This window comes from Coffea arabica, chromosome 8c (genome assembly GCF_036785885.1).
Source record: "Coffea arabica cultivar ET-39 chromosome 8c, Coffea Arabica ET-39 HiFi, whole genome shotgun sequence".
In the NCBI taxonomy this organism is placed as follows: Eukaryota; Viridiplantae; Streptophyta; class Magnoliopsida; order Gentianales; family Rubiaceae; genus Coffea; species Coffea arabica.
The window spans coordinates 17546381-17618469 of NC_092325.1; the positions used below are offsets into that span (position 1 = coordinate 17546381).

Here is a 72089-nt window from a genome sequence, read left to right on the forward strand (position 1 = left end):
GCTTTCTAACGCCCTTGGAATTTCATGAATCGGATTTATAAAACCTGAGATATAGCCGAGCAAACAAGGCTTGCCCGTGAAAATGACCATTTTCTGGTCAGATCTGTTTTGGTCCTGATGACCAATTTCCGTTCTGGATTTGGATTGCTGACCTTCATGAAAGTTGTTCCATTTGGAATGAACCATCTAACTGCCAATTTTCAGCTCTTTTGACCATGTGTAGCATAGAAAACAGTTTGCACTCAAAACTGACCATTTGTGCATTGGCCAGATTTCTTAAGTGATTGTGATTGGTTCATTTGGGACTGAAACCTCCAGTTTCAGTTCTGGATGTCTTCATAACAGTTGTTGTTCATCCTTTAAGCTTCGATATGGCATCTCATACGCCTTAATCCGATATTCGTAGCTCAACTTATGAGTAAACTAGAAATGAGTGTCAAATCTGCCGTTTCTGCTAACGGCCGTTCCGTTTCCGTTCGTCATATTTACGTGCGCGCGTATCGTTTTACCGTTTTGCTTGTTTTAGGCACGATAGTAGCCGTTTGCGATATTATGTGACACAATCTTCTATTTCAGACGGTGGTGAGATGGGCAGAACTGGTGGGGCCCACTACTAGCTGTTCATTTCGATCCGACTTCGTACTTTTGCTATTCCAGTTTCCGAGTAAGTATTCAGGCCAGTTTGGTGTGTTTTCTTTGTTATGTGTTTGAGATATGTGAAAAGGGTACTTAGGCGAGGGTGTACTTTATCGCACTCGACCTAAACCCTAATTTGAATGTATAATTGTACTTGGCATATGTATATGAACCTTTTGGAACCAAAACCCTTGAGCTTGTGGCTCGGGGCGACTTTCGAGTAAAGTTTGTGAAATTTGCAAAGTTTGTGAGTTCGTGGGCCCGATCTAAGACCTGTTTGGACTATTCGAACCGGTTAGGGTTTGGTCGAAATCAGTCCAACTTAGTCTGAGGTCACCAAGTTTGTAGGTTCATGTTATGAACCAATTTTGTGAATCCGGTTCACCGAGAAGGTGACCAAGTTTGTGACCCGAGCTTGTGCCTCAAGCTCAAGTTTGTGATTTCGTTCGCCCGGGCAAGTTTGTGAGGTGACTGGCCAGTGAGGGTGATAAGGTGTCGGTGGGTGTACAAGTGAAGTTCTACGGACTATTATTTGCGGTCGACGGAGTGTCGGCAGGAGATCATACATGGCACATGAATTAGCTTTGGAGCCACCCGTATCCTTATTATATGATGTTGTTCTTTTCTGCTTTTGCTTTACTCTTATTGTGTAATTGTTGCTACGTGAATTTATGCTTTCGCCCCTGTTTACTTACTAAGCATTTAGCTTACCCCTTTTCTTTTGTTTTCCTTAGCAGGGGCCGACGCGGGGATTTTGGCACTTACACTAGTGTAGTTAAGTTTGTTTGTAATAGTTGGACAGTTAGGATGTTTGTTTTTGTTTTGGTGGTTTGTATAAGGACCCTTCTTAGGGTCTATCTTCTGCTGGTTGTGGTTGTAGTATATTAGAGTGGTTTGACTCGAGACTTTTGAAGATGTAAATATAACTTTTGGATTGTATATATTGTATTTAGTGCTCTTTCGAACTTTAAGTTTTGAGTCCTGGCGCGAGCTAGGCAGGCGGCCCGCCGATACCCTTGGGTCCGCCCTTGGGAGAAGTGGGGTCGTCACATCCTTGTTGCTTCGTGACTACCAATTCCATTCGGTGTTGTGTTTGATTCTGTCCACTAGTTGCTTAGTTTTGTCGTATAGTAATCTGGCCCAGTGGTGTTGTTCTCTTGTGGAATTCTGCCCACACCTTTGTGTCTCTAGTTGCGCCAAAGTTTCTGCCCATCAGAGTCTCATTGGGTTCCTAAATCTGTCCGCAAAGTGTTGTTGTCATTGAGTTGTTGGCTGGCTACAATATCTGTCCGTGTCTTTGTCGTTTATTGAGCCACTGTTCTGCCCACAACTTGGTCCTTGTTGTTGAGTTGCTAGTTGATTGCAATCTGCTCGTGTGTATCTTCTAGTTGTTCAAGCATAATCTGTCTGTGTGTGTGTTCAGCTTGTTGTCCTAAAATTCAGGCCGTCGTTGTGTCTCCATGTGTCACAAATCTGTCCGCGGCTTGGCTCCTCCTTGGCGTCAATTTTTGGCCGTGTTTGTGTGTTGAAATTTCTGGTCGTGTCTTGGTGTCTTGTATCCGTAGTCACTACCCAAAGTAGTTGTGCCGTGACCAGCAAGAAAATAAAAAAAAAAACTTTGCGGCAGCTAGGGTTCCTTTCCCTCCTTGTCGCATCTTGTGTTTGTAGCAATCTATCTAGATTTCTCCTTCGTTAATTGCTGATTCGTATGTGTCCAGATAGTGGGTCCATTCTGGTTGGTTATTGTGTTGTTGGGGCCATGTAAACAACCCAGCAAAAGTCACAAAAAAAAAAGAAAAAGAAAAGGAGAGAAAGTCGCATACCTGGTTGTTGGCCCTTGAAGTCATTGCTGGAATTTGGTTATTGGGGCTGCCGAACCTGTTTGCTCTAGTTTCTTGAACCTTTGTGTTGTTTTCTTGCAAAACTTGAATACCAAAACATGCTTGGGTGAGTTCTTGAACTTGTTGAACGAATTTCTTGAAGATCTTGGCCTACCCAAGAATGATTTGGGAAGTTCTCGAAACCAAAATCGTGGGGTCTTGATACTTGAAACAAACTTCAGACTTGTCTTGGGCAATCTTGGATATTGAACCGAATTCAAGGAAATTTTGGGACTGGAATTGCATCTTGAAGAAGTCTGGTTGAGCCAAAAAAAAAAAAGAAAGAAAGAAAACAAAGATATTGGCTCTAGTTTCCTAATTGTGAACTAAGTCCCGCCTTGACCCACAACTACTCCTAGCCCCTTTGGAATTGGAGGCTGCTAAGAATCCATTCGGCCGAAACCCCAGGTCATTCCCACCACCCTTAACCGACTCAACAGTCCACTTAATACACAATCCAGCCTTTCCATCCACCGATCTCCACCACCCACATATAACCAATTCAATAAACAATTCAGTTTCCCAAATTCTGACTCACATTCGGCCACCACACCAAAATCATTTCCCAAATGTCTTGACCGACCACCACCGCCCATATATTCACCAATTCAGTTTGCCAAATTTAGTTTCCCATTCGGCCAAACCCCAAACCATTCCCTAAAGCCTTGTTTCCTGAAAAGAAACAGCCGCCATCTCTACACAATCTTGTGTCCAAGGTCGGTTGCAACTACAAGTGCCAACCGAATTGGTTAAGTTGGTAGGGGTGAGTATCGCACCAATTGAGCACCCTAAGACCACCTCCCAAGGAAAAAAAAAAACCTTAACCACCTTAACCAACATAAGCCAGCCCACTCAATACACAATCCAGACTCCCACACCCACAAGCCGACCGCCACACCTTGACAAGCCAAACCAGCCGCATTCTTGAATTAGTGGAACATCACTTTGTGATCGGATTGGGCTAAGGTTTAAGGGCTGACTCCTTCACCAAAACAGCACCAACAATACCTCCAAAACCCTGACCAAAAGGGCATGAAAGCAGCAACCCAACAAATTCCAAAAATTGGTTCGGGTAGAGTTCTTTCTAGGAATTCCAAAATTTCAGCTTTTGAGTTTTGTGTCTTATCTATTGTCGATCATCTTGGGCTGCTCACCTACATTATTTAGGTCATAAAACAGTATCTCAAGTGTGTCCAAAGTATCTTTGCTCATTGGTTACTCTTGTGCGAAGCTTGGTGAACAATTCTTGGACCTTGTGCGACATTGCTCAAGTTACTCAATCCGGCAACGTAAGCGTAATGGTAAGACCATTAGAGTGTCATTAGCTTGAGTGATACACGAGAGTAGAGTGTACAAATGTGAGCTTGTGTGTGGGAGGAAACTTCCTTTTCTCTACTAACCGTTTTGCAAGTCACATAGTCATGCCCACTGGAGTTGCATCTTGCTCATACAATCAAGACCTCGTGGAGGCCGAACCTTTCAAGAGGAGAGGTCCCAAGCGAAGTACCTCCAAGTACTCTAGTTCCATGCAATCCAGTTCACAACATGGGTATCATTCACTCCGGGAGGAGATGCCACGCCATCATGCTTTGTGTGTATATGAAAGGTATAAACAAGATTGTGATGAGTATGAGAAGGAGCAAAGCAGTTTGCGTAGAGCATCTAAATCGAGGTCAACTTCAAGCAAACGAGGTTCATCTAAGAAGTGTCTTGACAATCAAGACGAGGAGTTTGAGAATTCTTGAATTGAGTCAAAGCTTCATGAAGCAAAGAATGAATTCTGAAGTCGGACTAAAGCATTAATTGATTCTATGATGGAAAGACTTAGCCAAGTGTTGGATTCCCACTTGGAGCAACTTAATCATGTGTTAACCGGTGGTAATAAAGGGAAAATTCATCCTAGTCCCTCGTTGATGGAAGAGCCAAATATGAATGAGTTACAATTGAGCCATGAACATGAGCTAGACAATGAAAATCAAACCTCATGTACAATGAGTGAGCAATGGTCCGAGAAGAATGGAGTGGGAAAAGACAAGAATAATTTGGCCTTAGTGAAAAGTAAAAAGGAGGAGTTGGCTGTGTTTATTAGGGCTGGAAGTGTGAACATTTTGTTTGCTAACCGGCTAACATGTATTTTGTTTAGTACCTCTACTTTTGTGCAGGTTAAACAAAGTCAAGTAAAGTTGGTCATGGCATGTTCCATCCTGAAGTCACTTGGACACTTTGTGAGTTTCCATGGAGTTTGTCTTCTAGGAACTAAATCTCATTGGATGGAACAATGTCCATTCAAATCTGTCTGCGCCATTGGAGGATTCATTCGAGCTCATCTTAAAAGGGAAATTCCAGATTCTACTTCTTGTTCTTTACCTATGGTTCATTCATCACCTTTGCCTTATTTTGAGCATGTTACTAGCACTAACTCTTGTTGCTCTTATGAAGGTGTTGATGAGAAGTGTAAAGGGCTAGCACTGGAATCTCAAGTTGAATCAATTGGTGGAAGGAATATTGAAGTGTCAAAGGGAGTTTTCTCATTTAAATCTTGTTCTACACCTTCTTACCATTTAGTTAATAATGTCCCATTCTTTCTTTATCTGATTTCTGAATTGTTTCAAGTTGAAGGTTATTTTGTGTTTATAGGTTGTAAAGCTGTCCAAAATTTTCCAACTATGACTAAAGAGTTGCAACCTGATTTCCTGCTTGTTCTAGCTGCATGTTGCACGAATGCATGTGATTCGTATGGAGTCAACTTCACTTCGTTACTGCCGCTTATGTTGGGTGATGCATACAAGTGTGTCAATCAAGATCCGAATGCTATCCTTACCTCACTAGTTCGTGCTTCTAGGGAAGTGCAACCCGATTGGTTCAATGTTCCACTTCCAGATAGGCAAATTGTGTCAAATCAGCGACCACCAGGGAAGAATCATACCACCTTCAACAACTCGATTTGGAATTTCTCTAGCTCCCATGAGCATCATTATGAAGATCCTTATCTTGTGCATGTGCATGGTAAGCTGTTGCACAATTGTATGCCTATGACCACTAACTATGAGATTTATTATGTAGGTGACAATATGACAATCCATAGCCGAAGGCTGATTAGAGAGCTTTGGATTGCTACCTGAAAGTTTCGCAAGCCTTACACAAGCTGTTTCCTATCTTGGTGCATGTCCTTGTTTGAGAGCCTCATGAAGTTAACCAAACGGCATTTAACTTGGCTCATGACCTTTCATTTGTTCCCAATGTGGCTGACCTCCAAACGCACTGTCAATTTGAGTTGTCATACTACTAACCCTTGTTAGTATCTTTTATCCCCATCTAGATTTGAGGACAAATCCTTCTCAAGAGGAGGGGACTGATGTGTGCACGGATGTTGGCCCACGCAATGACCCAGTTCGAATACCATTGGGCCTAGTCACAAGTGCACGGGCTAAGCAATTCAAGGAATCACTCCAAACCCTTGTGCGGAATGTTCAAGACCAACAAGGAGTTCATCGAGACATTGAAGACTTGGAAGGTGATAACTCAGTTGTCTACACGATGATCCAAGCCCGTGAAGAGCCAAGTGGGCCATGGCCGATTAGGCCTTAGTGTTAGGAGTCTTAAGTTTAGATTAGTGCTTTTTGTTAGCCATGGATTCGGCCCACCTTTGTCTAAGGATGGCCGAACCACTAGGCCCTTTTTTATTAAGTCCATGGATCGGGCCACCTTGTCCAAGGAGTGGCCGACCATCTAGCTTTTTGATATTAGGGTTTCAGATATTAGGGTTTCATTAGTTTTGCCTATATAAAGGCTTGCTTTGTAAGCATTAAGATAGACGGTTTATCAATAAAATTTGTTTATTTTCGTTTTTTCTTGTTGAGAGAGAATCGAGCCTTCTACTTGCTTTGGCAAGGGTTATTGAGCAATCTTGCGTCTTGTCCATGATTGTTCTATCGACCTATCCACTTGAGTAACCACCTCAATTGGAGTCATCGTTCTACCGCCTTTAATCAAATCGTGTCATCCGTTTGATTCTAGGTTCCGCAATCCAAGCGTTGGACAACCTCGCTAGATCCTTGGGCAAGCGTGCTACGTGTCTCGAAACAAGTTGATCGAGGACCGTATCAGTAGTAGCTTGGAACGAATCTCTTACGCATCAATGCCTTGAGTTCTCACCAAATTCAGACTCTTGGTTCTCCTATTCTCCTTCTATGGCTCCTTACTTGGTCCCACCAAACCAGGGCGTAGTCGGTGAAGTCAACGGTGGAAACTTTGACCTTTTGTTCCTCACTATAGTCATAACAATCGAAGACCATTTCGATACGGCCTTCCCATTCCAAGTAAGCTTCAAGGTCGCTTTTGCCTTTGAATGTGGGAACTTGAATTTTAAGTCCCTTGAGCTTGTTCTTAGACGTGTCCCTTCTAGGTTTCTCAGGTCGTTCCTCATCCTCACTAGCGGAGTAGTCCTCGCTATTTGCCTCTTTGGTGCCATGGTTACTCCGGTTGTGTGATCTTGAACAAGAGCCCTGTGTGAGACTCTTGGATAGCTCGTCAAACCGAGTGTGCAACTCCTCCATTTGTTGCTCACTAATTCGCTTGAGCTCGTTCTTCATGGCAGTGAACATCAAGGAGTAGTCTGTGGTTGATTATTGTTGTTCCATGTCTCTCTTTATGCCCTGCAAAAGGTTAGTAGCAAAAAAATAATGCAAGTATATCCTCACTTCACTCCCTTAGTATATCCACACTCTCTCTCATGTTTTATCACTCAAAACACTCTTTAAAGATCTCACCCAATGCCTTTACCTGTCGGTTTAGGTAGGTGAGAAATGCCGCTCAAGTCCAAAAAATTGTCGCCAACTTTTTCCACAAGAGTAACCAAGAATGTAAGACACAAATGGAATGCAAATTAAGGTGGAAATGGCGGTTTTGGGAGGACTCTAGTGGTGGACAGCAATGGAAAAAGCGCTAATGTGAACAAAAAGAAAGAAAACCCTAGCTTCCTATAATGAGGAGTGAGTTTCAGAAATTTAGTGGAGAATGTAGGAGAGTGTCCTAAAATATAGGAGAGAATATAGGATAGTGTCCAAGTGAAAACAAAGAGGGTATCCAAGTGTCTTACTTAGTTTCCTAATGTGATTTTGGAAAAACAAGTTTAAGTTTGGGAACTCTTTAGAAAACCCTTTCTTGAATAACTTTAGAAACCCCCAAATTCCTCTACAAGTGGTCTTGCAAAACAGATTTGGTTTCTAACTCCTTCCAACCGAAATTTCAGATTTGGTTTTCCCCTTTCAATCCTCTTTCAAGTCGGCTAAAACACCTATAAGATTCCCTCCACACAAGCCGAGCTCATACACACACAAAACCAGATTTGGCTACCCTTCTACCTTGCGCAACAACCAAGACAGTTTTGACTATGGCTTCGTGGCAAGAAGATGCAAGTGACCTCACGCAAGCTACACCCTCACGGGTTGCTCAAGATTCCTCCAAGAAGTTTACTCCTAGGCCAAGGAAGCCCTTCACCACCGCAAGAGAGTATAGGAAGTTGTTTATTCGAAGGGAGGTTCAAGTTTTCAAGAAACAAGGTCAAGAAATTCAAGAACCTCGAAGGGTGGTTCAAGTTATCAAGGCACAAGGTGATCAAGAATTGCAAGAAGAGGTAGGCCAAAACTTTTGAGTTTCTTTCCTTTTTGTTCGAATTTTCTGTTTGGGGTACAAGCATGATAAGGAGGTCGAGGGAGCTATCCAAGTGGAACAAGTGAAGGTTCCATTAGGGCCTATAACACGAGCTCGCGCGAAGAGGTTAGATGCTGCACTACAAACGTTGGTTCGTGCGGCCCGAGAGTACAGTGGAGAGCCAAAGGCCATTGAGGGCCTCAACGAAATGAGAGATGTTATTCTACTTTCGGCCATCTATGAGGATTAGCTGACCATGACTTGGCTAAGGGCCCATGTCCCATTATCAGTGTAGTAGAGTATAATAAAGAGGTCCAACCAGCTTGTGGTTTGGACCTTCGTCATTGTTAGTCCTCGAGTCAATGGGCTAGGCCATGTGGGCCACGTATTTAGTCCCTACGCTGAGCTGTACGGGGGTCTTAGACACGGCTATAAATAGCCTAAAATCGGATGTTACATTCACCTTTTGATGATTAAAAAAATTACATTGAGAGTTCTCTCAAAAGCTTCTTTGAAGCATCCATTGAATATCTTAGATTCATTCTTAGGCATTCAATCGATTTATCAATCTAGGACCACGCTAGATTGTGGCGTCTTGTACCAAATACCGAGGTTCGTTGACCACGTGATCAACGGGTTTAAGTTAGTCGCTGCGTTCGTCATCTCCAACATGAATCCTACCTTCTAGATCCTTCCTGTCTGTACGGGTTGCATCACACGGTTGGTGCTGTTCGTATCAAAGCACGATGTAAGAGACTGATTTGGCAATAAATTTCAACTCCCTCGCTTGGTTTCGTTTGTTTTCTTTTTTTTTTTTAACTTAAAGAACAACACATATACTCGGCTAAAGTAGTAAAATTCCAGAAATAATGTCAAGCCCTCAACTCGCAATAACGCACAACCCAAGTCCCTCAAGAGCTAGCAAGATACTTTCAAGAATTTCAAGAATTTCTAGGTAGTAACTAAGAACTTCAAGAAACCCTAAAATCTTGTAGATTCTCTTCAAGATTTCACAACACCAACAAGTTTTAACCCAAAATTAGATTAGAAAATTAAGAAAATAGTTTGGATGACTCATGAACCGATGTGGACAGATTTGGAAAATAAAACCCTAGCCGTCACCTACTTGCTTTCTCATAGCTTCGGCTTGGACTATCGACTTGGGCAGAATTTTGGATGCAACAAGGACACAAGAAATGGTCAGATTATCAATGGCAACAACGACACATGCATGGACAGATTTGATGCAAAACAATGAGCAATACTTACGGACAGGTTTAGAAGCAATGATGGAAACACATACGGGTAGAAATTCGAAGCAACAAAGGACTCAATACCACGAAACAATTTGCAGACAAATTGGTCACAACAACTACGGATGAATGGACAGAAATTGGACTCATGAAGACCAAGCAAAATTCCGGACAGATTTGACACAACAAAGAAAGAAAAGGGCGGACAGATTTGTCTACCACACGACGCAAGGACGCATGACCCGAAATTTGTTTTTAGTTTTTTTTTTTTTTTTGTAAAACAAGGCAGCGGAACAAGGAAAGCAAAGACAAAAACTACGGATATAACGGAAGATATCTCCACCAAAGCTCTGAAGCCATCTAATACGGTCCTCGATAAACTCGTTTCGAGACACATAGCACGTTTGCCCAATGATCTAGCGAGGTAGTCCAACGCTTGGATTGAGGGTCCTAAAACTAACACGGACGACACAAGTCAGTTGAAGGTGGTAGAATGACGACTCCAATCGAAGTGGTTACTCAAGTGGATAGGTTGGTAGAACAATCAAGGACAAGATGCAAGATTGCTCAATAACCCTTGCCAAAGCAAGTAAAAGGCTCGAATCTCTCTTAACAAGAAGAATCGAAAATAATCAAACTTTATTGATAAAATGTCTACCTTAAAACCTTACAAAGCAAGCCTTTTTATAGGCTAAGGGTTGCTAAAACCCTAGAGACATAGGGGAGAGAGGGTCGGCCATCTTGATGGGCCGGCCATGCTCTTCTAAATATTAATCTAACCCTAAGCACACACTAAGGCCTAAAGCCCTATTCGACCAACTCACTTGGAGGCCCACTTGTCTCTTCATGGGTTTGGATCATGGTGTAGATGACTTGATTGTCTCCTTCTAAGCCTTCAATATCTCTATGGACTCTATGTTGGTCTTGGACAATTCGGACAAGGCCTTGGAGGGATTCTTTGAAGAGGTTGGCTCGTGCACGTGTGACGGGGCCCAATGGAACCTGGACTGGGTCATTACGTGGGCTCTAATCCGTGCACACATCACATGAGCAGGCTCACCACATTCGTTCAACTTCCACCATCGATAATGAGGCTACACACCTTGTCTTCTCTTTGTAATTGCTCGTCCTCCTTAACTCGGGCGGTAAGCACTCGCCGTGCCACCAAGCAACCGATTTCCACTTGTGTAGGAGTGCATTCTTCCTCAGTCGGGTCATCCTCTAAGCAATCTCCCTTGATCAATCCAGACATCTCCTCACAATCATCATCATCAGATACGATCTCGCCATTGTGAGTGATTAACATGACCATTTGTTTAGACATTGAGACTGAATATGTCCAAACCCTTGGCACTTAAAGCACTTGATATCCCTACTCCTAGTTTTAAGAGTCTCATGTGGTGCCTTAGACGTGGACCTAGTTGCATTGACAACTTTGTTAGGGGTAAAATTGGAATTTCGGTTAGGAGCATTACCTTGAGCTCGGCTAGATGAAGTTGGCGTAGCCGAATTTCCAGCTTTGTGGGTTGCTCTCCGTGGTTGGTTGCCCCTTCATAAAGTTGAGTTGGAAGTTTGGAAGGTACGGGCTCCTCGCCTCAATTTCTTTCCCCTCTTGGCCTTTATAGCGAGTTCAAGAAGATCATGTATGTCCAAATAATGTTGGAGCTCCAAGGCTTCTTGAAGGTTTGCCCTCATCATGGCCATTTCGATCTCCTTGTAGTAGTCCTCCACATTCATGTTACCTTGAGTGAGGGTTTGAAGTTTGGCGTGGAGATCGCGATTGTAGTAGCTTGGAACAAATCTCTTGCGCATCAATGCCTTGAGTTCTCGCCAAGTTCAGACTCGTGGTTCTCCCATTCTCCTTCTATGGGTCCTCACTTAGTCCCACCAAACTAGGGCGTAGTCGGTGAACTCAACAGTGGTAACTTTAACCTTTTGTTCCTCACTATAGTCATAACAGTCGAAGACCATCTCGATACGGCCTTCCCATTCCAAGTAAGCTTCAGGGTCACTTTTGCCTTTGAACGCGGGAACTTGAATTTAAGTCCTTTGAGTTCGTTCTTAGACGTGTCCCTTCTAGGCTTCTCGGGTCGTTCCTCATCCTCACTAGCGGAGTAGTCCTCGCTATTTGCTCCTTTGGTGGCATGGCTGCTCCGGTTGTGTGATCTAGAACGAAAGCCTCGCGTGAGACTCTTGGAGAGTTCATCAAATCGGCTGTGCAACTCCTCCATTTGTTGGTCACTAATGCATTTGAGTTCATGCTTCATGGCGGCGAACAACAATGAATAGTCTGCGGTTGGTGGATTTTGCTCCATGTCCCTCTTTATGTCCTACAAAGGGTTAGTAACAAGAAGAACAATGCAAGTATATCCTTACTTCACTCACTTAGTGTATCACTCACTCTCGTGTGTATCACTCAAAGGCCCTCTAATGGACTTACCAAATACCTTTACCTGTAGGATTAGGTAGTTGAGAAATGTTGCTCAAGTCCAATAATTGTCACCAACTTTTCCCACAAGAGTAAGCAAGAGTGTAAGACACAAATGTGGGTGAAAAAATGAAGTGGAATGGACGGATTTCGAAGGTTACTGATGTGTGCATGGACCTCAGCCCATGTAATGACCCAGTCCGAGTTCCATTGGGTCCAGTCACATGTGCACGAGCCAAGCTCTTCAAAGAATCCCTCCAAGGCCTTGTTCGAATGGTCCAAGACCAAGATGGAGTCCATAGAAAAATTGAAGGCTAGAAGGAGACAAGCAAGTCATCCACACCATGATCTAAGCCCATGAAGAGTCAAGTGGGCCTCCAAGTGAGTTGGCCGAATAGGGCTTTAGGCGTTAGTGTTTACTTAGAGTAGATTAGTAGCTTTAGTAAAGCATAGGCCGGCCCACCTTGACACCAAGATGGCCGAATGCTTCCCTTAGGGTTTTAGTAACCTTTAGCCTATGAAAAGGCTAGCTTTGTAAGGTTTTAGGTAGACGTTTTATCAATAAAATTTGATTATTTTTTATTCTTATTAAGAGAGATTCGAGCCTTTACTTGCTCTTGGCAAGAGTGTTTGAGCAATCTTGCGTCTTGTCCTTGATTGTTCTACCGACCTATCCACTGGAGTAGTCACCTTCCATTGGAGTCATCATTTTACCGCCTTCTACCAATTTGTGTAGTTCGTTTTGGTTTTAGGTCCCGCAATCCAAGCGTTGGACAACCTCGCTAGATCCTTGGACAAACGTGCTACGTGTCTCGAAACGAGTTGATCGAGGACCGTATTAGTTGGTATCAGAGCTTTGGTGGAGGTATCTTCCGTTATATCTGTAGTTTTTGTCTTAGTTTTCCTTGTTTCCGCTGCCTTGTTTTACAAAAAAAAAAAAAAAAAAAAACTCTGTTCGTTATAGTTGTTATTCTTGTTGCGCCGTTTTTCGTTAAAAAAAAAAAATTCTGTCCACGTCTTGTCTTAAGTTCCGTCCAAATTCAGTTTGGGTTAGTCTCTAATTGTTGTCAAGCATAACCTATCTGTTTGTGTCTGCACTCATCAAACAAAAAAAAAAAAGATTTCTATCCGCAACTTGTCTTGTTGTGTGTTGCATTGTTAGTTGTTTGTTGTGTCAAATCTGTCCGGAATTTTGCTTGGTCTTCGTGAGTCCAATTTCTGTCCATTCGTCCGTAGTTGTTGTAACCAATCTGTCCGCAAATTGTTTCGTGGTATTGAGTCCTTTGTTGCATCGAATCTCTGCCCGTATGTGTTTCCAACGTTGCTTCTAAACCTGTCTGTAAGTATTGCTCATTGTTTTGCGTCAAATCTGTCCATGTATGTGTCGTTGTTGCTGTTGATAATCTGACCGTATCTTGTGTCCTTGTTGCATCCAAAATTCTGCCCAAGTCGATAGTCCAAGCCGAAGCTACAAGAAAGCAAGTAGGCGACGGCTAGGGTTTAGGTTTGACGGCTAGGATTTTATTTTTCCAAATCTGTCCACATCGGTTCATGAATTATCCAAACTGTTTTCTTAATTTTCTAATCTGATTTGGGTTAAAACTTGTTGGTGTTGTGGAATCTTGAAGTTCTTGAAGAGAATCTACAAGATTTTAGGGTTTCTTGAAGTTCTTGGTTACTACCTAGAAGTTCTTGAAATTGTTGAAAGTACCTTGCTAGTGCTTGAGGGACTTGGGTTGTGCATTATTACGAGTTGAGGGCCTGACTTTATTTCTGGAATTTTACTACTTCAGCTGAGTATATGTGTTGTTCTTTAAGTTAAAAAAAATATATAGAAACGAAAAGAAAAGAAAGAAGAGCATTCGGGTGGCACAAGAAGAAGCAAAAGGAAGTCGAATTTTATTGCCAAATCAGCCTCTTACATCGTGCTTGTACCCCAAACAGAAAATTCGAACAAGAGGGAAAGAAATTCAAAAGTTTTGGCCTACCTCTTCTTGCAATTCTTGATCACCTTGTGCCTTGATAACTTGACCCACCCTTCGAGGTTCTTGAGTTTCTTGATCACCTTGTTTCTTGAAAACTTGAACCTCCCTTCGAATAAACAATTTCCTATACTCCCTAGCGGTGGTGAAAGGCTTTCTTGGTTTGGGAATAAACTTCTTGGAGGATTCTTGAGCAGCCCGTTGGGGGGAGGCTTGAGTGACATTGCTCCCATCGTCTTGAGACGCCATTTTCTTGCACCAAAGGGGCGAAACTGTTTGTGTGTCGTACAAGGGAGGAAGAGACCAATTGCCTTGCTTCTTGAAGCCGAATCTGAATTGTGTTGGTGGAAGAGAGTGCGGCTGCCTTGGGGGTTTTATAGAAAACCAACCGACTTGGGTGAAAAGGTTTAAGAAGGAGCAGATCTGAAAAAAATTCGGTGGAGGAAGGAGATACCAAATCTGATTTTGCAAGTCAACTTAGCGAAGAAGTTGGGAGTTTCCAAAGGTTGTGCAAGAAAGAGTTTCCAAAACCAACTTGTTTTCCAAATCAGTCTAGGAAACTAAGTAAAACACTTGGATACCCTATTAGTTTTCACTTGGACACTATCCTATATTCTCTCCTATATTTTAGGACACTCTCCTACATTCTCTCCTAAATTTCTGAAACTAACTCCTACATTATAGGAAGCTAGGGTTTTCTTTCTTTTTGTTCACATTAGCGCTTTTCTGTCCGCCACTAGAGTCCTTCCCAAAACTGCCATTTCCACCTTAATTTGCATTCCATTTGTGTCTTACATTCTTGGTTACTCTTGTGGAAAAAGTTGGTGACAATTTTTTGGACTTGAGCGGCATTTCTCACCTACCTAAACCAACAGGTAAAGGTATTGGGTAAGGATCTTTAAAGAGTGTTTTGAGTGATAAAACACGAGAGAGAGGGATACATTAAGGGAGTGAAGTGAGGATATATTTGCATTATTTTCTTGTTACTAACCTTTTGCAGGGCATAAAGAGAGAGACATGGAGCAACAACAATCAACCACAGACTACTCCTTGATGTTCACCGCCATGAAGAATGAGCTCAGGTGAATTAGTGAGCAACAAATGGAGGAGTTGCACACTAGGTTTGACGAGCTATCCAAGAGTCTCACACGAGGCTCGCATTCAAGATCTCACAACCGGAGTAACTGTGAGGCCCCAGTTCGTACTACGTTGATATATTCATTAATTTGGCGGTAACGTTTGGTTTTGGGAGTATTTCGAAAACCCTAAGTAGAAATTAAGATTTAAACCCTAAGTTCCGGTTAAGATTGAAAACCCGTTTTTTTTCTACATTTTCTTTATTAGAAAATTCCCCAGATAATTTTTATGAGTAAATATAGTTTTTAGATGATTTTTCTAGTATTAGTTAGTTTTTGAGAAATTAAGAACGTATATCGGACGTGGGACCCACTAGTGCGAAAAGTTCGGAAAAATTCGGCCAATTAGGTTAAATTCCGGATACTGTGTAAAATTTATCGGGTGTTAAGAGATAAGTAGAGTGTGTGAAATGATTGATGTGAGAGAGAAAAAGAAGTGATAAGATTGCATTAATGGAGTGACAAGTGTCACACAACCATTGGTTAGACTTTGTGGCAACTATTCACACTTTTGACTTTTGACCAAATTGAGTAAATATCTTGAAAAAATTGCTAAAAAATCACCATTTCCTCCTACTCCATGGCCGGCTCTCACTTGGACAAAGAAGAAGAAACTCTTCAACAATTTTAGCTTCCATTTAGCTCAATCTTCCAAAACCATTCACCTAAATTAGTTTCTACTCCATAAAATCCTACCACTTGGTGCTAGTGAGTGCTTTGGTGAAGTTTTTGTGGAGAGCTAAGGTGTTCTACAACTTCCTCTCTCTTGTTTACTTGGTAAGTGGTGTATGAACACCCTCCTATATCTAATGATGTTGAATTTATGCCTAATGGTGGCTATTGTGTTAGAAATTGTGGTTTATTTCATGGTTTGGAATGATTGGTTGAGTTTTTATTTTTATTTTTGGAATTTTCTGGTTTCATATGATCTTGATGGTGTGGTTGTTTTTTATGGTTGGTAATAAGGGGTTTTGGCTCTAGTAGGTGCATTTGATAGGAAATTGCAATCAATTTTGAATTTGGAAGAATTTCTGGAAAATTAGGGTTCTTGGTTGAACATTCTGTCTGAAATTTTAGGTCATAGATAGAGGCCGAATTTGACTTTGCTCAAAACATGAAAGTTGTAGGTATTGATGTGTTTGAGGTGCCTGTAAAATTTCAGGTCATTTGGTTTAGTGTAGAATGAGATATGACGAAATTACTGTAGCTGTTCTGCTTTGGACAGAATGCGAAAACTGTACTGGTAATTGGCCATTTTGATTGGAATTGGTTTGGATTTTGAAGTTGGTGTCTTCTGATGAAATGTAGCTGGATGTCTTAGCTAACATATGCCTTTGGAATTTCGGCATTTGGACTTGTATGGACTGAGATATACCGATTACAGTTTTCTGTGTTTTGCAAACCTGTTTTGGTAATTCTGGTTTCGTATTTTGCATATTTGACCTAGTTGTGCTAGGATTTGGACTGAGTGGCCTTCTACATTGTTGTACCCCTGTTTCTTAGCTTCGAAACGGTGGGTCTTACACCCCCATCCGATAATCGTAGTGAATTTGGTGCCATTACCGCATATTGAGGTCAAATACGGTTTGTGATTCTGGTACGTTTTTGGAAAGTTTATGGCTGGAACTTTGGCTTCACATTTGACTGAGTTACAAGCTGTTTGGGCTTCCGACCAAAACACCAAACTTATAGCCCTATATCAGAGCTTTCTAACGCCCTTGGAATTTCATGAATCGGATTTATAAAACCTGAGATATAGCCGAGCAAACAAGGCCTGCCCGTGAAAATGACCAGAAATCTGTTTTGGTCCTGATGACCAATTTCCGTTCCGAATTTGGATTGCCGACCTTCATGAAAGTTGTTCCATTTGGAATGAACTATCTAACTGCCAATTTTCAGCTCTTTTGACCATGTGTAGCATAGAAAACAGTTTGCGCTCAAAACTGACCATTTGTGCATGGGCCAGATTTCGTAAGTGATTGTGTTTGGTTCATTTGGGACTAAAGCCTCCAGTTTCAGTTCTGGATGTCTTCATAACAGTTGTTGTTCATCCTTTAAGCTTCGATTTTGCATCTCATCCTCCTTAATCCGATATTCGTAGCTCAACTTATGGGTGAACTAGAAATGAGTATCAAATCTGCCGTTTGCCGTTTCCGCACGCGTGCGTGTGCCCTTTCCGTACTTGCGTGTGCCGATGTTGCTGTTTTATTTGTTTTGGGCACGTTAGTGGCCGTTTATGACATCATGTGATGCAATCTTCTATTTCAGATCGTGGTGAGCTAGGCGGAGCTGGTGGGCCCTACTAGCGAACACGCACGAAGTGATTTTCACGTTTGTACTACTTTTGTACTTTGTGTAAGTATTCAGGCCAGTTTGGTGTGTTTTCTTTGCTATGTGTTTGAGATATGTGAAAAGGGCACTTAGGCGAGGGTGTACTTTATCGCACTCGACCTAAACCCTAATTTGAATGTATAATTGTACTTGGCATATGTATATGAACCTTTTGGAACCAAAACCCTTGAGCTTGTGGCTCGGGGCGACTTTCGAATAAAGTTTGTGAAGTTTGCAAAGTTTGTGATTTTGAATAATTTTGTGAAGTTTGTGAGTTTAGGGCGAACTCTTGACCTGGTTGGACTATTCGAGCCGGTTAGGGCTTGGTCGAAGGCAGTCCAACTTAGTCTGAGGTCACCAAGTTTGTAGGTTCATTTTATGAACCAATTTTGTGAATCCGGTTCACCGAGAAGGTGACCAAGTTTGTGACCCGAGCTTGTGACTCAAGCTCAAGTTTGTGATTTCGTTCGCCCGGGCAAGTTTGTGAGGTGACTGGCCAGTGAGGGTGATAAGGTGTCGGTGGGTGTACAAGTGAAGTTCTACGGACTATTATTTGCAGTCGACGGAGTGTCGGCAGGAGATCACGCATGGCACATGAGTTGGCTTTGGAGCCACCTGTATCCTTATTATGTGATGTTACTTTTCTGCTTTTGCTTTACTCTTATTGTGTAACTGTTACGTGAAATTTATGCTTTCGCCCCTGTTTACTTACTAAGCATATAGCTTACCCCATTCCTTTTGTTTTCCTTAGCAGGGGCCGACGCGGGGACTTTTGGCTCGTATACTAGTATAGTTAATTGGCTTGTAATAGTTGAACAGTTAGGATGTTTGTTTTTGTTTTGGTGGTTTGACTCGATACTTTTGGAGAATGTAATTATAACTCTTTTGGGGTTGTATATATTGTTTTTGGTGCTCTTTCGAACTTTATGTTTTGAGTCCTGGCGCGAGCTAGGCAGGCGGCCCGCCGATACCCTTGGGTTCGCCCTTGGGAGAAGTGGGGTCGTCACAGTAACCATGGCACCAAAGAGGCAAATAGCGAGGACTACTCCGCTAGTGCGGATGAGGACGACCCGAGAAGCCTAGAAGGGACAGGTCTAAGAACGAACTCAAGGAACTTAAAATTCAAGTTCCCGCGTTCAAAGGCAAAAGCGACCCTAAAACTTACTTGGAATGGGAAGGCCGTATCGAGATGGTCTTCGACTGTTATGACTATAGTGAGGAACAAAAGGTTAAAGTTGCCACTGCTGAGTTCACAGACTACGCCCTAGTTTGGTGGGACCAAGTGAGGACCCATAAAAGGAGAATGGGAGAACTACGAGTCCGAACTTGGCAAGAACTCAAGGCATTGATGCGTAAGAGATTCGTTCCAAGCTACTACAATCGAGATCTCCATGCCAAACTTCAAGCCCTCACTCAAGGTAACATGAGTGTGGAAGACTACTACAAGGAGATCGAGATGGCCATGATGAGGGCAAACCTTCAAGAAGATAGTGAAGCAACCATAGCCAGGTTTCTTCGAGGTCTCAACCCTGACCTTTAAGAAGCCTTGGAGGTCCAACACTATTTGGACATGCATGACCTGCTTGAACTCGCTATCAAGGCCGAGAGGGGAAAGAAATTGAGGCGAGGAGCCCGTACCTTCCAATCTTCCAACTCAACTTCATGGAGGGGCAACCAACCACGGAAATCGACCCACGAAGCTAGAAATTCGGCCACACCAACTTCTTCTAGCCGAATTCAAGGTAATACCTCTAACTGTAATTCCAATTTTGCCCCTAACAAGGCTGTCGATGCATCCAGGTCCATTTCTAAGGTACCACATGAGACTCCTAAGACTAGGAGTAGGGACATCAAGTGTTTTAAATGCCAAGGGTTTGGACATATTTAGTCTCAGTGTCCCAACCAAAGGGTCATGCTAATCACTCACAATGGCGAGATCGTGTTCGATGACGATGATTGTGAGGAGATACCGGAAGTGATCAAAGATGACTGTCTGGAGGAAGACTCCGCTGAGGAAGATTGCTCTCCTGGAAGTTGGTTACTTAGTAGCACGACAAGTGCTAACTACCCGAGTTAAGGAGGACGAGCAACTACAAAGAGAGAACTTGTTTTACACCCGTTGTAAAGTAGGTGACAAAGTGTGTAGCCTCATCATCGACGGTGGGAGTTGCACGAATGTGGCAAGCTTGCTCATGGTTGAGAGTTTAGGGCTCCCAACTACTAGACATCCACACCTTTATCGCCTCCAATGGCAAAGTGAGGATGGAGAGGTACGTGTTTTCAAATAGATACGCGTTCCCTTTTCCATTGGTACTTACACTGATGAAGTTGTTTGTGACGTCGTGCCTATGCATGCTACACATGTCATCTTAGGGAGACCCTGGCAATTTAACAAACACGTCACATTCGACGGAAGGGCGAATAAGTACACTTTTTTACACGATGGCAAACGTAAGATCCTCACACCACTCACACCTGCACAAGTGTATTAGGACCAACTTAAGTTGCAAAGAGAGTGTGAATAGGACCATTAAAGGAGGCAACAAAAGGTGGCCAACCCTGGCAAAAGCTCCACTTCTACAAGTGAGCAATCGACCAAGGGTCAAGTGAGCACACCTAGTGTTACGCATGACAATTCACCTACTACACCTGCCACTAGGAAGTAAAACATGATCATTAAGGCTAAGGACGTTAGAAAAGTTGTGAATTCTGATCAACCTGTACTTCTCATGATTTGCAAGCATGTGCTCTTGAATGTTGCTGAGCTCGACAAGGCCTTGCCTGCGAGTATGGTTGCTCTTTTGCAGGAATTCAAGGATGTTTTCCCTGACGAGGTCCCTGATGGCTTACCACCCATTCGAGGGATTGAGCACCAAATTGACCTTGTAACAGCCCCACTAGGCACAAATTAAGCTTCATTAAGTGTAGGAGAAAGTTCAAACACCACTCACCTAGTAAACAAGAGAGAAAGAGTTGTTGGACACCTTAGCTTCCTTAAACACTTCCACAAAATCACTTACTAGCACCAAATGGAGGGATTTTATGGAGTAGAAACAAATTTAAGCAATTGGTTTGGATGATTTGCACTAGATGGTAGCTAAAATTTTGAAGAGTTCTCTTCCATCCTTTGCTCAAGAGTGCCGACCAAGAGGGAGAAGAAAAGAGTGAATTTTGGTGATTTTTTTGAGATATTTAATCACTTGGTAAGACAAGTCAAAAAGTGAATAGTTGTCAACAAAGACAACCAATGGCCATGTGACACTTGTCACTCCATAAATGCAAGTCTATCCTTCTTTCTCCCTCTCACATCAATCACTTCACCTCCTCTACTTATCTCTTAACACCCGATAAATTTCAACTAGTATCCGAAACTCAACCTAGTTGCCCGAATTTTTTCGAACTTTTCGCACTAGTGGGTCCCACGTCCGTTATATATCCTTAATTTTTCAAAAACTATCCAATACTAGAAAAATCTTCTAAAAACTATATCTACTCATTAAAAATATCTAGAAAATTTTCCTACTAAAGAAAATGCAGAAAACAAACCATTAAATAAATAAAACCCTAGAAAATGGGAAAAGTACGGGTTCTCACACTCTCTCCCCCTTAAAAGAATTTCGTCCTCGAAATTCCTTATCATTGGTTACTCCGGGATACAAAAATTTTAATACTTCCTTCTCCTGATTAAATTGAGCATCATACTTAGCTAACAGATCTGTACCCCTTCATTGGCCAGGTTCATTAAATTCTTACCTTCCATGAGTTTTACTTGGTCTAGGCAATAATACTAAACCAAAATAAGCACGATGCATGTGAGTAACACTCAAAACTTTTATAATAACACACATTTATACATTCCAAACAAGATCAAAACATATATATACAAGCCGGTCAAAATTAAGCCACACACATATATATAGCCAGTTAAGTCAAGTACAAACATAAACGATCCACCGAGGAATGGCCTTTCTAGTTCACCAAATCCTTTCTAACCTAGGCCCTAATATCTTTCGTATCCGGGCGCAAGAATCCCATCTAAGATAGTTCACAACTCGAGCCGGCCGGTCCCAAGAGTAAACCATCCTTATTAAAGATTCCTACCCGACATACATACCTAGCTTCCTCGAGTCCCATGATAATGATTCGTACACTTATCACATGCCCGGTTCATAACTTATGCTCAAACGAGCACTTAGACATATTCATGAAATTAGGACCACAACGCCATTTGGCCCAGTCTCACTCCGCGCAGAGACCACGCGAAGTGGCTCTGATACCAACTGTAACAGCCCCACTAGGCACAAATTAAGCTTCATTAAGTGTAGGAGAAAGTTCAAACACCACTCACCTAGTAAACAAGAGAGGAAGAGTGTTAGGCCTGGTGCAACCCAAAGAGTACAAACAATTTCACAATGATGCACAAAGATATATCAAATTTAAGCACAATAAAGAAAACTTAATTAAAGAGAAAAGATAAGAAATGCAAACCAAATATCAATCCAATAGCCTCTTCAATAGACGGCGATGCTAACCAAGATGTACTAGTGAAGGCTCACTCCTTCCTCACCCCAAACACACTTTGGTTGAGCCAAGGAGTTTTACAACTATTCTAGTTAACCCTCAACAACCTACACTTGAAAGATCACTCACCCAATTAAGAACTATTTTATACAAATGAGGCAACCTTCACCAAGGTTTTACCACTTCAAGTGATAGGTTCACCTTCACCAAGATTTTACTCCTCCTAGAGAGTAACCTTCACTTGAGCAACCTCACAACCCAACTTTCCCAACCCCTTATACAACCAACAAAGAATCTTTGTACTAAAAAATCTCACTTGTAAGCTTGTATTTTGTGTTGGCAAAAGTCCCTTGTCTTCTTGTTCTTTGGAGTTTTTATAGAAGGTGAGAAATGGCTCCAAAAGGCTCTCCAACGGTCAAATATTAAATGCTGTCAAAACTAGCTGTTGGCCTGTCGAACGTCCGAACCACCTGTCGGACGTCCGAACCACCTGTCGGACGTCCGAACCCTGCGTCCAAACCACCTGTCGGGCGTCCAAACCACCTGTCGGACGTCCGAACCCTGCGTCCGAACGTTGTCAGAGAGTCATCAAATCTTTGCGAAATTTCTCGGACGTCCGATGCGATCGATGTGCGTCCGAGGCGTGCGTCCGATCCTTCCGGACGTCCGATGCTTCCTCACGAGCGTCCGACAGAGTTTCCTTCTTGATGTTCTTCATCCTTTCGGACGTCCGATAGCTTCCTTTCGGACGTCCGACATGAGTGCCCTGTTTTTGCTTCTTCTTTTGTGCCACAAGAATCTATTCTAACAAATTGCTCACATCAAAACATTAGCCCAAATCTACATTTTGGTTTGTTAATCATCAAAACCAAGGATTGATCGACCAAGGTCAACAATCTCCCCCTTTTTGATGATGACAAACAAAATGAAGATTTCTTTTCTCAAATAAATTCAAATAAAGCTCCCCCTTAGAAAGTGCCAACATACAGAGAAATTTCAATAAATCCTACTCCCCCTTTTGGCATCAATAAAAAAAAAACAAACTCCCCCTTTATTTTTCAAATCAAGACCATATTGAATATCAAAATTTTCAAATGTACTTACAACCATTTAGCACTTCTTGGATCAAATCTTCATGATGTACCTAAATATGAGAAATTTCATTTGGTACCCTTTCTTTATAGGGTCCTTGGGAGTTAATACGACTTGATCTAGCAATCCACATGGATTTCATGCCTTTTCTCATATTTTTCTTTACATAGCAATCATTTTGCATATGTCCAAATTTGCAACAAAAGTGACACATGATAGAAGTATTTTGCACATAGGTGGATTTAATGCAACTAATTTTCTTACTTCTTATCATAGCAAACTTATTTGTGCCTTGAAAAGATTTGCTTTCTTTTGTTTGAGAGAACTTTTGTTTTTCATTTTGGAGAAACTCGTTCAAGTCATTAATTCTTTTCTTTAACACATTTTGTTCCTCCAACATTTTTTCATAAAACTTTGTTTTCTCTTCCAACTTCCTTTTCAAATTATTTTTGCAATCAAAAACACTTTTTTGATTTTTTAAATCATCATTTTCCATTCTCAAACATTTGTTTTCTTGAAAAAGTTTGGAGTTTTCTTCCAACAAATCATTTATTTTTGTTTTCAAATCTTTATTTTTAGCATAAGATTTTCTCAAACTTTTATGCATTTTAATCATAAGAATTTTCACATCATCATCTTCATTATCTTCATCACAAGAAGAGTGATAAGAATTTACCTCATCTTCTCCAAAGGCCATTAGTGCCATTTGTGCCAACTCTTCTTTTTCTCTTTTTGAATTGCATTCATCCCATGTAATTTTGCAATCTCCTCTTGAACTTCTCTTGTTGAAGATCTTCTTGAAACTTTTGATGTGAGGAGTTATATCATTGTCCACTTCCATGTTTTCATTACCCATGAAGGATGGGTTATCCCCCACTTGAGATGCTTTAAAAGCTATGCCTCTTTTATACATTCTTGCATTTTCTTCCTCTTGCACTTTGAATTTCAGCTTTAATTCATAAGAGGTTAGGGAATTCACAAGAGATTCAATGGACATAGAATTTAAATCCTTTGCCTCTTCTATAGCATTTATTTTGTTTTCCCATTCTTTTGGCAAGGCATTCAAAATCTTTCTATTTTTCTCACCCAAAGAATATTCTTTTCCAAGCAATTTAAGATCTTCAATAATGTCACAAAATCTACTACACATCTTATCAACATTTTCAAGAGGGATGCATTTTGAAAAATTCATATTGAGAAACAATCAAAGATTTCTTTTGTTCTTCAATATCTTGGTTACCTTCATGAAATACACACAATTTATCCCAAATATCTTTAGCTGATTTACAACCTTTAATCCTACTAGATTCATTTACATCTAATGCATTGTACAATATACACATGGCCTTGGCATTCAAAGAAAGGTATCTCATGTCTTTTTCATTCAATTCTTGTCTAGTCTTTAATCTACTCAAATTGGTGGTAGAGTCAACTATTCTAGCTTCATAAGGACCATCTTCTACCACATACCATAATTCAATATAAACGGATTATAAGAAAATCATTATTCTTTGTTTCCAGATGCTAAAATGAGAACCATTAAACATAGGTGGTCTATCAATAGATTGCCCTTCTAAAAAAGAAACTTTTATGGTTGCCATGATCTTTACTCTAAGCGGTTAAGCTTGATCAAAAGAGACCAAGCTCTGATACCAATTGTTAGGCCTGGTGCAACCCAAAGAGTACAAACAATTTCACAATGATGCACAAAGATATATCAAATTTAAGCACAATAAAAAAACTTAATTAAAGAGAAAAGATAAGAAATGTAAACCAAATATCAATCCAATAGCCTCTTCAATAGATGGCGATGCTAACTAAGATGTACAAGTGAAGGCTCACTCCTTCCTCACCCCAAACACACTTTGGTTGAGCCAAGGAGTTTTACAACTATTCTAGTTAACCCTCAACAACCTACACTTGAAAGATCACTCACCCAATTAAGAACTATTTTATACAAATGAGGCAACCTTCACCAAGGTTTTACCACTTCAAGTGATAGGTTCACCTTCACCAAGATTTTACTCCTCCTAGAGAGTAACCTTCACTTGAGCAACCTCACAACCCAACTTTCCCAACCCCTTATACAACCAACAAAGAATCTTTGTACTCAAAAATCTCACTTGTAAACTTGTATTTTGTGTTGGCAAAAGTCCCTTGTCTTCTTGTGCTTTGGGGTTTTTATAGAAGGTGAGAAATGGCTCCAAAAGGCTCTCCAACGGTCAAATATTAAATGCTGTCAAAACTAGCCGTTGGGCTGTCGGACGTCCGAACCACCTGTCGGACGTCCGAACCCTGCGTCCAAACCACCTGTCGGACGTCCGAACCCTGTGTCCGAACGTCGTCAGAGAGTCATCAAATCTTTGCGAAATTTCTCGGACGTCCGATGCGATCGATGTGCGTCCGAGGCGTGCGTCCGATCCTTCCGGACGTCCGATGCTTCCTCACGAGCGTCCGACAGAGTTTCCTTCTTGATGTTCTTCATCCTTTCGGACGTCCGATAGCTTCCTTTCGGACGTCCGACATGAGTGACCTGTTTTTACTTCTTCTTTTGTGCCACAAGAATCTGTTCTAACAAATTGCTCACATCAAAACATTAGCCCAAATCTACATTTTGGTTTGTTAATCATCAAAACCAAGGATTGATCGACCAAGGTCAACAAAGAGTTGTTGGACACCTTAGCTTCCTTAAACACTTCCACAAAATCACTTACTAGCACCAAATGGAGGGATTTTATGGAGTAGAAACAAATTTAAGCAATTGGTTTGGATGATTTGCACTAGATGGTAGCTAAAATTTTGAAGAGTTCTCTTCCTTCCTTTGCTCAAGAGTGCCGACCAAGAGGGAGAAGAAAAGAGTGAATTTTGGTGATTTTTTTGAGATATTTAATCACTTGGTGAGACAAGTCAAAAAGTGAATAGTTGTCAACAAAGACAACCAATGGCCATGTGACACTTGTCACTCCATAAATGCAAGTCTATCCTTCTTTTTCCCTCTCACATCAATCACTTCACCTCCTCTACTTATCTCTTAACACTCGATAAATTTCAACCAGTATCCGAAACTCAACCTAATTGGCCGAATTTTTTCGAACTTTTCGTACTAGTGGGTCCCACGTCCGTTATATATCCTTAATTTTTCAAAAACTATCCAATACTAGAAAAATCTTCTAAAAACTATATCTACTCATTAAAAATATCTAGAAAATTTTCCTACTAAAGAAAATGCAGAAAACAAACCATTAAATAAATAAAACCCTAGAAAATGGGAAAAGTACGGGTTCTCACACTCTCTCCCCCTTAAAAGAATTTCGTTCTCGAAATTCCTTATCATTGGCTACTCCGGGATACAAAAATTTTAATACTTCCTTCTCCTGAGTAAATTGAGCATCATACTTAGCTAACAGATCTGTACCCCTTCACTGGCCAGGTTCATTAAATTCTTACCTTCCATGAGTTTTACTTGGTCTAGGCAATAATACTAAACCAAAATAAGCACGATGCATGTGAGTAACACTCAAAACTTTTATAATAACACACATTTATACATTCCAAACAAGATCAAAACATATATATACAAGCCGGTCAAAATTAAGCCACACACATATATACAGCCAGTTAAGTCAAGTACAAACATAAACGATCCACCGAGGAATGGCCTTTCTAGTTCACCAAATCCTTTCTAACCTAGGCCCTCATATCTTTCGTATCCGGGCGCAAGAATCCCATCTAAGATAATTCACAACTCGAGCCGGCCGGTCCCAAGAGTAAACCATCCTTATTAAAGATTCCTACCCGACATACATACCTAGCTTCCTCGAGTCCCATGATAATGATTCGTACACTTATCACATGCCCGGTTCATAACTTATGCTCAAACGAGCACTTTGACATATTCATGAAATTAGGACCACAACGCCACTTGGCCCAGTCTCACTCCGCGCAGAGACCACGCGAAGTGGCTCTGATACCAACTGTAACTGCCCCACTAGGCACAAATTAAGCTTCATTAAGTGTAGGAGAAAGTTCAAACACCACTCACCTAGTAAACAAGAGAGGAAGAGTTGTTGGACACCTTAGCTTCCTTAAACACTTCCACAAAATCACTTACTAGCACCAAATGGAGGGATTTTATGGAGTAGAAACTGTGAGAACCCGTAAAACCCTAATATTTTTCCTAGGGTTTATTTCCCCTTAATTGCATGTTTTCTGCATTTTCTGGCTTAGAAATAATTTCCTGGTGAATTTTATGAGCAGTTATAGTTTTTAGATGATTTTTCTAGTATTGGTGAATTTTTAGAAAATTAAGAATACATAATGGACGTGGGACCCACTAGTGCGAAAAGTTCGGAAAAATTCGGCCAATAAGGTTAAGTTTCGGATACTGTGTAAAATTTATCGGGTGTTAGGAGATAAGTAGAGTGGGTGAAATGATTGATGTGAGGGGGAAAAAGAAAGATAAGAATGCATTAATGAGTGTGACAAGTGTCACAATATGATTGGTTGGACTTTAAGAAACACTATTCACTTTCTTGACTTTTTTGACCAAAGGATTAAATATCAAAAAAATTGCACAAAATTCACCATTTTTCTCTCCTTGTGGCCGGTTCTCCTTGAGCAAAGAAGAAAGGAATTCCACCAACTTTCAAGCTTCCATTTGCCTTAATCTCCTACAAACAAAAGCCTAGATTAGATTCTACTCCATATAAACCTTTCTTCTAGTGCTAGTAAGTTATTAGTGAAGTTTGTTTGAAGGTCTAAGGTGGCCAACATCTTCCCCTCTCTTGATTTCTTGGTAAGTGATGCTTGAACACCCTACTACATCTAATGATGCTTATGTTTGGCTTAGAAGTGGCTAAAGTGATGGATTATATGATTTATTTCTTGGTTTGGCTTGATTTGGTGAAGTTTTAATTTTATGATGAATTTTCTGGTTTAATATGAAATGGATGTTGTAGCCATCTTTGATGATTGGCAATGGACTATAATGACTCTAGTAGGTGTGAATTGTGGATAAATGCAACCAATTTTGGATTTGGATGAAAAAATGGAAAGTTAGGGTTCATAAAATCCCAATTCTGTCCGGTTTTGGATCATAGGGTTAGAAGCCGAATTGGACTTTTCTCAAAACATGAAAGTTGTAGGTATTGATGTAGTTAAGGTGCCTGTAAAATTTCAGGGCATTTGGGTTAGTGTAGAGTGAGTTATGACGAAATTACTGTAGCTGTTCTGCTTTGGCCAGAATGCGAAAACTGAGTTTGTATTTGGCTATTTTGACTGGAATTGGTTTGGATTTTGAAGTTGGTGTCTTCTGATGAATTGTATCTGGATGTCTTAGCTAACATATACCTTTGGAATTTCGGCATTTGGACTTGTATGGACTGAGATATGCCGATTACAGTTTTTTACGTTTTGCAAACCTGTTTTGGTGATTCTGGTATAGTATTTTGCATATTTGACCTAGTTGTGTTAGGAACTGGATTGAGTGGTCTTCTACATTGTTGTAGCCCTGTTTCTTGGCTTCGAAACGGTGGGTCTTACACCCCTAACCGATAATTGTAGTGAGAGTTGTGCCATTACCGCATTATGACGTCAAAACCGGTTTTCTTATCAAGGCCTACATTAAAGCTCTTTCTTAATTTCTGGTTTGCTATCATGCTTATTTATGCATATGAGACCCTATTGGGGTTGTGTTCAGTATTGTTTTATGACTCGTTATCGAGTCTCATTGTATTTGCTTGCTTGTTCTAGGAGGAAACGGTGGTGCACGACGTTCGTTTAACGACGGTGCATGAAACATCATTTTCTCACTTGGTGAGTATACTACTCACTTAATTGTTACTATGTGGCTTTGCTAAATGTATATGTGATGCCTTGAAGGCTTACTTGGATATTGGAATTGATTAAGGTGAGGGTGTACTTGACCGCCCTCACCCCTTTTGATAGTATCACTGATTGGCTACCGTTTTACTGCATTACTGAACTTGATATATTGGATGGTGAATTCCATTTCATGGAAACTGCTTTGGTGTCGTTTGGACGAATGTCCAACGGCCTTACTGTATTACTGAGCTCAACCCCGTTTGGTAGTCAATTGGATCGAGCCGGCGAGGGCTTGGTCGTGAAAATTGTCATGCCACGGGGACTGTACTGAGGAACCTTGTAGTAATGAGACTCTTGGTTCCGGTATACTCGAGTATTACCAAAATGACTGAATGGAGTGCGGGCCCGGTTGGGGAATGTTGGGTGGAAGGAATGGAAGTAAAGGGTTGTCTACGGTTGGTTATTTTTTTTACATTGACGGAGGGTCAATGAGGTTGGATCAAGAATATAAGCGAGGAAATGGGCTCTTGAGAGCCGTCCGTATCCTTTCACTGATTTGATTTACTTCTTATTTGCATACTTGAACTGAACGGTTATGCTTATGTGATCTTAGCTGCTATGGTGGTTGTATTCTCACTGGGCATATAGCTCACCCCGTTTCTTTTGTTTTCCTTATAGGAATATGACCCTTTTGGAATGAATTTTGTTAAATGGTTGCCGAAGGAACTAGATGAATGCTTCTTTTGTATTGTATATAAAATGGGACCCTAAATGTATCATTAGGGCCGTTTTCACTTTTGTTTTGGCAACCCACATATGTAGTGACTTTTGTATCACTTTTAAATGCCATTGTGGCTTGTAAATGGTAAATGTTATGTTGTATATGTATTTCGATGTTTGGTTGGGTTTCGGACGGGTCGGTTACTATTCATGGCCGACTCTGGATTTCATTTCTTTTATTTTGGGTTATTTAGCCCTTTTGCCTTGTTTGCGCGCATTATAAGTTTCAGAACGTGATAGATCGCTTTATAATGCACCGTTAGTCCTGGCGAGAGCTGGGCAGGCAGTCCGCTAACCTCTTTGGTTCGCCTTAGGGGAAAGTGGGGCTGTCACAGAAACAAATTTAAGCAATTGGTTTGGATGATTTGCACTAGATGGTAGCTAAAATTTTGAAGAGATCTCTTCCTTCCTTTGCTCAAGAGTGCCGACCAAGAGGGAGAAGAAAAGAGTGAATTTTGGTGATTTTTTTGAGATATTTAATCACTTGGTAAGACAAGTCAAAAAGTGAATAGTTGTCAACAAAGACAACCAATGGCCATGTGACACTTGTCACTCCATAAATGCAAGTCTATCCTTCTTTCTCCCTCTCACATCAATCACTTCACCTCCTCTACTTATCTCTTAACACCCGATAAATTTCAACCATTATCCGAAACTCAACCTAGTTGGCCGAATTTTTTCGAACTTTTCGCACTAGTGGGTCCCACGTCCGTTATATATCCTTAATTTTTCAAAAACTATCCAATACTAGAAAAATCTTCTAAAAACTATATCTACTCATTAAAAATATCTAGAAAATTTTCCTACTAAAGAAAATGCAGAAAACAAACCATTAAATAAATAAAACCCTAGAAAATGGGAAAAGTACGGGTTCTCACAGACCTGATTTCTGGAGCACCACTACCCAACAAACCTGCTTACCGCATAGGCCCTGAGGAGACAAAGGAGCTTCAATGGCAAGTTGATGGCCTATTAGGTAAGGGTTGGGTAAAGGAAAGCCTAAGTCCTTGTGTTATGCCGGTGATACTTGTCCCCAAAAAGGATGGTACTTGGCACATGTGCACTGATTGTAGGGTCGTTAACGCCATTACCGTTAAATATCGACACCCCATTCCTAGATTAGATGACATGCTTGATGAACTCGATGGTGTTATTATATTCACTAAAATTGACCTAAGGAGTGGCTATCATCAAATTAGGATGAAAGAAGGCGATGAATGGAAAACGGCCTTCAAAACCAAACATGGTCTCTATGAGTGGCTAGTCATGCCTTTTGGGTTGACTAACACCCCTAGTACATTCATGCGACTAATGAACCATGTTTTGAGGCATTGCATTGGAAAATTTGTCATTGTTTACTTTGATGATATTCTAATATATAGTCGCAGTGAACAAGAGCACATGGACCATGTGAGATTAGTTCTTCAGACACTTCGGCAGGCGCGTTTATACGCTAACCTTAAGAAGTGCACCTTTTGTACTAACGAGCTTGTGTTCTTAGGATATGTAGTGAACTCACAAGGAATCAAGGTGGACGAGTCCAAGATTGAGGCCATTAAGCAATGGCCACCTCCAACATCCGTCCATGAGGTGTGCAGCTTCCATGGATTGGCAGGATTCTACCGACGATTTGTCAAAGACTTCAGCACCATTGCTGCCCCATTGACTGTCGTGACCAAGAAGAATGGCAAATTCTATTGAGAAGACGCCCAAGATTAAGCATTCCGCACCCTCAAAGACAAACTCACACATGCACCTGTTTTGGCATTACCAAATTTTCACAAGACCTTTGAAATTGAATGTGATGCCTCTGGTGTAGGTATTGGGGCCGTTCTCATGCAAGACAAGAGGCCTTGTGCATTCTTTAGTGAGAAACTAGGAGGTGCTGCCCTGAACTACCCCACGTATGATAAGGAGCTCTACGCACTTGTACGAGCATTGGAGACTTGGCAACACTACCTACGCCCAAGGGAGTTCGTGATACACACTGATCACGAATCCTTGAAATTTCTCAAAGGCCAACCTAAGCTGAGCAAGCGCCATGCCAAATGGGTAAGTTTCATCGACACCTTCTCTTATGTTATTAAGTATAAAACTGGCAAAACGAATGTAGTAGCTGATGCTTTATCACATAGACATTCCTTGCTTGCTGTGCTTGATGCTAAGTTGTTAGGATTTGAAATGCTCAAAGAGATATATGCCCATGACCATGACTTTGGGGAAGTCTATGCATCTTGTCTGAAGAGTCCACATGGAAAGTACTTCTTCCACAATGGATTTCTGTTGTATGTGGATAAATTGTGTGTCCCTAACTCTTCCATTCGTGATCTTTTGATCCGAGAGACACATAGTGGTGGTCTCATGGGACACTTTGGCATTGTTAAGATTCTAACCATGTTACAAGAGCACTTTTACTAGCCTCACATGCATAGGGATGTTGAACGCATGGTAGGTAGATGTGTCACTTGTCATATGGCGAAGTCCAAAACAAATCCATACGGCCTGTATACCCCGTTGCCTATTCCTCACTATCCTTGGATAGACTTGTCCATGGACTCCCTAGATCCCTAAGGGGTAATGATTCCATCTTTGTCGTAGTTGATAGATTCTCTAAGATGACACATTTTATCCCTTGTCACAAAACGGGCGATGCATCTCACATTGCTAATTTGTTCTTCAAAGAAATTGTCCGTCTGCATGGCATGCCTAAGACCGTTGTTAGTGATAAAGATGTAAAGTTCTTGAATTACTTCTGGAAGACTTTGTGGCCTAAACTAGGCACTAGATTGTTATTTTCCACCACCAGTCATCCACAAAGCGATGGACAAACTGAAGTTGCCAATCGCACACTTGGCACTCTACTTCGAGTTTTGATTAAAAAGAATCTTAAAACTTGGGAAGAGTGTTTGTCGACCCCACCTCCCCCTAAGGCGTACCAAAGGGTTCGGCGGACCGCATGCCCAGCTCTCGCCAGGACTCACCCACTCACTCGTAGCACGTGCATACATCCGTGACCCATGAATAACATACACAATTCAAACTTATAATTTACATTGGTACAAATCAAGGTACAAAGTCTCAATATACCCAAACTAGCTTAAAGTGTATACAATCCAAGTACAAAACATTCTATTCAAGGAATAGCGCGAGTACAAGTCAAAAGTCAAAAGTCACAAACAACTAGTCTACGCTAGCCTTTACGTGTCTCACGCCTCGCTCGTACTCCGGTAAGGAAAACAAAACTAACGGGATGAGCCAAAGCTCAGTGAAGTTCCAAATATCAAATTGGTCAACAACCCAAGTGATAGCAGAGTAATAGTAAAATATCGAGCAAACAAGTCAAATCAGAGAAATATTACTTCAGCTAGTCAAGAAATATCAAGTTCACGTTCACATATAAGGATACAGTATCTCATCTCTCGGTTCCATTCCAGCTTGATCGGTTGGTAGTTGACACTCCGTCAACTTTCAAGTAATAACCAGTCCAAAAATAATACCCCTCTTCACGCCAGTCTCCGTCCACCAACCAACCCCTTTTTTCGGGCCCGCACGCCATACGAGACACGGGTGGTAATACTCGAGTATACCGTTCTGCCGAGGAGATACACTCCACTCGACATTACTAGTTACCCAGGGTTCGTTATCTAATCGACCAGGCCGTTGCCGGCTCGACCTGATTAACTAGCCTCAGGGTTTCTGGAATTCCAGACAAGATGAAATTTGTATGCAAGTATAGCATTTCAAGTGAAATCATGGAACAATAGCAATTTTGATTAAGGCAAGTGCGATAAAGTACACTCTTTCCCTAAAATTTCACGTATATAACATGTAATCACATTGGTAACGTATCAAATACAAGTATTAAGTGCAATTCGATATTTGAAAGCACTCACCAAAACAAGTATAGTGTTTTTAGTGGTCTCGTCCAGATGATACTCCTAGCTTGGAGTCCAGATCTGCGATAAAAGTTGGTTAAGAACTTGGAAAATCATGTAAGGTTCGAAACTTAGACGTTTCGTTCAATAATAATTAAGAAATTGAAATTTGTTTGGAAAATATCCGTAGATCACTCACTCGCTTTTCAAATGGTAAACTTTGGTATCAATTATACCTGGAAACAGCTTTTAAGTCGAAAGTGCAAGGAAAACAGATTTATAGTGATTAATACCGCCTTCCCTAGGGGTACAAGTTCGGCTAGATTCTAACGTATAACCCTCGATAACCAAAGTAGCAAAAGTCCTAGATGGTTCAAGTGATAGTCATTTGTCAACCTTGCCCAAGTCGTAAGTGTATCTCTCTAGTCTTCGAACCTGAATTTGGGCAGCATGCCCTTTGTGTTTACCTAATTTTCCAGCCGTTTTGGCTTCATTCTTTTACTCAATCCAACCCAAAGTTATTCATATCTCAAAGTCAGTTCAATAGCCATTCCATAGGCTTAAAACAATACAAGAACAAAGATTAAGTTAATAACAAGTACGGAAATGAAACTTAACAAAAGACAGTTTTGACGGGATTTTGCGGAAATGACACAACTGCTACTATGCTTATCAGATTGAGACATAACTTATACCGTTTCGAAGCTAAGATGTAGGGGTACAATGTTCATGAAGATCACTTAGTCCAATTTCCATCGTAACCTGGTCAAATTCCCAAATTACAGAGCCAACTCCCAACTATACGGCTAATTAACTGCACTGCACTAGAATGGTCATATCTCAGGATACCAAGGTCCGTTTAAGGCGTTCTTAGAGGGTTTTAAAAGCTAAGACAGAGTACTAAAACTTTAATGATTTGGAAAAAGACTAAATCTGAACGGATCATAGTGAATAAACACAACCAAGAAGACTAAACTGTTCACGCGGAACACTGGAATGTAACCTAGAACAGCGAGGTTATTTTCATCTTTTCACAAGCTACGTTGCTCCGATTGAGCTGAAATTTTGTAGGCACTTACAAAACATCATTATCTACAACTTTCATGTTTTAGGCCAAGCCTAATTCGGCCTCTAACTATGAGTATTAAAACATGGCAGAACTGAATTAGGAAATTTCCGGAAATCTGAAATTTTTGGTCTTCAATGAAACTTTCTTAAATTCCTTGTTCCAATCACTACCAAATCCCCTTATATAATCTTATATTCAACATATACTAACTATACAACAAGTTTAGGCAGAAATTTATTAAACCCTAACTTGCATATATCATCCAAAATCATCACAACAACTTGCATATCTTGTAATCAAGCCAAAACATGAACTAGATAACATCTTAAACTAAAATTTAAAAGAACAAGAATCATGATCAGATCTTATACCTCAAAGACAAAGCTTGGAAGAGTGATACTCCACCTCCTTTGGAAATTTTTTAGTTCCTCTAGCTTTCCCACTCACCAACTAACACTTTAATCGGTTTAGTTTCCTTTCTTTCTCACTTGGTTGATCAAACTCAAGATGAAATGGTTGTTTTTCTTGTTTTTCTTGCTCTCCCTTTTCTCTCTCTCTCTCGGCTGTGATGGTGCAGAAATGAAGAGCTTTGGAGTTGGTTTTAGGGATAAATGTGATGTAAATTCATTAGTCAACCAAGGGAAGACTACCACTTGTTGCTTCAAGATTGGTTCTTAATTTTTTTTCTTTTCCTTGTTGTTTTTGGTCAAAAAATTCGGCCAGCTTGCTCAGCTTTATAGCTGATGTTTGGCTCTAATATTAAAGAGATTAAGTATATAAAAAATGATGGTCAAGTGGTGCGTTCAATTGGTAGTGCACGGTACCCATCGGTTCGCACCGTTTTTCTTAAAAACACATGTACTAGGGTTTTTATTTCCTATTCACCAACTCTATATCATTGCTCCTAATCACATATTATTTCTCACTTAAAAGTCACTTTTAATCACCAAATTTGATCCTTGCTCAGTATCAAAAATTCATCTGGCGAAAAATCGCGAAAACCCTAATTTTGCTCCAATCTTGAAACCAAAAGTGAAACCCTACTTTCTAGGTTTATTTACACTTATTGTGGAATAATTGGGTAGTAGGGCTTTAATAAATAATAATTTCCAAATAAAAGGGCATTTTTGAGAAAAAAATATGAGAAATTTGCGAGTCCTCACACTCTCTCCCCCTTAAAAGAATTTCGACCTCGAAATTCATACCTTTCGTCACGAACAGGTCGGGATATTTTTCTTGCATGTCTTTTTCTAGCTCCCAGGTTGCTTCTTCCACTTCATGATGCTTCCATAGAACCTTTACTAAAGGAATCTGCTTGTTTCTCAGGCCTTTCACCTTCCGATCTAATATTTGAATAGGTCATTCTTCATAGGTTAAGGACTCGTCAAGTTCAACATCTTCGGGTGGCAATATGTGAGTCAGATCCGGATGGTATTTCTTAAGCAAAGAAACATGGAAAACGTCATGGATCCTAGACAAACTAGCTGGTAGCTCAAGTCGATAAGCCACCTTTCCTATTTGCTGAAGTACATTGAAAAGTCCTACATATCGTGGTTGCAACTTTTTCCCTTTTCCTGCTCTAATCTTTCCCTTCAATGGGGTAATCCGAAGAAACACTTTATCCCCTACTTCAAACTCCAAATCCTTCCTTCGATGGTCAGCATAACTCTTTTGTCGGCTTTGGGCTGTTTGAAGTCTCTGGCGGATCACATTTACCCTTTCATAGGCCTCCTCAACCCATGGTATTGTGGCCGGATCTATAATTTTCCTCTCTCCTATTTCCTCCCAATGGATTGGGGATCGACATCGTCGTCCATACAAAGCTTCAAATGGGGCCATTTGAATAGAAGAATGATAACTATTATTATATGCAAATTCAACCAAGGTTAGGTATTGACTCCAACTTCCTCCAAAGTCCACAATACAGGCTCTCAGCATATCCTCAAGAGTTTGAATCGTTCTCTCAGATTGTCCATCAGTTTGCAGGTGATACGCTATACTATAATTCAACTTAGTTCCTAGAGCCTCTTGCAATTTCTGCCAGAATCGGGATACAAATCTAGGGTCTCTATCGGATACAATGCTCACAGGTACCCCGTGTAGTCTCACCACTTCATCCATATAAAGTTTAGCAAGTTTCTCCAAAGAATATTTCATATTTACTGGCAGGAAATGCGCGGTCTTGGTTAATCGATCTACTATCACCCAAATTGCATCATACCCCTTTTGTGTTCGTGGCAACCCTGATACAAAATCCATCATTATGTGCTCCTATTTCTATTCAGGGATCTCTAAAGGCTGTAACAGACCTAACGGCTTTTGATGCTCAGCTTTTACTTGTTGGCACGTAAGACACTTTTGCACAAACTGGGCAATCTCCGCCTTCATATTCTCCCACCAATACAGACTTTTAAGATTTTGGTACATCTTATTATTCCCTGGGTGCACCGTATACCTAGAGCGGTGTGATTCCTCCAAAATCTCCCTCTTCAATTCCTCATCCCTAGGTACAACAACACGATTTCGGAACTTCAAGGTTCCATCAGAGCTTAAGTTAAAATTAGGTAACTCCCCTTTCTTCACCTTTTCCACCCACTTTTACACTATTGAATCCTTTACTTGGCCCTCTTTGATCGGCTCCATCAATGCCGACTTCACCTCAATTTCCAAAAATCACCTTCTTTGGTTCCAAACGAGGTCTCCCCTCACAGACATCTTCTAACAGGTTCCACTCTCTCACTATGGAACTTGCTAGTTGAGCCTTTCGGCTTAAAGCATCTGCTACAACGTTGGCCTTTCCAGGATGGTAGTTAATTGTACAGTCATAATCTTCTAAGAACTCTACCTACCGACGTTGTCTTAGATTTAGCTCCTTCTGAGGGAACAGATACTTAAGGCTCTTATGATCCGTATAAACCTCGAATGTTACACCATAGAGATAATGTCGCCATTTCTTCAAAGCGAACACTACAGCTGCAAGCTCCAAGTCATGGGTCGGATAATTCTGCTCATGATGTTTTAATTTCCGAGATGCGTAGGCAATCACATTCCTATTCTGCATCAGCACACACCCTAGCCCCTCTTTGGAAGCATCGGTGTAAACCGTGTAACTATCACTCCCACTGGGTAGAGCTAAAACTGGAGCCATAGTCAATTGTTTCTTTAGCTCTTGAAAACTACTCTCGCACTTAACATCCCAAATATACTTTCCTTGTTTCTTGGTCAAGTTAGTCAAGGGTCCCGCAATTCTCGAAAAATTCTTTATAAATCGGCGGTAGTATCCTGCTAGGCCTAGGAAACTTCGTACCTCTGTGGAATTTTCTGGCCGCTTCCATTTGGCTACGGCTTCCACTTTTGCCGGGTCTACCGCAAGGCCATCTTTTGAAATTATGTGACCTAGAAACGCCACCTCTTCCAACCAAAATTCACACTTACTGAACTTAGCGAACAGTTGGTGCTCTCTTAGGGTTTGCAGCACTATCCGCAAATGTTGTTCATGCTCCTCCCTTGACTTCGAATACACTAAGATATCATCAATGAATACCACTACAAACCTATCCAAGTAAGGTTTGAACACTCGATGCATCAGATCCATGAATGCCACTGGGGCATTGGTTAAGCCAAAAGGCATTACTGCGAACTCAAAATGCCCATATCGAGTGTTAAACGCCGTTTTCGGCACATCCTCCTTTCTAATTTTCAATTAATAGTACCCTTGTCGCAGGTTCAACTTAGAAAACACCACAGCCCCTTGTAACTGATCAAACAACTCATCGATGTGGGGCAAAGGATATTTATTTTTAATAGTTACTGCATTCAACCCTCGATAATCAATACATAACCTTAAACTTCCGTCCTTCTTTTTAACAAATAACATTGGAGCTCCCCACGGTGACTCGCTCTCATGTATGAACCCCCGTTCTAGCAAGTCTTGCAATTGCACCTTTAACTCCTTAAGCTCAGCAGGTGCCATACGATAAGGGGTTTTCGAAATAGGAGTAGTTTCGGGTACTAGGTCAACCTTAAATTCAATTTTCCTTTCGGGTGGCAGAGACTCCAACTCCTCCGGAAATACGTCCGAGTATTCACTGATTACTGGCATGTCTTCCAACTTAATCTTTTCTCCAGGAGTGTTAATCAGGAAAGCTAAGTAACCACATGCGCCACGACTAAGCAATTTCCTAGCCCTTATTCCCGAAATAAGCGCAGAAGAGGCTATCATACCCCTCACGTCTAACTTTAGAGTTGCCTCCCCCGGTATACAAAATTCAACCACTTTCATCCTACAGTCTACCCGAGCATGATAATGAGCTAGCCAATCCATACCTAGAATAACACCGTACCCCTTAATGGCTAGACTAATGAGGTCAACTACCAATTTTTGTTCACCAATCCAAATATCACAATTCCTATACACCTCATTCGCAAGCAAAATTTGATTACCCGTAGGTGTTCTTACCTCTAAGTCATAAGGTAACCTTTCAACTTTCGAATCAATTCCAAGTATAAATGTAGGATTAACAAAAGAGTGAGTAGCACCGGGGTCTATCAAAATTTTGGCTAACCGGTGAAAAACAGGGATTGTACCTTCTACCACCTCCGTTGGTTCAGACACGGTTTGTTGATCCAGCGAATATACTCTAGCCGGTACCCTCGACCTGGTCCTTCTAGCATTGGTCGGCTTTGGGTTTGACCTAGCAGTTGACTGGGTATCACTAATCAACGGGCAGTTGCTTATTTGGTGATCCACACTTCCGCATCTTAGGCACTTCCGAGCCTTTCTCTAGCACTCATCCTCTGTGTGGTTTGGTTTCCCACAATATCCACACGTTACTCGGGGAGTGGAGGTTTGACCACCCTGGGAAATACCTCTACCTTGACCCCTACCACTTTGGCCTCCCCTCTGGGCACCACCTCTCGGAGCACTTCCCCTAAATGTGCTCGAAAACCGTCCACCTCCAGCCCCACGACCGGATTTAGCAGGTGGCATGCTCCGATCACCTCGCACTGACCCTTGGGTTCCACTAGGTGCCCCTTTCCATTTAGCATGGAAATTCCTCACGTGTGCCCTAGCAGTCTCTATCCATTGGGCCTTCTTCAGTACCTCCGTAAACGTATTAATTTGAGCTGCCGCTAAGGCTTCTTGTAACTCCACATTTAGCCCTTGCACAAATCTCCATAGCTATCAGTTCCGGAGCAAATTTGGACAACTTTGTAAACTGAGTCTCATACTTGGTTACACTCATTGTTCCCTGGCGGAGTTTAATGGAATCGTCCTCTCGCTTCTCCTGGACGATGGGTGGAAGATATTTCTCGTTAAACTCCCGTACGAAGTTTAACCAGGTCCATGCAGTCGCCTCTCTCTCCCACTTGGCCCTTACTATGTTCCACCAAGCCCTAGCTAGCCCCTTGAATTGGAAAACAGCAAATTGGACTTGCCTCTCCTCTGTATAGTTTAGGGCAGCAAAAATATTTATCATGGCCTCCAGCCATTTCTCGGCCCCATCCGAGTCTGGTCCTCCTAAGAACTTGGGGGCGAGAATTTCTGGAATCTCTCTAAAGCTCTATCTTGTCCATTATCAGGGTCCCTAGGTTGATTTACAGGGGCTGGACCCTGTTGTTCCACTAAACGAGCCAAGATGTTAGGCATCTGTTGGATGGCAGTTGCCACTTGATCTCCCCCTGCAGCCTGAGGTTCAGGTTGCGGCTCAATTGTTGCCTCTCTCTTCTCTCTCGGTTCTTGCACAGGTTCTTGTGCGCGTCTATCCCCACAGCCTCGACTAGGACCGCGTCCTCGGTTGGTTCCCCTGGTTTGACTTCTTCTACCCTCCATGTTTTGAGAGTTAAGTAACTATAAACATATAAACAAGGTAAGGTATAGCTCGTATGGTACGTTGCAAAAGGAAAAATAGAGGCAAATAAACACGTAACAAACAAATACTTTATACACATAGCAAACAAGTCATATATACATGCCACTTAAGCAAGTCAGAGGCTCTACTAGCCCAGGAACATAGAATAAAAGAGATCCTATTTACATCCACCATGACACGTCTAAGTCAAAAACAAAAGAAAACGTGTCGTCCTACTATGTTCCTAACTATCCCACAAAAGAAACTGTGACGACCCCACTTCTCCCAAGGGCGAACCCAAGGGTATTGGCGGGCCACCCGCCTAGCTCGCGCCAGGACTCGAAACTTAAAACAATAAAAGCCAGAAAATCCAAAAGAGTACTATTTACAATCCCAAAAGTGTTATAATTACATTCTCCAAAAGTACCTGCTCTTACTATTACATCCGTATAATTACAACCAAAATCAAAATGTAGACCCTAAGAAGGATCCTAATACAAACCACCAGAAATAAAACAAACATCCTAATGGTTCAACTATTACAAGCCAATCTACTATACTAGTGTGTGTGCCCAAACGTACCCGCGTCGGCCCCTGCTAAGGAAAACAAAAGGAATGGGGTAAGCTAAAAGCTTAGTAAGTAAACAGGGGCAAAAGCGTAAATTTCATGTAGCATCAATTACACAGTAAGAGTAAAGCAAAAGCAGAAAAGTAACATCACATAATAAGGATACGGGTGGCTCCAAAGCCAAGTCATTTACCATGCGTGATCTCCTGTCGACCCTCCGTCGACCCTAAATAAGGTCCGTAGAACTTCACTTGTACACCCACCGACACCTTATCACCCTCACTGGCCAGTCACCTCACAAACTTGCCCAGGCGAACGAAATCACAAACTTGAGCTTGAGTCGCAAGCTCGGGTCACAAACTTGGTGACCTCAATCCAGGTTGGACTGATTTCGACCAAGCCCTAACCGGCTCGAATAGTCCATCTAGGTATTGAGTTCAACCTCAAACTCACAAAATTCACAAAATTATTCAAAAGTCACCCCGAGCCACAAGCTCAAGGGTTTTAGTTCCAAAATTTCTCATATACATATGTCATGTACAAATAAGCGCGCAAATTAGGGTTTAGGTCGAGCGCGATAAAGTACACTCTCGCCTAGGTACCCTTTTTACGCATAACGAAACACATAAACAACTAACACATAAGAGCGGCCTGAATACTTACTCAAAATACCAAAAGTAGTACAAAAGCGGAAATCACTTTGTGTGTTGGCTAGTAGTGGGCCCCACCGGCACCGCCTAGCTCATCACTGCCTGAAATAGAAGATTTTATCACTTTATATCACAAACGGCTACTATCAGTCCCAAAACAAGTAAAATGACAAAATTGGCACACGTAATTGCGGAAACGGCAAAAACGGTGCACGCGCTCGCGCGGAACGGCAAACGGAAACGGCCAAATCGGCCATCTCAAACCGTTTTGGTCAAAAGTTAGGCTAGGAGTGTCGGATCAAGGTACATGAGGTACCGTTGCGAAGCTAAGAGAAAGGGCTACAACTTCCCTTTAGACATCTCAACCCAGATCGCAATAGATATAGGTCAAAAATATACGAAATAGTTCCAGCTGTGTCATTGCGGTTTACCAAACAGGCCCTGTTTACAAGGCCGTAACTTACGGCTCCGAAATCGAAATCAAGAAATTCCAGAGGCGTTAGAAAGCTGAGACATAAGGCTAAAATTTTATTGTTTTGGCCAAGACCTGAATCCATTCAGAACAGAACGAAAATCGAGTGCCAAAGTACCCGTCAGAACTGTCCATATACAAGGCAGTTCTGACGAGCGATATTGTTTTGATCATAACAGGGGCTACGGAACTCGGATTTTGACGTACTTTATACCGTTTCGAAGCTGAGATCAAGATCTAAATTTCTTATGAAGGGATCAGCACCTAGTTTGTGACGACCCCACCTCTCCCTAAGGCGTACCAAAGGGTTCGGCGGACCGCCTGCCCAGCTCTCGCCAGGACTCATTCACTATCTCAATCGAGTCATGTACACACATCCATGAACCATAAATAATATTCACAATTCAAGCTTATAATTTACATTGATAGAATTCGAGGTACAAAGTCTCAATTCACCAAACTAGTTCAAAACGAATACAATCCAAGTACAACATGTTCCATCCGAGGAATAGCGCGAGTACAAGTCAAAAATCAAACAACTAGTCTATGCTAGACTTTACATATCTCACACCTCGCTCGTACCCCTGAAAGGAAAACAAATAGAGTGGAATGATCTAAAAGCCCAGTGAGGTTCCAAATAGCAAATTGACCATTATTTATAAGTACAAGTTTTCGATATAGCAAAGTAACGAGCATGAAGAGTTCATAAATGTGAGCAATAACACGTCAAGTAGCAATCTTAAAATGAGCGAGTGTAGAATTTTTCAATAGAAACAATAATCACTCCAAAGTATAAGGATACGGATGGCTCTCAGGAGCCAAATTCCCATTGCATTACCAAAAGCTTGATCACGTAGTAGTTGACACTCCGTCAACTTTCAAGTAAGTAACCAATCCAGTAGAACACCACTTACACGACTCTCCGTCCACCATTCACACCCCCTACTGGGCCCAAAATCCTCAATAAACACGGGTGGTAATACTCGAGTATACCAATTAGTCGAGGAGATATCACTCCACTCGACAAAGCAAGAGACCCAGGGCTCATTACCCAACCGACCAAGCCCCTGCCGGCTCGACTAGAGTAACTTGCCACAGGGTTTCTGGAATTCCAGGAAGTGCGCGCATCATAACAAGTATGTCAAATCAATTGCAACGATAAACAAGTATATATCATGTAAGGGCAAGTGCAATAAAGTACACTCTTGCCCTAACAATTCACGCATGTGGCATGTAATCATATTGGCACGTATCAAGTACAAGTATCAAGTTCAATTCAGTATTTGAAAGCACTCACCAAAAGATATAGTGCTTTTACTGGTCACTTTCAGGTTATACTCCGAGTTCGGAGTCCAAATCTGCGATAAAACTCAATTTGAGAACTTTGAAACACGACTAGAGTTCGAAACTTAGACGTTTCGTTCAATAAGAATCAATAAATTGAAATTCACTCGGACAGTAGTCGTGAAACACTTGCTCGCCTTTTTAAACAGTAAAACTTTGTAATATTTATACTTGAAATTGTCTTGCGAGTTGAAAGTACAAGGAAAACATACTTCGAGCAATCATTATTTCATTTCTCAAGAGTACAAGTTCGTCCAAGTCCTAACGTATAACACTCAAGAAACATAGTGGCCAAGGTTCTCGCTAGTTCAAGTAATAAGTACTTAATTTTCACTCAAGTCGCTAATATAGTTTTCTAGTCCTCGAGTAAAAATTCGGGCAGCATGCCCTTTGTGTTTACCTAATTTTCCAGCCTTTTAGGCTTCATTGTTTTTCTCAAACACAACCCAACATGATACATATCATCAATTCATGTCAAGAGCCGTTTCATAGGCTCACAATATCATAATAACAAGAATCGTATTAAGTACAAGTGCAGAAATTCAATTTAGTTCAAAACAGATTTGACGTACAAATGCGGAAATAACATATCCGAGGCTACGCTTATCGGATTAAAACGAAACCTACGCCGTTTCGAAACTAAGACACAGAGCTACAATATTCATGATGGTCACTTAGTCCAGTTCCTAATGTAACTTAGTCAAATTCTCGAATTACTAAACCAGAAACCAATTCGTCGGCTGTTTAAACGTAGAACACTGTAATGAACATAACTCAGTGTACACATGTCCGAATTAGGTTTTCTTAGATGCATTTTAAAGCCAATTCAGAATACTACAACTTTCATGTTTGGGCAAAAAGCTAAATCAGAAGGGATCCTAGTCAAAAAACGTGATAAACTAGACTTAACTGATCACACGGACTGCTTAGGAAATACTTAGAATAGTAAGGGTATTTCGGACTTTTCATGACCTACGTTGCTCCGATTGAGCTGAAATTTTACAGGCACCTAGAAAACACCATTCTATACAACTTTCCTTCTTTGACCTAAGGCCAATTCGGCCTCTATCATATAGATACAAATTCGGACAGAATGTTGAGCAAAATTTCCAGATTCTGAAATTTTGAGTTTCTAATGCAACTTTCCTTAATTTCTTGGTCCAATCACTACCAAAACACCTTATACAACCTCAATTGCAACATATAAGCATTATACAACAATTTGGGCAGAATTTCCACAAGCCCTAGTTCATCATATAAAAAGGGGAAAACCTCCAAGAATCATCACAACCACTTGCACATCTTGAAATCAAGCCAAAACTTAAGCTAAATAACATCTTAAACCCAAAATTTAAAGGATCAAGGATCATGATCAGATTTTTACCTCAAAGACAAGACTTGGTAGAGTGATCCTTCACCCCCTTTGATATTTCTTGGTTCCTCAAGCTTCCCAACTCACACTTAGTACTTTAATCGGTTTAGAATTGGATTTTCTCACTTGGTTAGCTAAGATCAAGAAGAAAATGGTTGTTCTTGTTCTCTCTTTTCTCTCACCCTTTTGGTCGACCAAGCTGCTGAAAATGAAGAGAAAAGGTGCAAAATTTGGTGTTTAAATGGAAAGACTAAGTCTTGGTCAAGAAGCCTTAAGGTGGCGACAAGTGTCGCCACCACTACCTTTCATTTTTCTCTTTCTTTCTCTTACATTTCTAGCCTCATAATTTTGGTCAACCAGCTGCAAATTAGGAAGATATTTTGTGCAAAAGTCAATAAGCTTGTTTGGTAAGAAAAATGGTGGTCAACTGGTGCGTTCAAACGGTAGTGCGCGGGACCCGCCGGTTCGCGCCGTTTTTCTTAAAAACTCACGTACTAGGGTTTTTACTTCCCATTCACTAACCTGATATCATTGCTACTAGTCACATCTTATTTCTCACTTAAAAGTCACTTTTAATCATCAAATTGATCCTCGGCCAGTACCGAAAATTCATCCGGCGAAAAATCGCGAAAACCCTAATTTTGCTCCAAACTTGAAACCGAAGCGTAAAACCTTATTTTCTAGGTTTATTTACACTTATCATGGAATAATTGGATAGTAGGGCTTTAATAAATGATAATTTTCAAATAAAAAGAAATTTTTAAGAAAACGTGAGGAATTTTCCAATTCCAGTAATTAAAATTAGGGTTTCAATTAAAATATGAAAGATTTAGGAAAACCGGTTAGTCGCAAGTAAACTAGGGTTTTTGGCTATAATATTAGGGTTTCTAGTCTTTTTAAACAAAATTAGGTTTTAAATCAAACCCAAAGAAATACACTTTAATATTTTCTTCACAAACAACCTCCTAATATTCGGGATGTTACATAGTTCGTACGGGATCAAAACCGAAAAATCACGGGCAGAAGCTGAAATGCAAAACGCACAAAATCCAGTGTCCCAAAGCAGGTTCAAGTGTTTTGGCTATAATTCGGGCTACACTACCCCGTTTGACCTGAAATTTTGCAGGCATACCCAGGACTTAAGAGGCTACAACTTTCATGTTTTACAAAACTTCTGAATCAGCACGGAACATCAAGAAAAATGGAGCTCAAGTTCAGGTTCTGGGTTGCCCTGTTTACCCATTTTGCCGGTTTCAAATGTCGCAAACACATGGTTCGTTCTCATGGTTCTTATGCAGGTTTTTCAACCACTTTTGTACCAAATAAACACACATATACTAACATCTAAATGGTCTACAAATGATCCGAAATTCCCCTCCCAAGTCAATACCAATTTACCAAATACTAACCACAACACCTAACTTAACTTCATATGCACCCATCAACTAACCAAACCCTAACTCAATAGCCATAAGCTCAACTAAACTAACCTCATGGAGTCTAGGGTTTCTTAACCCAAATCAGAATTTTGCTAGAAACCAACCAATCAAGTGAGACAATTTATCAAACACAACCACTACAAGTTCATTTCTCAACTAAAACAAGTAAGGAAAGCATTAAAACAAAAGCCCTAATTCCTCTCTTTCTGGACTGAAATTTCCAGCAACATCACTCACAAAAATTAACCATGATACTTCATAAAAACAAGTGATAGACATAAGAGGTACCATAATCAAGCACAACTAAGATCCTTTACCAACATAGCCACTAGTTCATCAATCAAGAATCAACTTAAGACTTCAAATAGACTTTCTTACCTCAAGATTAAGGATGTAAGATGACTAATGATCTTAGGCCAACTCCAAAGTGGATTCTTTATGCTTCAAAATGAGGATTTATGGAAGGAAATTGATTGAACTTCACAAACTTCTCTTGGTTTCTCACTTCAAGGTGGCCGGCCCTCTCTCTCTATTTTTCTCTCAAATTTTTGTTTTGTTTGTCTCACAAATGACTTAATTATGACCCTTGAGACTAATATGTGGTGCAAGACCACTTAGGAGAGATATTTTTAAGGCTAGCCAATCACATAAAAGCTCCTCAATTGCACTTTTAACCCTTGCACTTCAACTTTCTCTTTCTTATACATGTTCCCTCAAACATTTGATAATCTTTCAATTTACTCCATAAGTCATAACTTAATCTCATTTAAAACATGTAATCACACTTAATTACTTCACTAATCACTTTCTCATCTTAATCACTTACACTTAAACATACTTTATCCCACATAAAAGTAATTAAACAATAACCTTTCTGTCAAGGGCAAATTTAGGGTTTAAACCCAACTTAACACTTCTAATAAATCCTAACATTAGGAATTTTGCTCACTTAGGGTTTCTAACCTTCTTAAACTTAATTAACCTATACCAAATGGATTAAATCCTATACTTACCCACACTAAGGCACACATTAACATAACTAACTTTAATCACCACTCGAACTTGTAACTAATATAGAACTAGGGTTTAAATCTTAATCCCTACTTAGAGTTTTCGAAATACTCCCAAACCCAAACGTTACCGCCTAACTAGTGAATATATCAACGTAGAACGGACCGGGGCCTCACAATCTCCCCCACTTAGGACAATTTCGTCCTCGAAATTAATTCTTTGGTCAAAACGTACCTTCGAAACCTGCCGAAGGATTAGTCATCTCAGGTTGACCCATCGCATAGACCCTTGCGGGCCCTTTGGGTCGATTTTCCCCTGCATTTGACGGCTTCGTTGTGGTCCCTTCAGTCGGTGGCTTGAGTCCTTCTTTCTGCATTTTAGGGCACCGGGCAATCAGATGTTCGGTGCTACCACATTTGAAGCATTTACGAACCGAACTATTTTTCCAGCAATTTTCATCGGTGTGATTGCCCCCACAGAAACCACAGGTTGGTTTAGTAGCCGTACTAGACCCTCCACGCTGGGCGCTCCTCTGGGGCTCTTGCCTAACCGGACCTCGTCCAAAGTTGTTCAGGGTTCTTGTAGGTCGTGGACCATCTGTGCCTTTGCTCGTCTTAGCTGGTGGCTCATTTCGCGAACTCTGTCCAGCCGTTGTGTCATTCGAACTGGTTTGCCTCCTTTTCCGGTCCTGGAAGGCTTTAACCTGTCCCCTCGCAGTCTCAATCCGCTGCGCTTTTTCTAGTGCCTGGCTAAACGTGTCCAGCTGTGCGGCCGCCAGTGCTTCTTGGATTTCCACATTTAAGCCTTAGGTAAAGCGGCGAATTCGCTTTTGCTCTGTTAGTACCAATTCTGGGGCAAAACGGGAAAGTTTCGTAAACTGAGTTTCGTATTCCGCCACACTCGATGTCCCTTGACGTAGGCGGATGAAATCATCTTCCCGTTTTTCTTGTACAATGGGCGGCAAGTATTTTTCGTTAAATTCCCGTGTGAAGTTGATCCAGGTCCAAGGGATTTGTTCGCGCACCCACTTGGTTTTGATTACATTCCACCAGGCTCGAGCGGCCCCTTCAAACTGAAAGACCGCAAAGGATATCTGCCGCTCCTCTGAATACCTAAGCGCGGCAAATATGTCTAACATACGGTCTAGCCAACCCTCCGCTAAGTCAGGGTCGGCCCCACCGATAAACTTTGGGGGTGCGAATTTTTGGAATCGCTCCAAGGCACGGTCTTCACCCTCGTGATTGCCTGGATTATGCCCCGGATTATGTCCAGGATTCCCCATACCGCTCCCTTGGCCCTGTTGATTTGTCATTTGCTCTAGTAAATCGGCCATCCGCTGGATGGCTGTAGCGACTTGATCTTGCTCTGGTCCATGTTCCATTTCAGGGCTTCGTGCTCGCCCTCTACCTCCACCTCGAGTACCGGAGGCCATTTAAGTGCAAACGTCTATAGATCGGAACATTACACATAAACTTATTATCCGGACTATGAGCAAAAGTACGGACGTAAAGTGTATGAACAAAAGACACACAAAGGATAAATTCAAAATGCTACTCAAATATATACATAGATATACAAAATCACACCAAAAGATTTACAGATTACCGACCTCCAGTCGGTACAAAACCCAATGTACACATGAGCACTCCGGCTCCAAGATCTAGTCGGCCAACCAAATAAAGAAAGAAAGTGGTCATGCCAGTTTTAACAAAAGGAATCTACCAGCTAATCAAAAGACGAAAGCGACCCTAAACGCCTCCCCTAGGGCCCTGGTCCCCAACGGAACCTAAAGTACCAATCTCGCCTATCTGCTCTGGCCAGTAGCTCGCGGGGGTGCCTCCGCGGCCATATCTAGCAAGACCCGCAGTCAAACGTGATCCTCCGGGCCCTCTCCCTAAGCTGCCTCTTCAAAGAGAAGAGGTGCTGGTGTGTGTCCCGGAGGTCCCGCTCCAGGCCCCTAACGCGTAACGCCTGCCAGCGGCTAAACTGTCTAGCCTCCTCAAGCTGCTCCCTCAGAGTCTCGACCGTCCTGTCGAGGTGATAACGCTCATCATCCAATGCTAAGACTATCTCGTCGGGATAGCCGTAAGTATCCCAACACGCGCAGGGTCGGCGCGACACCTGGCCGAAGGGGGAGTACAAAGTGTAAGGCTCTCCCAGCCTCTGTCGATAACGGATAGCCCGCTTACGCAGCGGTCGATCCTCTGGGCCCCTCCTACTCGAACTGCCTGGGTCCATACCTACAAAACATTAAGTCGTCAGTCAACCGGCATTTCAACTTAAAAGATATCATTCAACTTAAAAGAATCCAATATGCCTAATGCCTATCGCGTATGTCCCACAATTGCCCAAGTCCTCTAACCTAGGCGCTCTGATACCAACTGTGACGACCCCACTTCTCCCAAGGGCGAACCCAAGGGTATCGGCGGGTCGCCTGCCTAGCTCGCGCCAGGACTCGAAACTTAAAACAATAAAAGCCAGAAAATCCAAAAGAGTACTATTTACAATCCCAAAAGTGTTATAATTACATTCTCCAAAAGTACCTGCTCTTACTATTACATCCGTATAATTACAACCAAAATCAAAATGTAGACCCTAAGAAGGATCCTAATACAAACCACCAGAAATAAAACAAACATCCTAATGGTTCAACTATTACAAGCCAATCTACTATACTAGTGTGTGTGCCCAAACGTACCCGCGTCGGCCCCTGCTAAGGAAAACAAAAGAAATGGGGTAAGCTAAAAGCTTAGTAAGTAAACAGGGGCAAAAGCGTAAATTTCATGTAGCATCAATTACACAGTAAGAGTAAAGCAAAAGCAGAAAAGTAACATCACATAATAAGGATACGGGTGGCTCCAAAGCCAAGTCATTTACCATGCGTGATCTCCTGTCGACCCTCCGTCGACCCTAAATAAGGTCCGTAGAACTTCACTTGTACACCCACCGACACCTTATCACCCTCACTGGCCAGTCACCTCACAAACTTGCCCAGGCGAACGAAATCACAAACTTGAGCTTGAGTCGCAAGCTCGGGTCACAAACTTGGTGACCTCAATCCAGGTTGGACTGATTTCGACCAAGCCCTAACCGGCTCGAATAGTCCATCTAGGTATTGAGTTCAACCTCAAACTCACAAAATTCACAAAATTATTCAAAAGTCACCCCGAGCCACAAGCTCAAGGGTTTTAGTTCCAAAATTTCTCATATACATATGTCATGTACAAATAAGCGCGCAAATTAGGGTTTAGGTCGAGCGCGATAAAGTACACTCTCGCCTAGGTACCCTTTTTACGCATAACGAAACACATAAACAACTAACACATAAGAGCGGCCTGAATACTTACTCAAAATACCAAAAGTAGTACAAAAGCGGAAATCACTTTGTGTGTTGGCTAGTAGTGGGCCCCACCGGCACCGCCTAGCTCATCACTGCCTGAAATAGAAGATTTTATCACTTTATATCACAAACGGCTACTATCAGTCCCAAAACAAGTAAAATGACAAAATTGGCACACGTAATTGCGGAAACGGCAAAAACGGTGCACGCGCTCGCGCGGAACGGCAAACGGAAACGGCCAAATCGGCCATCTCAAACCGTTTTGGTCAAAAGTTAGGCTAGGAGTGTCGGATCAAGGTACATGAGGTACCGTTGCGAAGCTAAGAGGAAGGGCTACAACTTCCCTTTAGACATCTCAACCCAGATCGCAATAGATATAGGTCAAAAATATACGAAATAGTTCCAGCTGTGTCATTGCGGTTTACCAAACAGGCCCTGTTTACAAGGCCGTAACTTACGGCTCCGAAATCGAAATCAAGAAATTCCAGAGGCGTTAGAAAGCTGAGACATAAGGCTAAAATTTTAATGTTTTGGCCAAGACCTGAATCCTTTCAGAACAGAACGAAAATCGAGTGCCAAAGTACCCGTCAGAACTGTCCAGATACAAGGCAGTTCTGACGAGCGATATTGTTTTGATCATAACAGGGGCTACGGAACTCGGATTTCGACGTACTTTATGCCGTTTCGAAGATGAGATCAAGATCTAAATTTCTTATGAAGGGATCAGCACCTAGTTCGTACGGGATCAAAACCGAAAAATCACGGGCAGAAGCTGAAATGCAAAACGCACAAAATCCAGTGTCCCAAAGCAGGTTCAAGTGTTTTGGCTATAATTCGGGCTACACTACCCCGTTGGACCTGAAATTTTGCAGGCATACCCAGGACTTAAGAGGCTACAACTTTCATGTTTTACAAAACTTCTGAATCAGCACGGAACATCAAGAAAAATGGAGCTCAAGTTCAGGTTCTGGGTTGCCCTGTTTACCCATTTTGCTGGTTTCAAATGTCGCAAACACATGGTTCGTTCTCATGGTTCTTATGCAGGTTTTTCAACCACTTTTGTACCAAATAAACACACATATACTAACATCTAAATGGTCTACAAATGATCCGAAATTCCCCTCCCAAGTCAATACCAAATTACCAAATACTAACCACAACACCTAACTTAACTTCATATGCACCCATCAACTTACACTAACATCCAACTAACCAAACCCTAACTCAATAGCCATAAGCTCAACTAAACTAACCTCATGGAGTCTAGGGTTTCTTAACCCAAATCAGAATTTTGCTAGAAACCAACCAATTAAGTGAGACAATTTATCAAACACAACCACTACAAGTTCATTTCTCAACTAAAACAAGTAAGGAAAGCATTAAAACAAAAGCCCTAATTCCTCTCTTTCTTGACCGAAATTTCCAGCAACATAACTCACAAAAATTAACCATGATACTTCATAAAAACAAGTGATAGACATAAGAGGTACCATAATCAAGCACAACTAAGATCCTTTACCAACATAGCCACTAGTTCATCAATCAAGAATCAACTTAAGACTTCAAATAGACTTTCTTACCTCAAGATTAAGGATGTAAGGTGACTAATGATCTTAGGCCAACTCCAAAGTGGATTCTTTATGCTTCAAAATGAGGATTTATGGAAGGAAATTGATTGAACTTCACAAACTTCTCTTGGTTTCTCACTTCAAGGTGGCCGGCCCTCTCTCTCTATTTTTCTCTCAAATTTTTGTTTTGTTTGTCTCACAAATGACTTAATTATGACCCTTGAGACTAATATGTGGTGCAAGACCACTTAGGAGAGATATTTTTAAGGCTAGCCAATCACATAAAAGCTCCTCAATTGCACTTTTAACCCTTGCACTTCAACTTTCTCTTTCTTATACATGTTCCCTCAAACATTTGATAATCTTTCAATTTACTCCATAAGTCATAACTTAATCTCATTTAAAACATGTAATCACACTTAATTACTTCACTAATCACTTTCTCATCTTAATCACTTACACTTAAACATACTTTATCCCACATAAAAGTAATTAAACAATAACCTTTCTGTCAAGGGCAAATTTAGGGTTTAAACCCAACTTAACACTTCTAATAAATCCTAACATTAGGAATTTTGCTCACTTAGGGTTTCTAACCTTCTTAAACTTAATTAACCTATACCAAATGGATTAAATCCTGTACTTACCCACACTAAGGCACACATTAACATAACTAACTTTAATCACCACTCGAACTTGTAACTAATATAGAACTAGGGTTTAAATCTTAATCCCTACTTAGAGTTTTCGAAATACTCCCAAACCCAAACGTTACCGCCTAACTAGTGAATATATCAACGTAGAACGGACCGGGGCCTCACAGAAACCCTCTCAATTCTAACAGGTCGTTTGGCTAGACGCTGACCCAACAGACTCTGAGGATGCACTCGGCTCCTCCTCCGGGTCCTCCTCAGGATCCTCCCCAGGAGCACCAGGAGCGCCAGGAACTACAGGCGCTTGACCCTCTCCGGCCAAGTCCTGAAGTACATCCTCCACTAGTGCCTCGCACTCTATCAGGATATGGCCAGTCCGGTCTCTAATATCCGCAACCACTCGTATCAGGCGTCCAGTCGTCGCCTGAGCCTGCTCGCGAAAGGCATTCGTCCGCTGCTGCTCCTCCAATACCGAGGCCTCCAGCTCTCGGATCCTAACCCCCTGATCTCGGAGAGTAGCCCGGAGACGCTCAATCTCCGTCTGGCACCTACGATTGGCGCTAGCCAATCGTCTCCGCTCGTCGTCCACAGCGAGCACTAACCGATCGGGGTAGGAGTAGGTATTCCAGCAGTCGCAGCGTCGGATCTTGCGCGCTAGGGACCATCGTTGCACTGCCCCACCAGGGCTCTCCTGATATGTAATCACATGGCAAACGAGCCCCTCCAGATGTGGCTCATCGATAGGAGAGTCCGTAGGCGGTCGGTACATCAGTGGGTATATCCGTAGGCACAGCTAGGACGGCCCAGCACTCCCAGAGGCATCAGTACCCGCCATAACCTAGGTTTGCAAGTAACATTGCAAAAGTAAGTACACAACACGTAGAAAACAAGGCTAAAGGTTAGGCTCAAGAATAAAACCCTAGCCTATCACAACAAGTACTCATTCTGCCAAGATCAATTTGCAACCTAGGCTCTGATACCGCCTGTGACGACCCCACCTCCCCCTAAGGCGTACCAAAGGGTTCGGCGGACCGCCTGCCCAACTCTCGCCAGGACTCACTCACTCACTCGTAGCACGTGCATACATCCATGACCCATGAATAACATACACAATTCAAACTTATAATTTACATTGGTACAAATCAAGGTACAAAGTCTCAATATACGCAAACTAGCTTAAAGTGTATACAATCCAAGTACAAAACATTCTATTCAAGGAATAACGCGAGTATAAGTCAAAAGTCAAAAGTCACAAACAACTAGTCTACGCTAGCCTTTACGTGTCTCACGCCTCGCTCGTACTCCTGTAAGGAGAACAAAACTAACGGGGTGAGCCAAACCTCAGTGAAGTTCCAAATATCAAATTGGTCAACAACCCAAGTGATAGCAGAGTAATAGTAAAATATCGAGCAAACAAGTCAAATCAGAGAAATATTACTTCAGCTAGTCAAGAAATATCAAGTTCACGTTCACATATAAGGATACAGTATCTCATCTCTCAGTTCCATTCCAGCTTGATCGGTTGGTAGTTGACACTCCGTCAACTTTCAAGTAATAACCAGTCCAAAAATAATACCCCACTTCACGCCAGTCTCCGTCCACCAATCAACCCCCTTTTCCGGGCCCGCATGCCACACGAGACACGGGTGGTAATACTCGAGTATACCGTTCTGCCGAGGAGATACACTCCACTCGACATTACTAGTTACCCAGGGTTCGTTATCTAATCGACCAGACCCTTGCCGGCTCGACTCGATTAACTAGCCTCAGGGTTTCTGGAATTCCAGACAAGATGAAATTTGTATGCAAGTATAGCATTTCAAGTGAAATCATGGAACAATAGCAATTTTGATTAGGGCAAGTGCGATAAAGTACACTCTTTCCCTAAAATTTCACGTATATAACATGTAATAACATTGGTCACGTATCAAATACAAGTATTAAGTGCAATTCGATATTTGAAAGCACTCACCAAAACAAGTATAGTGTTTTTAGTGGTCTCGTCCAGATGATACTCCTAGCTTGGAGTCCAGATCTGCGATAAAAGTTGCTTAAGAACTTGGAAAATCATGGAAGGTTCGAAACTTAGATGTTTCGTTCAATAATAATTAAGAAATTGAAATTTGTTTGGAAAATATTCGTAGATCACTCGCTCGCTTTTCAAATGGTAAACTTTGGTATCAATTATACCTGGAAATAGCTTTTAAGTCGAAAGTGCAAGGAAAACAGATTTATAGTGATTAATACTACCTTCCCTAGGGGTACAAGTTCGGCTAGGTTTTAACGTATAACCCTCGATAACCAAAGTAGCAAAAGTCCTAGATGGTTCAAGTGATAGTCGTTTGTCAACCTTACCCAAGTCGTAAGTGTATCTCTCTAGTCTTCGAACGTGAATTTGGGCAGCATGCCCTTTGTCTTTACCTAATTTTCCAGCCATTTTGGCTTCATTCTTTTACTCAATCCAACCCAAAGTTATTCATATCTCAAAGTCAGTTCAATAGCCATTCCATAGGCTTAAAACAATACAAGAACAAAGATTAAGTTAATAACAAGTACGGAAATGAAACTTAACAAAAGACAGTTTTGACGGGTTTTTGCGGAAATGACACAACTGCTACTATCCTTATCGGATTGAGACGGAACTTATACCGTTTCAAAGCTAAGACATAGGGTTACAATGTTCATGAAGATCACTTAGTCCAATTTCCAGCGTAACCTGGTCAAATTCCCAAATTACAGAGCCAACTCCCAACTATACGGCTAATTAACTGCACTGCACTAGAATGGTCATATCTCAGGCTAAAAAGGTCCGTTTAAGGCGTTCTTGGAGGTGTTTAAAATCTAAGACAGAGTACTAAAACTTTCATGTTTTGGTAAAAGACTAAACCCGAACGGATCATAGTGAATAAACACAATCAAGAAGACTAAACTGTTCACGCGGAACACTGGAATGTAACCTAGAACAGCGAGGGTATTTTCATTTTTTCACAAGCTACGTTGCTCCGATTGAGTTGAAATTTTGTAGAAACCTATAAAATACCATTCTATACAACTTTCATGTTTTAGTCTAAGCCTAATTTGGCCTCTAACTATGAGTATTAAAACATGGCAGAACTGAATTAGGAAATTTCCAGAAATCTGGAATTTTTGGTCTTCAATGAAACTTTCTTAAATTCCTTATTCCAATCACTACCAAATCCCCTTATATAATCTTATATTCAACATATACTAACTATACAACAAGTTTAGGCAGAAATTTATTAAACCCTAACTTGCATATATCATCCAAAATCATCACAACAACTTGCATATCTTGTAATCAAGCCAAAACATGAACTAGATAACATCTTAAACCAAAATTTAAAAGAACAAGAACCATGATCAGATCTTATACCTCAAAGACAAAGCTTGGAAGAGTGATACTGCACCTCCTTTGGAAATTTTTTAGTTCCTCTAGCTTCCCCACTCACCAACTAACACTTTAATCGGTTTAGTTTCCTTTCTTTCTCACTTGGTTGATCAAACTCAAGATGAAATAGTTGTTTTTCTTGTTTTTCTTGCTCTCCCTTTTGTGACGGCCCCACCTCCCCCTAAGGCGAACCAGAGGGTTCGGCGGGTCGCCTGCCCAACTCTCGCCGGGACTCAGTCGTTCACTACATTCCTCAAATAAATTACAATATAAATCTCAAATATACATCCAATTCTCCAATAATTACATGTCACAAGCGAAGCGGAAACGATTTCCAACTATACATCAAATGATTCCAAATCCAACTATACAAGATATCAGCCATCCAGTCACGTGAATAAGTACTACAAGTCCTTCCTTCGCCTTGAGCCCTGTGGAGGGGGAAAAATATTTTTTTGGGGTGAGCTAGAAGCTCAGCGAGTAACCAGAAAAATCAGTAATCAAATAGGTTTCACAATAGTTCATTTCAATGATGTCATATATCAATGATGTCATAAATCAAATGATAAGTCCAGAAACAACTACAACATTTGCAAAACAGTAAATATGGAGTATCAATAATTCAAGAAACATTTACAATGGAAAGCGATAGTAACATTCATGAAAAGATACGCTCGTTCTCCTGACATTTCCTCCTTCCTTCAAACTTTTGAAAAATGCATTTTCTTTTCTTTTATAAATAAACCCCTCGCTCATTTGGTCATTCATTTCATTCACCAGACTCCACCAACCTCCACCAACCTACAAAGTTAATACTCGAGTATACCAAACGTTCACCCAAGTCCCTAATCGCCCGACCGAGACCGTTTCTGGCTCGAGACGACCGGTAACAAGGGGCAATGGCCAGTTCAGCCCAAAAGGCTTACATCATGCGCAACTAGCATTTCAATAATTAAATCCTTGAAATTGCATAGTTATTTAGGTCGAGTGCGATAAAGTACACACTCGCCTAGAAAGCTCGTTTTGGAAATCATTCAAAGCACTTAACACGTTATCAATCAATAATACAAGTCATGAAGTCAAGAAAATATAGCAAATAAAGAACACTCACATGCAAGCACGCATGATATGCAAGAAACCAGTTCAAAAGTAACTTTGGAAACAGTTTAAAGGTAAATAATGCAAGAAAACGGTACAAAAGTAACTTTGGAAACGGTTCAAAAGTAAATAATGCAGGAAACGGTTCATAAATAACTTCAGAAATAGTTTGAGGTCACTCACCTCCATGGCTCAGAAATCATCCATCATATAACATTGCCTTGCTCAAATCCAAGTCTTAGATCACAAACTCAATGCAAACAAGTCCCTTCAAAGTTCGGACAGCACTTCCCCTGAATTTGCTAACTTTTCCTGCCATCATGGCTTCATTATTTCCTCAGCCAGTCCCAAAGGTACACACACAACAACAAGTTCATCCAATAGTCATTCAGCAAGCTCCAAGTAGCACTAGTACAAGTCAAGCTAGGGAAAAGTCCGGAAATGAAAGTTAAGCTCAAAACCAGAAAAACAGGTTTTGACATTATTTTACGGTAACGGCACCAAAGGCACTACGATAATCGGATGAAGGTACAAGACACACCATTTCGAAGATAAGAGATAGGGCTACAATATTACAGAAGGTCACTCAACCCAGTTTTGAGTGCAAACAGGTCAAAAATGCAAGATACTACATCAAAAACGTAAAACAGATTCACCAAAACGCATTCTAGCGGAAACATCATAACTCAGGCTCTACAAGTCCAAATCCAGAAATTCCAAAACCAGCTGAAAACTAAGAAACAGGGATAAATTTCATCAGAAGACCTAAACAACCAATTCGGAAGCATTCCTGACCAAAACAACCAATTACCGAAGCAATTCCCAAATTCAAGTAAAACCAGGGCAGCAAGGGTAATTCCGTCTTTTCTCAAGCTACGCTACTCCGATTGACCTGAAATTTTGCAGGCACCTCTAAAATATCATTACCTATAACTTTAATGAAGACCACTCAGTCCAGTTCTCACCCTAACTAGGTCAATGTTTCCAAAACAACTCCATATTTTCCAGTTCAAAATTCACTGCGGAAATCAACTAGCAGTCCTGCTTTATTCACTCATATCTCAGCACACACAACTCCAATTCAGGTAATTCCAAAGCCATTTGAAAGCTAAGATACAGGGCTAGAATTCTTAAGAAGACATCAACAACTAAATCAGTAGTATTCCTGGTCAAACTACCCAATTACCAAAGCTGATTACTATTCTCGGATAGAAACAGGGTAGCAGGGGTATTTCGGTCTTTTCACAGGGTACCGAGCTCAGATTGGGCTGAAAATTTACAGACAACTATAAAACATCATTCTCTACAACTTTCATGTTTTTTGCTAAGGCCAATTCGGCCTCTAACATACTCAAACAGAAACAGGCAGAACTGAACCATAAGAAATCTCAATTCTGGAATTTTCTCAACAACCATAGAAATCACCAAATCTTCCACACAAACCCACAAAAGTGATATATAAACCATCATTAACCCTTATTAGCATCTTACAACATCAAAATCAACATTTCTACTCAATTGCTATAAGTGTTTACAAGGGTTCAAGGCTGCTTTACCTTCCAAAGGTGGGTTCACAAGGTTGCACTTCAAGAACCAAGTTCCTTAGCTTTCTTTTGCTCTAACTCCCAAGCTTGTTGGATGGGTTGCACAAAACCAGAATTTTTCTTGTTCTTTCTCTTATTTTCTCTTGGTTTTTCTCCCCTCTTTTCTCCCTAGAGCTGGCTGAAATTCTCCTTGTTGTTTTGGCCTTTGGTCTTGCTAAGAAGATTAATACCAAGTCACTTGGTCAAAGTCCAACACCTTTTTGTTTAGCCAATCACAATTAAGTTTAGGAACTTCATGGAACCTTTAGGAAGTCTAGCAATTTATGATTAACCAAAAGTCACACTATGGCCCAAACTTCTTTTAATCTTTACAATTAACTCCAATGAGTTGTCAAAAATATAATGCATTTACCGCACTGGCGGGTCCCACGTCCAAAATACGCTTTTAATTTCTCAAAAACTAACCGATACTAGAAAAATCATTTTAAAACTATCTTTGCTTATAAACTTTATCTGGGAAATTTTTCTAATAAAGAAACTGTAGAAAAGGCGGGCGATTAAATAAAATAAACCCTAGAAAATTAGAAAATTTCCGGGTTCTCAAACTCTTTTTTTTTTTCGGGGCGTCACAAACTCCTCTCCTTAAAAGAATGTCGTCCTCGACATTCCACTTGTACTAATCAAGTCGAGATATCCCACAAGAATCACTAATATTGCAAACCAAACCCATAGTCCGGCATCCTAAACTTCAAGCCCAGGATACACTACAGAGATCTGAAGCCTAAGCTCTGATACCAACTGTGACAGTTCTCAGGGTCACATCACGGGGTACCTATCAGCTTGCCACCCGCACGCGGGCATCCCCTACGGAGAGTTTCGCTTCGTGACTCTTCACGAACGAGAGGCTCGGGGCTTTTCCAGACGAAGGACTTAAAGTCCCAACTGTCGGCATATGGCTCTGATACCAACTGTGACAGTTCTCAGGGTCACATCACGGGGTACCTATCAGCTTGCCACCCGCACGCGGGCATCCCCTACGGAGAGTTTCGCTTCGTGACTCTTCACGAACGAGAGGCTCGGGGCTTTTCCAGACGAAGGACTTAAAGTCCCAACTGTCGGCATATGGCTCTGATACCAACTGTGACGGCCCCACCTCCCCCTAAGGCGAAACAGAGGGTTCGGCGGGTCGCCTGCCCAACTCTCGCCGGGACTCAGTCCTTCACTACATTCCTCAAATAAATTACAATATAAATCTCAAATATACATCCAATTCTCCAATAATTACATGTCACAAGCGAAGCGGAAACGATTTCCAACTATACATCAAATGATTCCAAATCCAACTATACAAGATATCAGCCATCCAGTCACGTGAATAAGTACTACAAGTCCTTCCTTCGCCTTGAGCCCTGTGGAGGGGGAAAAATATTTTTTGGGGTGAGCTAGAAGCTCAGCGAGTAACCAGAAAAATTAGTAATCAAATAGGTTTCACAATAGTTCATTTCAATGATGTCATATATCAATGATGTCATAAATCAAATGATAAGTCCAGAAACAACTACAACATTTGCAAAACAGTAAATATGGAGTATCAATAATTCAAGAAATATTTACAATGGAAAGCGATAGTAACATTCATGAAAAGATACGCTCGTTCTCCTGACATTTCCACCTTCCTTCAAACTTTTGAAAAATGCATTTTCTTTTCTTTTATAAATAAACCCCTCGCTCATTTGGTCATTCATTTCATTCACCAGACTGCACCAACCTCCACCAACCTACAAAGGTAATACTCGAGTATACCAAACGTTCACCCAAGTCCCTAATCGCCCGACCGAGACCGTTTCTGGCTCGAGACGACCGGTAACAATGGGCAATGGCCAGTTCAGCCCAAAAGGCTTACATCATGCGCAACTAGCATTTCAATAATTAAATCCTTGAAAATTGCATAGTTATTTAGGTCGAGTGCGATAAAGTACACACTCGCCTAGAAAGCTCGTTTTGGAAATCATTCAAAGCACTTAACACGTTATCAATCAATAATACAAGTCATGAAGTCAAGAAAATATAGCAAATAAAGAACACTCACATGCAAGCACGCATGATATGCAAGAAAACAGTTCAAAAGTAACTTTGGAAACAGTTTAAAGGTAAATAATGCAAGAAAACGGTACAAAAGTAACTTTGGAAACGGTTCAAAAGTAAATAATGCAGGAAACGGTTCATAAATAACTTCAGAAATAGTTTGAGGTCACTCACCTCCATGGCTCAGAAATCATCCATCATATAACATTGCCTTGCTCGAATCCAAGTCTTAGATCACAAACTCAATGCAAACAAGTCCCTTCAAAGTTCGAACAGCACTTCCCCTGAATTTGCTAACTTTTCCAGCCATCATGGCTTCATTATTTCCTCAGCCAGTCCCAAAGGTACACACACAACAACAAGTTCATCCAATAGTCATTCAGCAAGCTCCAAGTAGCACTAGTACAAGTCAAGCTAGGGAAAAGTCCGGAAATGAAAGTTAAGCTCAAAACCAGAAAAACAGGTTTTGACATTATTTTGCGGTAACGGCACCAAAGGCACTACGATTATCGGATGAAGGTACAAGACCCACCGTTTCGAAGATAAGAGATAGGGATACAATATTACAGAAGGTCACTCAATCCAGTTTTGAGTGCAAACAGGTCAAAAATGCAAGATACTACATCAAAAACGTAAAACAGATTCACCAAAACGCATTCTAGCGGAAACATCATAACTCAGGCTCTACAAGTCCAAATCCAGAAATTCCAAAACCAGCTGAAAACTAAGAAACAGGGATAAATTTCATCAGAAGACCTCAACAACCAATTCGGAAGCATTCCTGACCAAAACAACCAATTACAGAAGCAATTCCCAAATTCAGGTAAAACCAGGGCAGCAAGGGTAATTCCGTCTTTTCTCAAGCTACGCTACTCCGATTGACCTGAAATTTTGCAGGCACCTCTAAACTATCATTACCTATAACTTTAATGAAGAACACTCAGTCCAGTTCTCACCATAACTAGGTCAATGTTTCCAAAACAACTCCATATTTTCCAGTTCGAAATTCACTGTTGAAATCAACTAGCAGTCCTGCTTTATTCACTCATATCTCAGCACACACAACTCCAATTCAGGTAATTCCTAAGCCATTTAAAAGCTAAGATACAGGGCTAGAATTCTTAAGAAGACATCAACAACTAAATCAGTAGTATTCCTGGTCAAACTACCCAATTACCAAAGCTGATAACTATTCTCGGATAGAAACAGGTTAGCAGGGGTATTTCGATCTTTTCACAGGCTACCGAGCTCAGATTGGGCTGAAAATTTACAGGCAACTATATAACAACATTCTATACAACTTTCATGTTTTTTACTAAGGCCAATTCGGCCTCTAACATACTCAAACAGAAACGGGCAGAACTGAACCATAAGAAATCTCAATTCTGGAATTTTCTCAACAACCATAGAAATCACCAAATCTTCCACACAAACCCACAAAAGTGATATATAAACCATCATTAACCCTTATTAGCATCTTACAACATCAAAATCAACATTTCTACTCAATTGCTGTAAGTTTTTACAAGGGTTCAAGGCTGCTTTACCTTCCAAAGGTGGGTTCACAAGGTTGCACTTCAAGAACCAAGTTCCTTAGCTTTCTTTTGCTCTAACTCCCAAGCTTGTTGGATGGGTTGCACAAAACCAGAATTTTTCTTGTTCTTTCTCTTATTTTCTCTTGGTTTTTCTCCCCTCTTTTCTCCCTAGAGCTGGCTGAAATTCTCCTTGTTGTTTTGGCCTTTGGTCTTGCTAAGAAGATTAATACCAAGTCACTTGGTCAAAGTCCAACACCTTTTTGTTTAGCCAATCACAATTAAGTTTAGTAACTTCATGGAACCTTTAGGAAGTCTAGCAATTTATGATTAACCAAAAGTCACACTATGGCCCAAACTTCTTTTAATCTTTACAATTAACTCCAATGAGTTGTCAAAAATATAATGCATTTACCGCACTAGCGGGTCCCACGTCCAAAATACGCTTTTAATTTCTCAAAAACTAACCGATACTAGAAAAATCATTTTAAAACTATCTTTGCTCATAAACTTTATCTGGGAAATTTGTCTAATAAAGAAACTGTAGAAAAGGCGGGCGATTAAATAAAATAAACCCTAGAAAATTAGAAAATTTCCGGGTTCTCAAACTCATTTTTTTTTCGGGGTGTCACACCTTTTCTCTCTCTCTCTCGGCTGTGATGGTGCAGAAATGAAGAGCTTTGGAGTTGGTTTTAGGGATAAATATGATGTAAATTCATTAGTCAACCAACCAAGGGAAGACTACCACTTGTTGCTTCAAGATTGGTTCTTAATTTTTTTTCTTTTCCTTGTTGTTTTTGGTCAAAAATTCGGCCAGCTTGCCCAGCTTTATAGCTGATGTTTGGGTCTAATATTAAAGAGATTAAGTATATAAAAAATGATGGTCAAGTGGTGCGTTCAATCGGTAGTGCACGATACCCGTCGGTTCGCACCGTTTTTCTTAAAAACACATGTACTATGGTTTTTACTTCCTATTCACGAACTCTATATCATTGCTCCTAATCACATATTATTTCTCACTTAAAAGTCACTTTTAATCACCAAATTTGATCCTTGCTCAGTATTGAAAATTCATCCGGCGAAAAATCGCGAAAACCCTAATTTTGCTCCAATCTTGAAACCAAAAGTGAAACCCTACTTTCTAGGTTTATTTACACTTATTGTGGAATAATTGGGTAGTAAGGCTTTAATAAATAATAATTTCCAAATAAAAGGGCATTTTTGAGAAAAAAATATGAGAAATTTGCGAGTCCTCACAGTTTGCCTCATGTTGAATTTGCCTACAATCGAACTGTTCATAGTGCCACACAGTACTCACCTTTTGAGATTGTTTATGGCTTTAACCCGCTGACCCCCCTTGATTTAGTACCCTTACCTTCTTCTGAGCACACAAGCTTAGATGGGAAAAAGAAATCTGATTTTGTGAGCAGGTTACATGAAGCTGTTCGAGCAAACATTGAGAGGCGTACTCAACAATACATCTAGCAAGCCAACAAGCACCGTCGTAAGATGGTTTTTGAGTCTGGAGATTGGGTTTGGCTACACTTGCGAAAAGAGAGATTTCCCCCGCAGCGTCAAAGCAAGTTGTCCCCAAGAGGTGATGGACCCTTTCGAGTGCTCCAACGAGTCAATGACACCATGATCGAAGCCCATGAAGAGTCAAGTGGGCCTCCAAGTGAGTTGGCCGAATAGGGCTTTAGGCCTTAGTGTTTACTTAGAGTAGATTCATAGCTTTAGTAGAGCATTGGCCGGCCCATCTTGACACCAAGATGGCCGAATGCTTCCCTTAGGGTTTTAGTAACCTTTAGCCTATTAAAATGCTAGCTTTGTAAGGTTTTAGGTAGACGTTTTATCAATAAAATTTGATTATTTTCGATTCTTCTTATTAAGAGAGATTTGAGCCTTTACTTGCTCTTGGCAAGGGTGTTTGAGCAATCTTACGTCTTGCCCTTGATTGTTCTACCAACCTATCCACTGGAGTAGTCACCTTCCATTGGAGTCGTCGTTCTACCACCTTCTACCAATTCGTGTCATCCGTTTTGGTTTTAGGTCCTGCAATCCAAGCGTTTAACAACCTCGCTAGATCCTTGGGCAAAAGTGCTACGTGTCTTGAAACGAGTTGATCGAGGACCGTATCAGTTACTAGCGGTGAACAGAAATGGAAATAACGCCAATGTGATCAAGAGAGAGAAAAACCCTAGCTCCCTAAAAGGTAGGAGGGATTTCCTAAAATGTAGGAGAGAACGTAGGAAAGTAGCCTAGTGAAAACAAAGAAATTATCCAAGTGTTCTACTTAGTTTCCTAAATTGATTTGGAAAACAAGTTAGTTTTGGAAACTCTTTAGAAAAACCTTTCTTGAACAACTTTTAGAAACTTCCAAACTCCCTTCCAAGAAGGTTTCTAAGTCAGATTCGGTTTCTTTCCACTCCCAAACAAAAATTCCAGATTTTCTCCTTCCCAAATTCTTCCCCCAAGGTCGGTTGATTCCTTATAAAAAAAAACCCTCTCTCACAGCTGCACTTCCACTCACAAATCAATTCGGCCTTTTACTCTCAAGAAGCAAGGCAATTCAGTTTCCTCCCTCCTTGCGCATCACACAAACAGTTTTGGCCTTTGGTTCAAGACAATGGCGTCTCAAGAAGATGTAAGTAACCTCACTCAAACTTCTCCTCCACGGGTCTTTGATTCCAGATTTCTAAATAATAATTTGCTCTTTGAAGGTATTCCCGAACACAATAGCCTCTCTCATAAGGGACTTTTATCACAAGAACAAATTATTGTAGAGCTTTGAGTATCTAAGCAACACGCAGTTATAAAGATCTCTCGGCCTCCCTTGGTGAATTTTAAAACTTAGGTTGCCATGAGAGGTATAAAGAAACTAAGCTTGTTTTTTGATAAAAACTAAGATGATCCTTCCGAATGGATGGTCTCATCTATTTATACAACAAACTTGGCCTTTGAGATCAAACGGCCTTTCGTAAAAGCAAACAACAAACTTGGCCTTTTTATGGGGACCCATTCATATTAACATCATTCCATGCCTATTGGTAATCATCATCCGGAGTATCTGACGGGATAGTGGCTGGATTAGAAATATTGTACATCTCAATGTAGTTCTCATGTGCTTCCTTGTTTCTTCTTTTATTTTCCAAACTTTTTAGTTCTGACCTGTTCTTGAAAATATAAGAAGAGATTGCTGATGTAGCTGTAGAGCTTTGTGATGTATCATATGGATCTTGGGAATCTTGCATTACAGTGTCATTCATTTTGTCCTGATATTCTTTCTTAACTCTTTTCACTCTGGTCCAATGAGGATGGCTAGAATGATAATTCAATGAACCATAATGACCGGGCCAAATTTCAGGAGGAATGCATCTGTTTTCTTGAAAGATATACCTATGTGCTTCCTCATATTCATCATCAAGGTCTAAAATAGTATGATTCATTTCTTTATAAATAACTGTACTTGGACAAGATTGAAATTGGTTGTTTATCAAACGGCAAGGTCTATGGAAATGAAAGATAACATATTTAGACTGAGTTGAGAATAATCCAAATCAATATGTTAATGGTTGAAACCATTGTAAAAAGGTTTGGAGATTTGGATTTAAGGACTGATTAAAAAATGGTGATTGAAATTCTATTAGGATATGATATTGATGGCAAAGACACCAAAAATACCATAACTGTGGTTTGAAAAAATCATCATGTCTTGCAATGAAGATCTGACAGAATGGATATTCAGGATTAGTACCAAAAGGACTTAAAATTGATCCTCCATATGAACTAAAAATTTCTAGATCATATTGATTTCGGATTCTTTCAATATCTTTTTTTCCCATGGATAAGGAATTTGATGAATATCTGGGGATTCTGAAGAAATAGGTATAAATATTAAGCAGGGGAAAACTTGGATAGATAAGGCTTGTTGAAAAGAAATAGGTAAGGGTTCTTTTCTTGAAAAGAAATCAGCAACAATATTCTTAGTGTGAGAACCCGTAAAACCCTAATTATTTTCCTAGGGTTTATTACCCCTTAATTGCATATATTTTTGCATTTTCGGGTTTAGAAATATTTTCTGGTAGATTTTATGCGTAATTATAGTTTTAAGATGATTTTTCTAGTATTGGAGAGTTTTTAGAAAATTAAGAGTAAATAGTGGACGTGGGACCCACTAGTGCGAAAAGTTCGGAAAAATTCGGCCAACTAGATTAAGTTTTGGATACTGGAATTATTTTATCGGGTGTTAAGAGATAATTAGAGGAAGCTATTTGGATTGATGTGAGAGGGAACAAAGTGATAGGCTTGCATTAAATTGGGTGACAAGTGTCACCATTTGATTGGGTTACCTTTAAGACTACTATTCCATGTCTTACCATTGACCAAATAAATCACAAAATTAACCAAAAATTGCACCATTTTCTCCTCTCAAGTGCCGGCCCTCTCTCTCAAAGGAAGAAAGAAAACCTCTTCAAGTTTTGGCTTCAATCTTGCTTCAATCATCAAAACCAACCATCCAACCTTGATTTTTCTCCATAAAACACCTTCAAGTAGTGGTGGTGAGTTGTTGTGTGAAGTTATTTGGAAGGTTAAGGACCCATAGCTCTTTCTCTCTTGTTTTAAAGGTAAGTTGTGAAGAACCACCCTCCTTCTTTAATTGATGCTCAAATCATGCTTAGTGGAAGTAGAAGATGCAAGTTTATGGATTAATTCTTGATTTGTGGTTGAATTGATGACTTTTTATTATTTTTGGGGAATTTTCTGTTTTAATTCAAGCATGATGGTGTGGCTCTCTATGATGTATGGAAATGATCTATAATGACTTAAGGAGGTGGGAAAAGTGATTAATTGCAACCAATTTCTGTTTTGGAAGAAAATTGTAAAATCTAGGGTTCTTAAGGGTACATTCTGTCCGAATTTTTAGGTACTAGATAGAGGCCTAATTGGCCTTAGCTCAAAACATGAAAGTTGTAGGGAATGACATTTTAAAGGTGCCTACAAAATTTCAGGTCATTTGGATTAGTGTAGAGTGAGATATGACGAAATTACTGTAGCTGTTCTGCTTTGATCAGAATGCGAAAACTGCGATAGTAATTGGTCATTTTGACTGGAATTGGTTTGGATTTTGGAGTTGGTGTCTTCTAATGAAATGTAGCTGGATGTCTTAGCTAACTTATGCCTTTGGAATTTCGGCATTTGGACTTGTATGGACTGAGTTATAGTAATTACAGTTTTGTGTGATTTGCAAACCTGTTTTGGGAATTCTGGTATAGTATTTTGCATATTTGACCAAGTTGTGTTAGGAACTGGATTGAGTGACCTTCTACATTGTTGTAGCTCTGTTTCTTGGATTCGAAATGGTGGGTCTTACACCCCCATCCGATAATTGTAGTGAGAGTTGTGCCATTACCGCAAAATGACGTCAAAACTGTATTTTTCCGGGCCAATGCTAGTTACATTTCCGAAATTTCTGGTTTCCTCTATTGTTTGTAAATGTTTATGGAACCTTATTGGGGTCATGTTTGGCCTTGGTTTATGACTCGTTATCGAGTCTCATTGTATTTGTTTGCATGTTTTTAGGGCGTGACGGTGGTGCACAACGTTCTTTTGACTAAAGTGTTTGAAACCACATTGTGCTAGCTTGGTGAGTGTACTACTCACTTATGTGCTATTACATGGCTTTGATCTTTGTACTTGAGATGTTGAATGTTGATTGATCCAAGTGAGAGTGTACTTTATCACTTTCACTTATTGTTTCGCATGTTATTGGAAAGTTATATGAAATGTTATATGAAATGAAATACATGACTTCAAATATTATCCATGAGCTCAACCCCATTGGTTATTGATTGAATCGAGCCGGCGAGGGCTTGGTCGTGCCAATTAATGTGCCTTGGGGCAACATCATAGGGAATCTTGTAGTATGAGAGACTCTTGATTCCGGTTTACTCGAGTAATACCACAATGCAAGTGTTTGGATTTCGGGCCCGGTTGAGGAATGTTAGGAGGAAGGGAATGGAAGTTAAGAGGAGTCTACGGTTGGTTACCTTTCAGACATTGACGGAGAGTCAATGAGACCTGATCAAGAATTCAAACGAGGAAAAGGGCTCTTGAGAGCCACCCGTATCCTTTTATCCTCATTATTAATGTGTGGCTTTATTTATTTTGGTAAATTGGACTGTTAAACTTGATGTATTCATGAACTTGGTTGCTTGAGTTGTATTCTCACTGGGCAATTAGCTCACCCCGTTCCTTTTGTTTTCCTTACAGGAATATGACTCTTTTGGAATGAATTTTGATAAATGGTTGCCGAATGAACTAGATGAATGACTCTTTTGTATTGTATATAAAATGGGACCCTAAATGTATCATTAGGGCCGTTTTCACTTTTGTTTTGGCAAACCATATATGTAGTGACTTTTGTATCACTTTTAAATGTCATTTTTGGTTTGTAAAGGCTAAATGTTATGTGGTATATGTAATTCGATGTTTGGTTGGGTTCGGACGAGTCGGTTACTATTCATGGCCGACTCCGGATTTCATTTTCTTTTATTTTGGGTTATTTTGCCCTTTTGCCTTATTTGCGCTCGTTATAAGTTCCGGAACGTGAAAGATCGCTCTATACTGCACCGTTAGTCCTGGCGAGAGCTGGGCAGGCAGTCCGCTAACCCCTTTGGTTCGCCTTAGGGGAAGGTGGGGCTGTCACACTTTTTACCCTTGATATTCTTGACATTAAAAGAGTATTGGGAAAACCATGCTGACTATCTAAGCAATTGAGGGTTAGGAACAAGTTTTTGTTTGAAATACAGCATCTTAGGAAATGATCCCATATCCATTTCAACCAAAAAATGATGAGATATAAGAAAGAAAGAGAATTTCTTTATACCATTTTTGGCTGCAAGAATTTCCTTGAAAGTGGAATGATAATGCTGCTCAGAAAATTTGAACCTTCCACTGGCAAAACCACAACAATGCTTCATTCCCTATTCATCTTCTTCAAGAAGTACTGCTCCCCAAAATTTATTGCTGGCATCAGTTTGTAAAATTCTTTTTCCATCAGCTGGGATATGTAGGGCAGGAAGATTTTGAAGTTCTTCCTTCAGAGTTTGGATTGCTCGGGTCTGTGAAGAACCCCAAAAAGGAGGTTTCTTTTTGAGCATTTTAGTCAGAGGACTAATATGCTTTGAAACTTTAGGAATAAATTCTCAGACATAATTGACAATTCCAAGAAATTGCTGAACTTGTGTTTTTGATAAATTTTCTTCTGGAAAATCCTTGACAGATTGTCCAACGTGCTATTTAGGTGTACATTATCCTTTAGCAATTTTCATGCCAAGGAAAGAAATTTCTTGTTGTGCCAAGAACATTTTCTTTTCAGAAAGCATTCTCCCATATTGCTTAACAATATTATGAAAATCTTTAAGCAATGTGAGATGTTCTTCAAAAGTATTGCTGAAAAGAAATATGTCATAAATATAGATTAAAGCAGAATGCAAGATAGGATGGAAAATCTTTATCATTGCTTTTTGGAAAAGAGAATGTACTGTTTTTAATCCAAAGGACATGGCCTTCCATTGAAAATGATGATTAGGATTACAAGAACCAGTTTTATGCCTATCTTTAGGATGAATTCCCAATTGCCAGAATCCAGATTTCAAATCAAATTTAGAAAATCATTTTGCTTTGGATATCTGGATATAAAGTGTAAATCTATTGGGAATTGGAAATTTATCATCAAGTAGGAAAATATTGAGAGGTTGGTAATTAATTACCAATCTCATTTTCCCTCTTACCAGCTCAGATCTCTTATTCACATAGAATGCTTGACCATGGTTGTTAAAATCGCGATCCGGATCGTAGGATCGTACGATCCTACGATCCGAAAAGGCAAAATCAATCCGGATCGTATTCAGAATCGTAAATTCCTTGAATCTATATAGGATCAAGGTAGGATCGCGTAGAATCGTACGATCCTACGATCCTACTTCGATCCTACAAATTTTTGCTATTTTGTGAAATACAAGGTTCATTTTGCAAGAAAAAATCAACATTTGGGGTAGGCTTGCAATTTATCAAGAAATTGCAGGCCTTAGTTGCAATGTTTTAACAATTGCCTCAAAGTCAAAAGTTCCGTCAAAAAGAAAAAGCTTCGGGTCTTCTACTCTTCTTCATCTTCTCCTCAGTCCTCAAGCAGACCTTTTTCATTTCTATTCTCTCTCCGCTGCCCAAATCAAATCCCTAATTTAAACTATCAAACCACCTCAAGCTTCGGCTACAACTCTTACCAAGACCAAGTACTAACAAGACAAATCGCTGCAGCTTCTACCAAGAACCCACAAGCTATAGCCGACAGCTTCAAGCTCCAGCAGCCATTGCTTCGGTAAGAATATCAAGCTATGAAATCCTCTGTTGCCGCCGGATTTTGCCCGTTTCAAGCTTCAAAGCTTGAAGCTCCAGCACCCATTCTTCTCCAATTTTTGTGCTGCCAGCCTGCCACCACACTGAAGCTCAAGCACCAGCACTTCAATTAAAGTCATATGTGAGTCTGGTAATTTTCTTGCTTGAAAATTGATACTTGGGGAGATGGTGATTGATAAAGTTGTGATTTGTATTTGGTTTTCTTGGTATTTGAACATATATTGCTTTTGATTGAATTGAGTCGAAGTTGAAGGGAATTATTGACGGGTCCATTAGGATTTGTGAAAATTTGGTTTTCTTGCTTGAAAATGATTGATGGTTCTGAAGCACCAGCACTTTGTCTTAGGTTTTGTGCTCTCAGAATCATTAACGGGTCCATTAGGTATACTCTTTTTTGCCTTCTCCATAGGAAGCTCTGATAATCGAGACTCTGCTACCACATAAATCTTCCCGTTGAACTTGTTGAAGAAATCAAAATTAGGAGTATTATTATTTTGTAATAATGAATTAATGAGAACTCATAAAATTATTTAATATAACATTGTTTAAATCTTCCCATTTTTTCATGCATTTTGCAGCAGTTGGACGGTTGATTTTTCAATTGTTATCTTTACAGTAAAACATGTCAGTTGATAATTTTTCTTTCTGTTACATGACTCCTTAATAATCTGTTTTCACAGGATTGTTTTTTTGTTCTACTCTAGTCCTGGTTATTCCTTTGACTAAGCTATATTAGGCTGTGATCCCAAAGATGCTTCATGTACTATAAGAACTCTATACTGATCTAGACATCAATTCTAGCATGAAATTTGGATTAGTTAGTTGTTACCATGACTCCTAAGTGATCAGTAACCTAGAGAATTAAAAGCATATGAATTAAGAATATTTGGTATCTTGTTGTTTTGATTAACTCATTGAGTACCATAATTTTATGAAATAGTGATTTTTAAGCACAGGGAATGACGGATCACTAAGGACACATAAAAGAATTCCCTTTTCTGGTAGGACGCATAGCAAAGTTTTATTTTCTAGAAAAATGCAAACAAATGGATTGTTGCTGTTCTAGCATTAATTTCTGAACTTCTATTGTTGCTTCTGTTATGTCCTTTACCTATGTTTTCATTGGATTTAAACTTGGCCCTGCAAAAATCATTGGTAATAAGACTGCATTTCTTGTACTAGGCTGGTCTAGCTTATTTTTTGAATGCTAGCTTTATTTTCTTTTATCAAGTGCTGGTCTGGTCTAAATTTCTTGGTTTCTTATGCATATTCTAAT

At 40.6% G+C, this 72089-nt stretch overlaps 1 protein-coding gene across 1 annotated transcript; it reads left to right on the forward strand.

The window, feature by feature from the left end:
- The first annotated feature begins 18487 nt into the window (after window positions 1–18487).
- LOC140013404 (uncharacterized) lies at window positions 18488–31932 on the forward strand. The gene is made up of 3 exons (XM_072062677.1): window positions 18488–18716; window positions 31016–31201; window positions 31532–31932. Exons 1-3 carry the CDS (start codon window positions 18488–18490, stop codon window positions 31930–31932), a joined length of 816 nt encoding a protein of 271 aa, XP_071918778.1.
- The last annotated feature ends 40157 nt before the right edge of the window (window positions 31933–72089 follow it).

What these genes read in the sequence shown, in the direction of transcription:
- LOC140013404 (XM_072062677.1), top strand. Translation starts at nt 18,488, where the DNA reads ATGGTCTTCGACTGTTATGACTATAGTGAGGAACAAAAGGTTAAAGTT. An exon ending in ACTTCAAGCCCTCACTCAAG is followed by an intron (nt 18,717 to 31,015) that starts GTAACATGAGTG and finishes TTGTGTTCTTAG; the next exon opens with GATATGTAGTGAACTCACAA. An exon ending in TGTCGTGACCAAGAAGAATG is followed by an intron (nt 31,202 to 31,531) that starts GCAAATTCTATT and finishes AATTTCTCAAAG; the next exon opens with GCCAACCTAAGCTGAGCAAG.